The sequence below is a fragment of the Somniosus microcephalus genome, unplaced genomic scaffold (genome assembly GCF_052327205.1).
Source record: "Somniosus microcephalus isolate GS21.2 unplaced genomic scaffold, FLI_Smic_1.0 unresolved_chr6, whole genome shotgun sequence".
Lineage (NCBI taxonomy): Eukaryota > Metazoa > Chordata > Chondrichthyes > Squaliformes > Somniosidae > Somniosus > Somniosus microcephalus.
In genome coordinates this window covers 40900702-40972790 of record NW_028225184.1, presented here as the reverse complement: position 1 = coordinate 40972790, position 72089 = coordinate 40900702, and the positions used below count along the sequence as shown (strand labels likewise).

At 42.7% G+C, this 72089-nt stretch overlaps 1 protein-coding gene across 1 annotated transcript; it reads right to left on the bottom strand.

The window, feature by feature from the left end:
• Positions 1-24679: 24679 nt before the first annotated feature.
• Positions 24680-69954, bottom strand: LOC147087224 (Fc receptor-like protein 5). Its single transcript, XM_085978211.1, has 5 exons — positions 69811-69954; positions 50093-50125; positions 30189-30482; positions 28119-28412; positions 24680-25494 (listed from the first exon to the last, which is right to left on the bottom strand). Exons 1-5 carry the CDS (start codon positions 69839-69841, stop codon positions 25448-25450), a joined length of 699 nt encoding a protein of 232 aa, XP_085834337.1. The 5' UTR covers positions 69842-69954; the 3' UTR covers positions 24680-25447.
• Positions 69955-72089: the final 2135 nt, after the last annotated feature.

The window sequence follows — 72089 nt, the reverse complement described above, 5'->3', positions numbered from 1 at the left end:
AGTGAAAGTCTTCATTATTCCCATAGCAGCGACTGGTACCACTGCAAGTATGATACCCCCGCCAACAGAAGGCAGTGAGCAACCAATCTAAGCGAGGCTTTGAGTGTCACACTTTTGAAATAATTTAGCCGTTTTTGTGAGCACACAATTATTTTTATATATACCATTGTGGTTGTCGCTGGCATGTCCAGCAACTACTGTCAATCCCTAGTTTCCCCTCCAGAAGGTGTGGGTGGCCTTCTAATTGAACCTTAGTGAGGCCAGTGTGGTCAAAGTGCACAACAATGTAATGAATTGTAAGGGTTGGACGTACCAACGATGAAGGAACAGCAATATATGTCCAAGTCAGGATGGTGTGTGACTTGGAGGGGAACTTTGAGGCGGTGATGTTCCCATGTACCTGCTGCCATTGTCCTTCTAGGAGGAATAGAACGCTGGTTTGGGAGGAGCAGCCGCAGAAGCCTTGGTGAATTGCTGCAGTGCATATTGTAGATGGGAAACACTGCAGCGACTTTGCGCCGGTGGTGGACGGAGTGAATGTTTAATGTGCTGCATGGTTTGCCAATCAAGTGAGCTGCGTTGTCTTGGGTTGTGTCACGCTTCCTGATTTGCAGCTGCTCTCACCCAGAGATGTGGAGAGTATTCAATCACACTCTGGAGTTGTGCAAGGAGATGGTGGAAAGGCTTTGTGGAGTCAGGAGGTGAGACACTCGCCGCAGAATTCCCTGCCTCAGAACTGCTCTAGTAGCCACTGTGTTTATTTGAAGGTGAATTTGGAGTGGATGTTGTTCCCATGCACCTGCTGCCCTTGTCCTTCTGGCTGGTGGAGGTCCCGTGTAAGTGAAATGCTGACGAAATGCAATGAAGAGAGAGATATGGAAACCCACAAAGTAATTCGATTAAAATATCACACATAATAGGATCATTTTGAAAGTCCTGGCACGCAGATTCTGTTCTCGGACAGAGAAACCTGTAATCTGTTATGGCCAGCCCATCTGGAAAGCTTCTTGAGCTGACACTACACTCAGTGGAGTTAAATCCCACACGCTGTGCTTTCATTGTGGCAATAAAATTTAAAGTTTAAACATGAAGTGGGACATTTTTTTGGAGGCGGATCCTTGAACATAGCCTTTATGATTCGATTTTATACACATAATTAAATGGAAAGCTTTATCAGGCAGGGCTGAAAACGGGCGGCCGAATCGCTAGCGCCCGTTTTGAGCTACCGCCCGTGACGAATTTCATCGCCTTATCTCCAGTAATGCCCTTTGTCGGTAATGGATTCACATCAATTGAACACAGGTCCAGAATTACATGAATCCTTTCGAGAATTGAACAATAGGTTCAAAACCCATTCGGTTTCTTCCTCTATCCTAATATTAAAACATTCATGTTGTTCCAATGATTAAAGCATCATTTTATAAAAATTCCACGAGCTTGATAAAATCATACAAAATCCATTGATCCCTGTCACTCACCTGCTACAGTGACCGTCACAGACTCGCTACGATGAGATTCTAACCATCTTCCCTTGACAGAGGTTTTATAGTGGCACTGGTACCGCCCTCCCTGGCCTTTACTGGTAACTGGGATTTTTCCAATGTTGTCCTTTCTGATATTTTGATAGGATTGCAGATATTGATTATCTTTGTAAAAGTAGAACAATTTATCTCGATAATCTTCAGTCAAGGTGCAGGAAATGGTGACCGTCTCTCCTACTACATACACCCCACTCGGTTGATCAAGAGTTATCACTGGTGTTGTTAGCGGAGCTGTGGTGAAATAAACAGAAAGTACAATTAGAAATGCATCTGGGGATTTTCATGTAAAGCGCAAGGTTGGGATCTCAATGATGATATATATCCAAGTCAGGCTGATTTGTGACTTGGAGGTGGTGGTGTTCCCATGCGCCTCCTGCACTTATCCTTCTAGGTGGGAGAGGTTGCAGGTTTGGGAGGTGCTGCCGAAGAAGTCTTGGTGACTTGCTGCAGTGCAACTTGTAGATGGTAAACACTGCAGCCACTTTGTGCCGGTGGTGGATAGAGTGAATGTTTAAAGTGCTGCATAAATTGCCAATCAAGTGACCTGCTTTGTCTTGGATTGTGTCACGCTTCCTGAGTTGCAGCTGCTCTCATCCAGAGATGTGGAGAGTATTCAATCCCACTCTTGACTTGTGCAAAGAGATGGTGGAAAGGCTTTGTGGAGTCAGGAGGTGAGACACTCGCCACAGAATTCCCTGCCTCAGACCAGCTCTAGTAGTCACAGTGTTTATGTGGAGGTTAATTTGGAGCGGATGTTGCTCCCATGAGTCTGCTGCCCTTGTCGTTCTGGCTGGTGAAGGTCCCGTGGAATTGAAATACTATCGAAATGCAATGCAGGGAGAGAGATGGAAACCCACGAGATAATTAGATTAAAATATCGTGCATATCAAGATCTTATTGAAAATCTCAGCACGCAGATTCTCCTGTAAGCTTGCAGAGCTTCTTGAGATGACAGTACACTCAGTGGGGTTAAATCCCTGGCGCCGTGCTGTCATTGTGGCACTAATCGTTGATTGTTCGAACCTCTAGTGATAAACATTTTCTTCGGTGGATCCTTGAATCAGGCGGCCGCAATTTGATTTTGTACACATAATTAAATGGAAAACATAATCAGGCGGGTCATAAAATGAGCGGCAAATCGCTATCGCCCATGTAATGCTACCGCAGGCCATATGTTTCATTCTCCTATATTGTCATTATGTGAGAGACAAGCAGTGATATCCGATTGTATTACAGTGAAAAAATTGATTCTTACCCATTACCGTTACCTCCACGGTATCACTTCGGTCTGTGGTTATCTGCCGCTCTGACCTTGTTTCCTTATACACACAGGAGTAATCTTCTGACCCAGTCCCCATGCTGCCGTGATGTCAAAGATGACCGCGGATTCCCATGAATTGGCTTTGACCATTTTGATTGGATTATTTTGCCCTCCTCTGTACAAATAGAACATGCTCCCTGAATATGGAGATCGGGCTCTACAGGTAACTCTGAACATCTCCCCTCTCACAAATATTTTATCCAGAAGGTTAAGTGATATTAATGGTTTGTGAGGATGAGCTGTGAGGATAACAAGAAATCAATATCCCGCCGGCGTGAACGGTTCTGCAATCCGGTTTTCACCCCAGACTATTATACTCTCCTTGAAGTCAAATGAAAGTAATTTCCGAAAGGTTGTGACCCAATCAGCCGACCCGATTTTACGTTGTACTGAAGTAAATTAATGGTAAAATCGGGCGGAGTGTAAATCGTGAAACCGGCCCGAAACAAGCTCTTTCCCGCTTGGTGGATTTGCTCACAATTGCCCACCATGAGCTGTAAGCTGTGAGCTGGATATAGCCAGGACAATGTCAATGACCACCGGCCAGTTTTCTGCTGAGCGAGTAGGTTTAATATCACACACAATGGAATCGGATAGCGTAAAAACGTGCAGCCGATTCACTTTCGTCTTTTTTGCTCCTCCACCCGAGACAAATTTCAGGTGCAATATCTCAGTATTGCTGTTAATAACAGTAGATGCACAGCGGTGTATTCAGGGCCATTGTTACACGGATCCTGTCAAGCTTTGAGCAATGAGATCAAAGGCCATTCGCTTTTATTCCTTTCTCCTAACGTTAAACATTTCATTTTGGTATTGTGAATAACACATGGATTTTTGAAAATACCAAGCATGTTGCATAGACATATTAATAAACTCTGCCCCCTGTTACTCACCTACTATTGTCAGCGTAATAGCCTCACTCAGCAGGGAAAATAATTGCCTTCCATTGAAGGAGATTCCATATTGGCATTGGTACCGCCCTCTTTGGTTACGCTGTGTAATCAGGAATGTTGCAATGCTGCCCTTTGTTACGATTGGGCTAGAGGACAGCATTGGGCCATCTCTGTCAAAGTAGAAGGCTTTATTGCGATAATCTCCGGTCACATTGCAGGTAATGGTGACCCTCTCTCCTACTACATACACCCCACTCGGTTGTTCAAGAGACATCACTGGCTTTGTTAGCGGATCTGAGGTAAAATTAACGGAAAGCACAATTAGAAATAGATCTGCGGTTGTTCATGTCATTTGTTCACTCAAAAGTGATTGTGATACGTTGGAGGGAAGTCCTTTCATTGGGGACTGAGTTTCCACAAAGATGGAGTTCGGGACCTGATTAAAAGCAAGAGAAAACTTGCATTTATAAAGCACCTTTCAGGAACTCAGCAACTCCTAAATCGTTTCACAGACAATGTAATACTTTGGAGCTCAAGTCACAGCTGAAATGTAGGAAATCAAATGGCAGAGTCAAAGAAAATAAATCAGCTTCGATTCTCTTTCCAAAGTCAGATATTAGGCCAGAAAATTTACTCTGGAATACAGGCGGAACAAGGAAAATGCTTAATTGGGCATCGCTATTTCTGCTAATTTAGCGAAGATGAACATGTGGTAAGATTACTGAACCTCCACGTTAACTCTGCGGATTCGCATTTCAAATAATGGAGTTATTTCGGTGGTCCCAAAATATTTTTGAATCATTCCAGATGAGGCCGCTGATGGTAAGGCCGTCATTTGTTCCCTATATCAAGTTGGCCTTGAGAAGATGGGGGTGGGTTTTCTTCTTGATCCGACGCAATCTGTGTGGGGAAGGTGCTCACACAGTGCTCCCGCAGGGAGTTCCACGGTTTAATGCAGTGAAAAATGAAGGAATTACAATATATTTCCAAGTCAGGATGGTCTGAGAGTGGGAGGGGTGCCTTGTGGTGATGGTGTTCCCATACACCTGAAGCTCTTGTCTTCTGGTTGGTGGAGTTCGATGGTTTGGGATTGTGTAATTGTCCTCTGGAGGTCTATTACTGTCCTCCTCATTGCTCACTATATTTCCGAGTTTCCTCTCGTCTGCCAACTTTGAGACTTATGATCTGTATAACCAAGTCCAGGTCATTGCTATGCATCAAAAATGTATTCCCTCTTGAATGTTGCTATTGAATATGTCTCCAGCACCCTTCCAGGCTTGGCATTCCAGATCACAACATCTCGCCGTGTAACACAGTGCTCTTTAGTTCCTCTCTGGATCTTTTGCCAATGATCTTAAATCTGTGCCTTTGGTTCAGTTTCTATTTTATTTACTCTGTCGATAACCCTTATAATTTTGAACATCTCTATTGAGCCGCCCCTTATTCTTTTCAGCTTTAAGGTACAAAACCATCTCATCTAGTCTCTCCAGATAAATAAAAAACTTACCAGTTGTGATATTGCAAAAACGCTGCCCGTCTCACTCACCTGTTACTGTTACTCACACCGAGGCACTAAGTGAGGACCAGGTCCATTGCTCGTTGACAAGGTATCCATACTTGCACTGGTAATCTCCTTGCTGATATCTGCTGGTTGACGCAATGTAAGACACTCTGCTGGTAGTGGGAAATGGAAGTTTGTCCCCATCTTTATAAAAGGTATAATCGCTACCCGGGGAATTTATGTCGCCATTGCAGGTAATTGTGATGTTCTCTCCGGGTAAATACACGCCAGATTCTTCATTCAGGGTAATTTCAGGTTTCAGCTGAAGTTCTACGGTAAAAATCATGCTAAACATTTATAAAGCATTGACTTGCTGGCAGCTGGAGTATAGTGTAGTGCTCTGGGCACCAAACTTTAAGACCGATGTCAAGGACTTGTATAGGGCAAAGTGAAGGTTTACCAGGATGATCCGGGTGTGAGGGACTTCAGTTACGTGGAGAGATTGCAGAATCTGCGATTGTGCAGAGAAGGTTAAGGGAGAACCTTATTGGTGTATTCTAAATTAAGAGGGGTAAGTTTGAGCAAATAGGGAGAATCTGTATCCTCTGGAAACTGGGTCCATAAATAGAGCTCAGTGGCTTAAAATAATTGAGAAAGGAACAAGAAGGGACCGGCGGAGAATTTCTTCACTCAGATGATTTTAAGATTGGTAAAGCAATAAGTGAAAAGGTGCTGGATACAGATTCCACCGGAACACTCATGATTCAATTGGACATGTATTGAAGGGCGCTAATGTCCAGCTTTAATTTAAAACCTGGGGTGTGGGACACAATTGTACAGCTCTTTCACACAGCTTTCACAGACATGATGGGTGCAGTGGACTACTTCTGTTCCTGAGAGACGGTATCATGCTATGAATTTATGCTCTACCGAAATAGAAAGGGATTGATGTTAGTGACCTGCTTTTGTGATGGCGTTGTTCGCCGACAGAAGGCGCTAATGCACGTTTCAGGGCATCTAAAGTTGCAAGCAAATGGTGGGATAACCCATCAAAGCGAGTGGAGAAACATATTAGAATTCTCCGTCTTTGTGATGTGCGAAGTTCAGTGCAGTAAGTGTTTATCACTCTCTCGTCTCTGAGTCAGATGATTGTGGGTTCGAGCCCCATTCCAAACACTGGAGCTCATAATCTGGGCCGACACGCCCACTGCTAGTACTGAGGGAGTGATGCACTGTGGAGATACCAAACCTTGGATGAAACTTTAAACCGAGGTCCTTACCTTCCTCACAGGTGAATGGTAAATATTCCCTGGCACTTTCTGAAGAGCAGGGAGGTACTTGTGCTCTCTTGTGTCAAGGGAGCAGGAGGTGGTGTTCGTGCTCAGAACGAGTTCAGATAGGGCATATGGGGAGATGGGAGATAATAGGAAATAAAATGCAATTCAAGTTCAGGGCAGGGTGAGCGGGATAAGGGGATGGTTTCTTTTGCAGGGCAAGGGAAGGAGTTGAAGGATCAGAGGCAGCTGAGTGGATGACCTTAGGAATAGAGGAGTGTACTGAGATGAAAAGTTCTAGGGGAGGTGATGGTGGGTTTGGGTATTAGAGGAGGGAGAGGTTTAGGAACACAGCCGAGCTCCGAACACACGGGGTGGGGAGAGAAACTGACATGGGAGCTGAAAACACTGAGGACAAGGAGTCGCTCAATGAACAGGTCCTGGGATGAAAGGGAGAAAGCATATCTTAGTAAGAGACTCGGATGGGACTGGAGTTTTTAAGGCAACTATGTCTTGTGGAGAGACCAGGAGCGTGGTTCATGTTGAGGGGGTGAATGTAAGTGTAGGTAACAGATGAGCAAGAGTAGAGTCTGCGCTGAGATTTGGTGATTAGGGCCACAGTGTTACCACAGGTGCTAGAATGCGGAAGCACGTCGGGAGGCTTCAGCGAGGTTCATGATGTTGCCATTGTAAGTCAAGTCTCAGGCAAAGCCAATAGATCAAAGCAATTCAGCAATCACCCACATGGATTGCAACTGCCTTGTTTGTTTGCATTACATTATACGGCAGCACAGAAACAGGTCATTCGACCCTTTAATTCCATGTCTGCTGTTATGCTCTACACGACCCTCCTCCCACCCTCTCCTTCTGACCCCATCAACATATCCTTCTCCTCAACTAGCGAGTTCCATATTCTAACTACTCTCTGGGTAAAGAGGTTTTTCCTGGATTCCCTATTAGATTCATCAATGACGATCTTATGTTGATGGACCTTAGATCTGGTCTCCCACGGAAGTGGAAAAATGTTCTCTACAACTGCCCTATCAAACCCGTTCATAATCCTAAAGAGCTTTTTCACATCACCCCTTCGTCTTTATATACCTAGAGAAAAGTGCCCGAGCCTTTTCAATCTCTTCTGATAGTTACATTATTTCAGGTCTGGTATCATCGTAGTAAATATACATTGCACCTTCTCCAGTGCCTCTATATCCAGTTTATAATATTAAGACCAGTACTGTTGAGAGCGCTCCAATGTGGTCTGCCTTAAGAAATGAATCCCAGGGCGTTCTTTGTTTTGTTATGTGTTAATTTAATTGTGTCTCAAATTTTAGTGATTTGTGCCCTGTTCCCCCAGATTCCTCTGCTCTTCAACCCCATTTCGGAAATTAGTTTCTACGTAGTAAGTGTTATCCTGATTTCACTTACATACGTTGATCCACGTATATCCTTCCACTTCACACTTTGTACATATTATAATAATAGTGAACAATTAATCCGGATGGAAATTGGTAGCGGTGCTGGTTGACACATTGAACAACCCAAGGGGTTAGTGGTGAATTACTTGACTGGGATGGATAAATAGATTGTGTGATTAGGCTTCAGCAAGAGTGATGGGTGTCGTGATCAGCAACAGAGCAGGAGCGGGAGTGGGCGTTGCTGCTCGTATGAAAAGATTGACAGAAATCTCGATGGACCTTTCAGAGAATGCCAGGAGAGGCACAGAATGCCGCTGTGGATTGTTCACCAATAAATCATTCATGCAAATTAAGGAGAGTGGAATGCCAGGGAAGCTGGATAAAAAGGGACTTGAGTTGTTAACAAAATTATACACAGGTTAGATCAAAATAAGTTATCGTAATATTAAGTCGAGCATTTGTCCGGTAAAGCGCATGGAATTGAAGACAAATTAGTGACATTGGTACTGAATTGATTAGCAGTTACGAATCATAGAGCAGCGATAATGTGTCTGCAATCTAACTGGCAAAAAGTGACAAGTGGTGTCCCCAGGATTCTGTAATGCGGCCTCGTGTTTTAACTGCAATGATCTATGAGTTACAGGAACGAATAAAGTTCCAGATATCCAACTCCACTGCCGGCACTAAGCTGTATATTCTGGCGATAGCAGCAGACCGTTGTAATGGGGCATTGCTACCTTAATGAGTGGACAAAACTCTGGGCAATTTAGTTCAGTGTCGGGGGCTGTTTGGTCAACCAATTTCGACCTAAGCAAGATATATATTACACCTGGAATACTGTGAGCACTTCAGCAAACCACACCATAAAAAGCATATAGGAACATAGGAATCGAACTCGGCCATTCAGTCCCTCGAGCCAGTTTCTGCCATTCAATTCGATCATTGCTGATCGGCATCCTTACTCCTTCTAACTTCTAGCAGATTTCAGTGAACAATTCTGTACTTTCAACATAAAGGCAGCACGGTGGCATAGTGGTTAGCACTGTTGCCTCATAGTGCCAGGGACCCAGGTTCAAATCCGGCCTTGGGTGACTGCATGTGTGGAATTTGCACTTTTTCCCTGTGTTTGCGTGGGTTTTACTCCGGGTGCTCTGGTTTCCTCCCACAGTCCAAAGATGTGCGGGTGTGGTTGATTGACCATGATAAAAAAGTGGCCCTTAGTGTTAGGGGGGATTAAATACGTGGGGTTACGGGGATAGAGCTTGTGTGGGATGGCTGTCGCTGTAGGGACCGGGTGCTGGGGTTTGGATGATCAGCCATGATCTCGTTGAATGGCGGAGCAGGGCCGAATGGCCTGCTCCTATCTTCTATGTTTCTATAACAAACAACATAATCCCTCTATAACGTGGAGAGCAGATTTATTTATTAACAGTCTAAATGATGTCTGAAAAATATATTTTGATGCTGGAAATTAACATTGAAAATATGGTTGGGAATGTATTTCTGAAGTTCAACAGCATTACCTGTAGGAGATATAAAACATTGTTAGGCTTTTTCTGGGTGTCAAAACAAGAGGTTGTATAGCGAGGGACCAATAGATTGTGGTTTTGATGAAAACAAATAAAACAAACGGCGGATATATAAAAAAGTACAAGCACAAGTTAGTTAAATATTTTTAGAAGTTCTTAGAAGTTTGGAAAGTTTTTTAAAATGTAATTAAAATGGAAGAGACTGAAAGAGGTTAATATGGGCGTGGCTTAGTTTTCACTGCTTTTGTGGGCGTGTCTTCACTTACTCATTGGCTGTAGGCTGCACGCCTGGCCTTAGTGATGTCATATGCTGCCCACAACGAAGCAGTGCCGAAGAGCAAGTCTCAGTTCTCTGCAGCTCCATCGAGACTGACCGCAATTTTTGGGCCTTCACATCATTCATGTGGTCCACTGCCCAGAACTGAATGCAGTTCCACCAGACGGGGTCTATCATAGAGAATATAAGCAGGAGTAGGCCATTCGTTCCATCGAGCCTGCTTCACCATTCAATATGATCATGGCTGTTCCTCTATCTCAATACCATATTCCCACTCTCTCGTCATATCCCTTGGTGCCTTTTGTGTCTAGAAATCTATCTCTCTCCTTCTTATATATATTCTGTGCTATGGCCTCCACAGCCTTCTCTGGTGGAGATTTCCAGAGGTTCAACACCCTCTGATGAAGAAGTTTTTCCTCATCTCAGTTCTAAATGTCCTACCCCGTATACTCAGACTGCGACCCCTCGTTCAAGTCCCCACAGTCAGGGGAAACATCCTCCCTGCACCCAGTCAAAACCCTGTCAGAATTGTATCTGTTTCAGTGAGATTCCCTCTCATTCTTCTAAACTCTAGCGACTACAGGCCTAGTCGACCCAATCTCTCCTCATACGGCAGTTTTACCATCACAGGAGCCTATATGGTGAACCTTCGCTGCACTCCCGCTAGGGCAAATAAATCCTTTCTTAGGTAAGGAGACAAAAACTGCACACAGTACTCAAGGTGAGGTCGCACCACGGCCCTGTATAACTGTAGTAAGACATCCTTGATCCTGTGCTCAAACCTCTTGCAATGAAGGCCAACATGCCATTTTCCTTCCTAACCGTTGCTGGACCTGCATGTTTACTTTCAGCGACTGGTGTACAAGGACACCCAGGTCCCTTTGTACATCAACATTTTCCAATCTATTACCTTTAAAGTAGTACTCTGCCGTTCTGTTTTTCATACCTAAGTGGATAACTTCACATTTATCCACGTTATACTGCATCTGCCATATATTTGCCCACTCACTCAACTTTTCTAAATCGCCTTGAAGCCTCTTTGCATTCTCCTGACAAATCACAATCCAACCTGGCTATGTGTCATCAGAAAACTTCACAATAATACATTTTGTCCCTCATCCAAATCATTGGCATATTTTGTGAATTGTTGGGGCCGCAGCACTGATCTCTGCGGTACCCCAATAGTCTCTGCCTGCCACCCCGAAAAAGACCCATTTATTCCTACTCTCTGTTTCCTGTGTATAACCAATTAACAATCCATGCCAGTATATTACCCCCAATCACATATACTTACTTTTGCACACAAAACTGTTATATGAGACTTTATCAAAGGCCACCAGAAAAGCCAAATGCGACACATCCACTAGGTTTCCCTTATCTATTCTACCAATTACATCCTTAAAAAACTCCAGTAGGTTTGTCAAACACAATTTCCCTTTCATAAATCCATGTTGACATTTTCTAATCCCGTTCATATTTTCTAAGTGTCCGATTACCACATCCTTTATAATAGACTCCAGTACTTTACCTACTGCTGATGTTAGGCTAACCGGTCTGTAGTTCCCGGTTTTCTCTCTCCCTCTATTTTTAAATAGTGGGGCTACATTTGCCACCCTCCAATCTGCAGAAATTGTTCTATAATCTATAGAATTATGGAAGATGACAACCGATGCATCCACAATTTCCATGGCTACCTATTATGGTACTCTGGGATGCAGATTATCAGATGCTAGGGATTTATCGGCTTTCAGTCCCTTTAATTTCTCCAGCACTATTTTTTTACTAATACTAAATTATTTAATTCCTCGTTCTGCCTAGACCTCAGGTACCCTACAATTTCTGGGATGTTATTAATGCCCTCTTACGTGAAGACAGAAAAAAGTATTGTTTGATTGCCCAGCCATTTCTTTGTTCCCCATTATAAACTCGCCCGTTTCTGGCTGTAAGGGACCTACATTTTTCTACACTAATCGTTTTCTTTTTAGATACTTGTGGAAGCTTTTGCAATCCGCTTTTATGTTCCTTCCAAGTTTACTCTCATACTCTATTTTCCCCTCTTTATCAAACTCTTGGTCCTTTTCTACTGAACACGAAGCTGCTCCCAATCCTCAGGCTTGCTACTTCTGGCAACTCTATATGGATTCTCTTTGGAGCTAATTCTATCCTAAATTTATTTGCTTATCCATTGTTGGGCCGCTTTTCCTTTTCGGTTTTTGCACCAGAAAGGAATTTATAACTTTTGCAATTCTTGCTTTCGTTCCTTAAACGTTAATCATTGCAATCCACTGTCATGCAATTAAATTAAGCTCCCAAATCGATTATATCCAACTCCCTCCTCATATTTCGTTCTTTCCTTTGTTTAGATTAAGGACCCTACTTTCGGATTAGAAACATAGAAACATAGAAGATAGGAGCAGGAGTAGGCCATTCGGCCCCTCGAGCCTGCTCCGCCATCCAATGCGATCATGGCTGATCATCCAAATTCAGAACCCGGCCCCTGCTGTCTCCCCATACCCCTTGATCCCTTTAGCCTTAAGAAATATAGCCAACTCCTTCTTGAATATATTTAATGTATTGGCCTCTACTGCCTTCTGTGATAGAGAATTCCACAGGTTCACCACTCTCTGGGTGAAGAAATTCCTCCTTAATTCTGTCGTAAATAGCCTACCCCTTATCCTTAGACTGTGACCCCTGGTTCTGGACTCCCAGACAATCGGGAACATGCTCCCTGCATCTAGTCTGTCCAGACCTGTCAGAATTTTATAACTTTCAATTAGATACCCTTTCATTCTTCTAAACTCCAGCGAGTACAAACACAATCGACCCAATCTTTCCTCATCCGTCATTCCTGCCATCCCAAGTATCAGCCTGGTGAATCTTCGCTGAACTCCTTCCATGGCAAGAACATCCTTCCTCAGATAAGGCGACCAAAACTGCACACACTACTAAAGATGTGGTCTCACCAAGGCCCTGTATAACTGCAGCAAGACATCACTCTTCCTGAACACAAACCCTCTCACTTAGAAGGCCAACATACCATTTGCCTTCTTAAATGCCTGCTGCATCTGCAGGCTTACCGTCAGCGACTGGTGCACAAGGGCACCCAGGTCTGGTTGCACTTCCCCTTCTCCCAATCTATTGCCATTCAGATAATAATCTGCCTTCCTGTTTTTGCCACCAAAATGGATAACCTCAAATATATCCACATTATATTGCATCTTCTATGCTTTTGCCCAATGAGCCAACCTGTCCAAATCATCCTGGAGTTTCTCAGCATCCTCCTCACAGCACACACGACCACCCAGCTTTGTGTCATCTGCAAATTTGGAGATATGACATCTAGTTGCCTTGTCTAGATCATTATTATATATTGTGAATAGCTGGGGTCCAAGGACCGATCCCTGCGGTACCTCACTAGTCACTGCCTGCCACTCGGAAAAAGACCCGCTTATTCCAACCCTTTGCTTTCTCTCTGCCAATCAGTTCTCTATCCAATTCAATACCTTGCCCACAATCCCATGTTGCTTAAATTAACACGCTAGTCTCTTAAGCGGGACCTTATCGAAAGCCTTCTGAAAGTCCAAATACAACACAACCACTGGTTCTCCCTTATCTATTTTACCAGTTACATCCTCAAAAAATTCCAGTAGGTTAGTCAAGCACGATTTACATTTTGTAAATCCATGTTGATTTTGTCCGATCCTGTCACTGTTTTCCAAGAGCTCTGCTATTACATCATTTATAATGGACTCTAGCATTTTCCCCATTACCGATGTCAGGCTTACCCGTCTGTAATTCCACATTTTCTCTCTACCACCTTTTTTCAATAGTGGGGTAATATTAGCTACACTCGAAACCATGGTTACTGTTCCAGATTCCATCGAATTTTGGAAGATGATCAGCAATGCATCTACTTTTTCTAGGGCCACTTCCTTAAGTACACTAGGATGTAGATTATCAGGCCCTGGGAATTTATCCGCCTTCAATCCCATCAATTTCCCTAACACCATTTCCGTACAAATACTGATTTCTTCCAGTTCCTCCTTTTCATCAGACCCTATGTTCCCCGACATCTCTGGGAGGTAATTTGTGTCCTCCTTTGTGAAGACAGAACCAAAATATGTATTTAATTGGTCGGACATTTCTTTGTTCCCCATTATAAATTCCCCTGATTCTGACTGCAAGGGACCTACGATTGACTTCACCTATGTTTTTCTCTTCGCATATCTATAACAGCTTTCACAGTCGGTTTTTATGTTCCCTGCAAGCTTACTCTTATTTCTATATTCCCTTTCTTAATTAATCCCTTTGTGCTGCTTTGTTGAATTCTAAACTGTTCTCAATCCTCACGTTTACTGCTTTTTCTGGCCAATTTATATGTCCTCTCCTTGGATTTTATGCTATCCCTAATTTCCCTTGGTAGCCACGGTTGAGTCACATTTTTCGTTTTATATTTATGCCAAACTGGGATGAACAAATACTGTAGTTGATCCATGCGGTCTTTGAATGTTTGCCATTGCATATCCACCATCAACCCTTTGAGTGACATTCCCCAAGCAATCCTACCCAACTTGCGCCTCAGACCGTCGTAGTTTCCTTTATTTAAATTTAGGTACCAAGCCTGTGAGTCGACAACGTCATTCTCCATCTGAATGATGAATTCGATCATATTATGATCGTCTGACTCAAGGGGCCTCGTACAACAAGATTGCTAATTAATCCTTTCTCGTTACAAAATACCCATTCTAATATGGCCTGATCTCTCTTTGGTTCCTCGACATATTGGTCCAGGAAACCATCCTGTAAACACTCCAGGAATTCCTACTCCACAGTAATGTTAAAAATTTGATTGATTGGAATTGTTCACTTTCCATCGTAATGAAGAATTGCATCATATTATGGTAACTCTTCCTAAATTATCCATAACAACTAAATTATGAATTAACCCCTTCTCATTGCACAATACCCAATCTAGGATAGCATGTTCCCTGGTTGGCTCCTTAACGTACTGGCCTAAATCACAATCCTGTGCACGCTCCAGTAATTCATCCTCCACTCTAATAATGCTAATTTGGTTTGGCCAGCCTATTTGTAGATTAAAACCACCCATGATTACTGTACAACCCTTGTTGCACTCATCTCTATTTTTCGGTTTGATGCCATCCCCTACAGATCCACTATTGTTTGGAGGCCTACAGACAACTCCCACCAATGTTGTCTGCCCCTTGGTGCTTCTTAGCTCCACCCAAACTGATTCTACATCTTGATTTTCTGAGCAAATATCCTTGCTCACTATTGCTCTGATGTCATCCTTTACTAACAGTGCCACCCCACCTCCTTTTCCTTCTTGACTTTCCTTCCTGAATATCAAATACCCCTGGATATTCAGCACCCAGTCTTGGTCACGCTGCAACCATGTCTCCGTAATCAAGTGCTCTGTACAGCGACAACTTTCTTCCTCCACTTCGAATTCCAGCTATCTTGAGATAAAACTATATCTTGAGATAAAACTATATATTGAGATATAAGCTGTGTCTTTATGCATTCCTCTACTTCACCTGACGAAGGAGCAGCGCTCCGAAAGCTTGTGATTTCAAATAAAACTGTTGGACTATAACCTGTTGAAGTGTGACTTCTTACATTTGTCCCCCCCAGTCCAACTCCGGCATCTCCACATCTTGAGATAAAGGCTAACATTCCACTAGTCTTTGTAATGATGTTCCTATCTTTCCACTAGATTTTACTAATTTCTGTACTTTGATTCCTAAATCTTTCCGATCCTCCATTTTCCCCAGTTTTTCACCAAATAAGAAATACAGGAATCTTGTTTTACGTCCAAATTGGAAGATCTCACACTTTTTCACTTTACATTCCATCTGCTACATTTTTCCCACTCACCCAATCCATCAATGTCCCTTTAAAGCTTTCTGCTCAAGAGTGCATTATTTACTGCGTCAGTTAAATTAATTTCACCAGCACACTTAAATATACGACTCCCTATTCCTTCTTTCAAGTCATTGTTAAATTTACTGAAAACCTGAGATTCAGTTCAGATCCCCGGTGGACACCACTAATCACATCCTGCCAGTGTGATTACAGAGCCATTATTCCTACTATCTGTCTCCAGCAATATAGTAAATTTCCTGTCCTTGAAGTCTATAAGTTTCCTCCAATTCCATGCACAAGCTAGTTGAATGCCTTCTGAGATTCCATTTGAATAACATCCATAGACAGTCCTTTACCTACCACTTTAGGTATCTCCTCAAAACGATGAACTAGTTTCGACAGAGATGACTTAACCTTTACAAATTCATGCTGGATCTCTCTGATCAGCTCATTTATTTCCGAATGCTCTGTCACTCTGTCCTAATAATAGATTGTTGTACATTCCCCACAACTGAGAGCAGTCTAATGAGCCCATAATTTCGTGGTTGATCTCTCGTTCCCTCTTAAATAATGCTCTGCGTCTTGCTATTTTCCAATCCAATCGTTCAATTCTTCAATCGAGAGACTTTTGGAAGATGATGACTCGATAGGATTACATAGGATTTCATCAGATATACGGCACAGAAACAGGCCATTCGGTCCAATCAGTCCATACCGGCGTTTATGCTACACTCGAGCCTCCTCCTGTCTAAATCTAAATCTGTCAGCGTAACACTCTGTTCCCTTCTCCCTCATCCTCATGTCCTGCCTCCCTGAAATGCATCTATACTATTCGGTTCAACCACTCACTTTGGAAGCGAGTTCCAAATTCTCACAACTGTTTGGGAAAATAAGTTTCTTCTCAATTATCTATTGGATTTCTTGGTGTCACTCTTCTAGTGATGGCCTCCAGTTATGCTCCTCCCCACAAGTGGAAACATTCTCTCCTTATCCAATCTATTAAAACCTTTCATAATATTATAAGCTCACTCCTCATCCTTCCTTTTTCAAGAGGAATGAGACCCAGCAATTTTATCTTTTCCTATATGTATACCATCACATTTTTGTATCATTCTTGTAAATCTCATCTGCCCTTTCTCCCTTGAATCTAAATCCTTTTTAACATATGGCGACCAGAACTGCAAGCAGTACTCTAAATGCAGTCCAACAAAGGTTCAATGCAGGCTCAGCATAACTTCGCTACTTTTCTGTTGTGTCCTTCTAGAATAAACCCTAGTGCTTGATTTGTTTCTAAGTGGCCTTGCTAACCTATGTCGCAAATTTAAGTGAATGTATGTATTTGAAATCAGTGGAAATGTTGTTCCTCTACCCCACCTAGATTCGAACCTACCAAGTGATAAGTGACCTCCCTATTCTTCCTGCCTAAAGGTATTACCTCGTATGTATCTATGTTGAACTTAATTTGCCAATTATTTGCTCATTCTTCGAGTTTATTAACATCCCCCTATAATGGATTGCACTCCTCCAGATTATTGACTATTGCCCCAATTTGTTATCATCTGCAAATTCAGAAATTGTGTTTTGATTGAATAGTTTAAATCGTTAATGTAAATTGTGAACAGCAGTGATCTCAGCACTGATCGTTGTGGAACACCAAAACGCACCTTCTGCCACTGTGAATAGAAAAGCTTTACTCCCACTCTCTGCTTTCTGTCTTGAAGCCAGCTAGCAACCTACTCTGCTACTTATCTCGTGACTCCGCATACTCTGACCTTATTCGGTAGTCTATTGATTGGACAAATCAAATTCGCCAAGGTAGCCTTGAGGAGGAGTTCATAGTGTGTATCTGGGATGGTTTCCTAGAACAGTATAGAAACATAGAAACATAGAAGAGGGGGCAGGTGCAGGTCATTCGGACCCTCCAGCCTACTCCGCCATTTAATGAGATCATGGCTGATCATCCAAATGCAGTACCTGTCCTGCTTTCTCCCCATATCACTTGATCCCTTTAGCCTCAAGAAATATATCTAACTACTACTTGAATATATTTAATGATTTTGGCCTCAGCTGCCCTATGTGGCAGAGAATTCCAGTTTCACCACTCTCTGGGTGAAGAAATTCCTCTTCATCTCAGTCCTAAATGGTTTACCCCTTATCCTTAGACTGTGAACCCTGCTTCTGAACTCCCCGCCATGGGGAACATCCTTCCTGCATCTAGTCTGTCTAGTCCTGTTAGAATAGTACAAGTTTCAATGAGATCCCCACTCATTCTTCTAAACTCTAGCGAATGTAAGCCAAATCGACCGAATCTCTCCTCATACGTCATTCCTGCAATCCCAGGTATCAGTCTGATGAATCTTCGCTGCACTATCTACATGGCAAGAACATCCTTCCTCAGATAAGGCGACCAAAACTGCACACAACACTCAAGGTGTGGTCTCATCAAGGAATGTACAACTGCAGCAAGACATCGTTGTTCCTGTACTCGAATCCTCTCGCTAAGAAGTCCAACATACCATTTGCCTTCTTAAAAGCCTGCTGCACCTGCATGCTTACCTTCAGCGACTGGTGCACATGGACACCCAGGTCTCTTTGCACTTCCCCTTTTCCCAATCTATTGCCTTTCAGGTAATAATCTGCCTTCCTGTTTTTGCCAGGGACGTAGATAATCTCGCATGTATTCACATTATGCTGCATTTGCCATGCATCTGCCCAATCACCCATCCTATACAAATCGTACTGATGTTGTTCTACATCCTCCTCACAGCACACACGCCCACCCAGCTTTGTGTCATCTGCAAACTTAGAGATATTATATCTAGTTCCCTCCTCTGGATCATTTATATATATTGTCAATAGCTGGGGTCCTAGCACCGATCCCTGCTGTACCCCACTAGTCACTGCCTGCCACTCGGAAAAAGACACATTTATGCCAACTCTTTGCTTCCTGTCTGCCAACCACTTCACTACCCAAGACAGTACCTTACCCCAATCCAATGTGCATTAACTTTACACACTAATCTCTTACGTGGGACCTTATTGAAAGCCTTCTGAAAGTCCAAATACACCACATCCACTGGTTATACCTTATCTATTTTACGAGTTACATCCTCAAAAAATTACAGTAGGTTACTGAACATGATTTACCTTTTGTAAATCCATGTTGACTTTCTGATCCTGTCATTGTTTTCCAAGTACTCTGCTATTACAACTTTTATAATGGACTCTAGAATTTTCCTCACTACTGTTGTCAGGCTTACCGTTTCTTAATTCCCCGTTTACTCTCTACCGCTCTTTTTAAATTTTGGGGTTACATTAGCTATCCTCCAATCCATGGGAACTGTTCCAGAATATTTAGAATTTTGGAAGATGACCAGCAATGTATCTACTATTTCTAGGGCCACTTCCTTCGGTACTCTTGGATGTAGATTATCAGGCCCTGGGGATTTATCGGCCTTCAATCCCATCAATTTCCCTGACACCATTTCCCAACAAATACTGATTTCATTCAATTCCTCCCTCTCATTAGACCTATGTTACCCGACGCTTGACTTCACCAATCTCTTTCTCTTAACTAATCTATAGAAGCTTTTACAGTCTGTTTTTATGTTCTCTACAAGCTTACACTTATGAACTATTTTCCTATTCTTAATTAATCCCTTTCTCTTCCTTTGCTGAATATTAAGGGCTCCGAATCCTCAGGGTTGCTGCTTTTTCTGGCCAAATTGTATGTCCTCTCCTTGGATCTTATGCAATCCCTAATTTCCCTTGTTAGCTACGGTTGAGTCACATTTTGTTTTATTTTTATGCAAGCAGGGCTGAAAAAATTCTATAGTTCATACATGCGATCTTTAAATATTTGCCATTGCCTATTCACCGTCAACCCTTTAAGTAACATTCCCCAATCCATCCTAGCAAACTCTTGCCTCATACCATCGTAGTTTCCTGTTTTTTAATTCAGTACCCTTGTCTCTGAGTCAACTACTTCACTCTCCATTTTACCGAAGAATTTTATCATATTATGATCGCTCCTCCACAAGGGGCCTCACACAACAAGATTACTAATTAATCCTTTCTCATTAAATAATACCCAGTCTGAGATGATCTGATCTCTAGTTGGTTCCTCGAATATTGTTCCAGGAAACCATCCCGTATAAACTCTAGGAGTTCCTCCTCCACGGTATTGTTACTAATTTGGTTAGCCCAATCTACATTTAGAATAAAGTCACCCATAATAACTGCTGTGCCCTTATTGAACGCATCTCTAATTCCCGGTGTAATTCCATCGCCAACCTCCGCATTACTCTTTGGGGGTTTGTAGTCAACTCCCACTATCGTTTCCTGCCCTTGGCATTTCTCAGCTCTGCACCTACAGATTCAACATCATCAGAGCTAATAAACTTCCTTACTATTGTGTTAGTCTGATCTTTAACCAGCACTGCTACCCCACCTCATTTTCATTTTTTCCTGTCCTTCCTGAATATTGAATACCTCTGGATGTCGAATTCCCAGTCATCGTCACACTGGAGCCATGTCTCCGTAATCCCAATTATATCTTATTCCTTTACTTCTATTTGCACAGCTAATTCATCCACCTTATTATGAAAGCTCCTCACATTAAGAGACAAAGCCTTCAGGCTTGATTTTTCATCACTCTTCGTACTTTTAGAATTCTTATTTACTATGGCCCGGTTTGAATTATAGCCTTGATTTCTCTGCCTTGCACTTTTGCTTTTCTCCTTTCTGTCTTTTGCTTCTATCATTGCTTCCCTTTCCTCTGTCTCCCTGCACAGGCTCCCAACCCCTGCCATTTTAGTTAAACCCTCCCCAACAGCACTAGCAAACACTCCCCCTAGGACTTCAGTAATGGAACCAAGCAGGCTACCTAGTATCTGGTACTGTGTAATATGATAGCATTAATTAATGACCTCATACAAAAGGATCCTCTAGGAAAGAGTGATCATAACATGATTGAGTTTCAAATTCAGTTGGAGGGTGAGAAAGTTGTATCTCAAACCAGTGTCCTGCTCTTAAACAAAGGTGATGTCAATGGCATGAGGGCATAGCTGGCTATAGTGGATTGGAAAAAAACAAATTAAAAGGAAAGGCAGTTGAAATGTTGTGGCAGATATTTAAGGAAATATTTTACAACTCTCAACAAAAATATTCTCCAGTGAGAAAGAAATACTTTAAGAGAAAGCAGCACTATTCGTGGCTATCTAAGGAAGTAAAGGATGGTATCAAATTGAAAACAAATGCAAACAAGATTGGTGGGAGGCAAGAGGATTCCGATTATCTTTAAACCAGCATTGGATTATTCAAAAAATAATAAAGTGAGAGAATATGAATTACCAGAGTAAGCCAGGAAGAAATATTAAGTCAGATTGTAAGAGCCTCTACAGCTACATAATCAGGAAAATAGTAGCTAAAGTAAATATTGCTCCCTTAGAGGATGAGAATAGGGAATTAATAATGGGGAACGGGGAAATGGCAGAGACTCTGAACAAATATTTAGAATGTGTTTTCACGGTAGAAAACATTAACATTAACCCACTAATGTATAATCAAGGGACAACAGGGAGGGGGGAACTAAAGACTATTACTATCACTAAGGAAAATGTATTTGGTACAATAATGGACTAAACGACGAAAAGTCCCCTGGACCAAATTGGCTGCATTCCGGTGTCTTTAAATAAGTGGCTGCAGTGATAGTGGATGTATTGGTTGCAATCTACCAAAATGCACTGTACTCTGGAGAGGTCGCAGCGGATTGGAAAACATCAAATATAACACACCTATTTATGAAAGGGGGGAGTCAGAAAGCAAGAAACTATAAACCAGTTAGCCTTACATCTGTCGCTGGGAAAATGCTGGTGTCCTTTATTAAGGAAGCAGTGGTAGAGCATTTGGAAAATCATAATGCAGTCAAGCAGAGGCAGCATGTTTATATGAAAGGGAAATCATGTTTACCAAATTTGCTGGAGTTCTTTCAGGATGTACCGAGTTGGGTGGATAAGGGTGAGCCAGTGGATGTGGTGTATTTGGATTTCCAGAAGGAATTCGATTAGGTGCTACATAAAAGGTTACAGCATATGATAAGAGCACACAGAGTAGCGGGTAATAAATTAGCATGGAAGATAATTGTCTAACTAACTAAAAGCAGAGAGTCGGGATAAATGGGTCATTTTCCAGTTGGCAAACGGTAACGAGTGGGGTGCCACAAAACTCGATTCTGGGGCCTCAACTACTTACAATCTACATTAATGACTTGAACGAAGGGACCGTGTGTCATTTAGCCAAGTTTGCGGAAGATGCAACAATAGGTGAGAAAGCAAGTTGTGCAGAGGTCTAAACGAAGCTGCAAAGGGATACAGAGAGGCTAAATGAATGCGCAAACATATGACAGTTGGAGTATAATGTGGGAAAGTGCGAGGGAATCCACTTTGGCAGGAAAAATAAAGTGTCTTGATATCACATCCTTTATAATTGACTCTAGCATTTTCCATACTACTGATGTTAGGCTAACCAGCCTGTAGTTTCCGGTTTCCACTCTCCCTCCTTTTTTAAGTAGTGGTATTACATTTGTCACCCTACAATCTACAGGAACTATTGCATAACCTATAGAATTTTGGAAGATGACAACCAATGCATCCACTATTCCATTCTCCCGGTGTCTCCTTCAAACTTGCTCTGACGATGCCACCTTCCCTACTAGTGCTTCTGATTTGTAATTCGTTTACCTCAGCCGAGGATTCCCCTCTACCATGGTTGACATGGCCCACTGCTGTGTTCATTCCAGTTCCCGCACTTCTGCTTTCATTCCATCCCAACCCTCCCAGAACGACAGTAGGTTTCGCCTTGTCCTCAACTTTCATCCCACCAGCCTGCACCTTCGATGGATCATCCTCCAGGATTTACGAAATCACCAGCGTGATCTCATCCACCAAACACATCTTCCTCTCACCTCTGCTTTGTGCATTCCAAAGGCACTGCTCCCTCGTCGACACCCTGGTCCACAGCTCCCCCCCCGACAACACCCCTCCCCCTTCGCCCAGCACCTTCCCGTGCAAGGGCAAGAGATGCAACAACTGCCCTTTTACCTCCTCCCTTCCCACTGTCGAGAGCCCCAAACACTACTTCCAGCTGAAACAACGATTTACTTGTATGCCTTGCAAATTAGTATATTGTATTCGTATTCACGATGTGGTCTTCTCCACATTGGGGATACAAAACGCAGATTGTGTGACTGCTTTGTGGAACTCCCCCATTCAGTCCGTGAGGGTGACCTGAGCTCCCGGTCACCTGTCACTATAATTCTCCACTTCACTCCCACTCTGAAATCTCCATCCTCGGCCTCTTACACTGTTGCAGTGAAGCTTAACGTAAGCTCGAGGAACATTGCCTCCTCTTCGATTAATCACATTACAACCGTCTGGACTCAACATCGACTTCACCAATTTCAGATCATAACCTCTGCCTGTATCAATTGGTTTCTTTCCCTCACATGGCAGCTGTCTTTAATTCAGCAATTGGCTTTTACATTTCATCTAGAACCATCTTTAAAACACAACAGTAAAATATTTTACAGGCACCTCAATAAGTAAGAGAATTGGGATGGGAATAGTGCCATTAACGGGTAGATAGGATAATACCACAGGTAACGATAGAGAGATGCCAGAAACATTAAATAATTATTTTGCTTCAGTATTTACCAGGGAGATAGAACAGCTGGGCATCTCATTTGTGATGAGATTAGTAACGAGATAAGTGCATTTAAAATAAAAAGGATTTATTAACTAAACTAATCAAACTCAAAGAGAATAAAACCCCTGATCTGGATGGATTGCGTCCACACATTTTAGTAGAATCTAGCGAAGCGATAGCAGAGGTATTACAACAAACATTTAATAATTCGTTTAAAAAAGTGTTGTGCCAGAGATTTGGCGGATAGTGAATGTAATACCTATAGTTAAGAAGGGGCATAGAACATGTGCAGGGAATTATAGACCAGTCAGCTTAACATCGATAGTAGAAAAAAATGGAGCACTTACTAAAGGATAAAATAGAAGAACATCCCGAAACAGAAGACATAGAAATGATTAGTCAGCATGGATTTCAAAAGGGAAAGTCTTGCTTGACCATCATCATTGAATTTTTTGAAGAGTTAACAGAAAGTGTCGACAATGATAATGCAGTAGGTTTAATTTTCCTAGATTTTCAAAAGGCCATCCATAAGGTAACCCATAATAGACTGATATACAATATCAGATAATGTGCAGTCAGGGAACAAGTAGCAGAATGGATAGTTAGCTGGCTTCAAGACAGAAAGCATTGAGTGGGAGTAAAGTGTAGCTTATCACAGTGGCAGAAGTGTGTAGTGGTTTTCCACAAGGATCAGAGCTGGGACAACTGTTGTTCTCAATTTATATTTTCGAATTAGATTTGAAATCAAAAACACAATTTTTAAATTTGTGGATGACACCAAATTGGTTGGGGTATAGTCAATCCTGAGGAGGACTACAACAAATTACAGGCTGACATGAATAAACTTGCAGAATGGGCATATAATTGGCAAATGAACATAAACACATATAAATGTGATGTATGACGTTTTGGTAGGAAGAACAGGGAAGTCAAATATTAATTGGATGGTGCGAGTCTAGTTTGGGTAGAAGAGCAAAGTGATCTCGTAGTACAACTACACAATTCACTAAAAGTTGCGACACAGGTTAGCAAAGCCATCAACAAGCAAACCAAGAATTAGGGTTTATTTCTAGAGGTTTAGAGTTGAAAAGTAGGGAAGTTTTGCTAAACCTGAATCGAAACGTGGATAGACCACACTAACTGCGCTCAGTTCTGGTCGCCATATTTTAAAATAATATAGAGGAACTGGAGATGGTGCAGAGGATATTTCCAAGGCTGATGCCAGAAATGCGAGGGTATACATATCAGGAAAGGATGAACAGGCTGGGTCTCTTTTCTCTTGAAAAGAGGAGGTGGTGGGGTGACCTGAAAGAGGTCTTTAAAATTATGAAAGGTTTTGATAGATTCGATAAAGAGAGAATGTTTATAATTGTGGGGAAGTTCATAAATAGAGGCCATTAATATAAGATAGTCACCAAGAAATGCAATAGCGAATTCATAAGAAACGTCTTTACCCAGAGAATGGTGAGGATGTGGAACTCGTTATCACAGGGATTGGTTGAAGGGAAAAGTATCGATGAATTTAAGGGGAGGCGAGTTTAGCATATGAGGGAAAAGGGAAGAGAGGTTTATGGTGATAGATTTTGATGAGGTAAACCGGGAGGAATCTCGAGTGGAGCATTAACGTTGGCATGGACTGGTTGGGCTGAATGGCCTGTTTCTGTGTCGTATATCCGACTTAGTCCTATGTAATCCTATGTAAAGTAAATCTCCTCTCAACCATCACTGCTCTCAGCTGAACAACTCCAACTTCTCTGCTGAATCCACGTAACTGATATCATTCACCCTTTGAATCATTCTCGTAAATCTTTTATGCACCCTCTCTACTGCCTTCACATCGTTTCTATACTGTGGTGCCAAGAATTAGACATAATCGCTTTGAGGCCGAACCAGTGTTTTGTAAAGATTCATCATAACTTCCTTGCTTTTGTACTCTATGCTTCTATTTATGAAGTTCAGGATCCTGTATGATTTTTTAACCGCTTTCTCTACCTACCCTGGCACCTTCAACGATCTGTCGACATATAACCCCAGATGTCTATGTTCATGCACTCATTTTGAATTTTACCATTTATTGCCTCTCCTCATTCTTCTTGCCAAAATGTATCACCTCGCACTCTTCTGCATTAATATATTTGCTGCTGTTAGCGAATCTGTGGTAAAGTAAATGAAAAGAACAACAGAAATGGATTGCTGCATTTTCTTGTGCCGTCAAATGTTGGTAACTCAATTACCATTGTGACGTGAAAAATTGAAAGGTCCGTATCAGAGGTTGAGATTCTATAAAAGTGGAACTGATGGTTTCAAACAGAAGTGGGACATAAAATAAACCAGCTGGGGATCCAGTTCAATAACGTGGGCTCATCGATGCAATGTCCCTCTTTGATACCAAGAGAAGGGTTGGATTGAAATTCACATTTCTACTAACTTTGTGGAGCCATAACCTGATTAACCAGAGTGAACAACTCCCATGAAACGTGGGGATGTGCATTTCATATGAAGGAATTCATTTTTGCTGGAATTTAGGACGTGGGCGTCGTTGGCAAGGCCGACATTTACTGCCCAACCCCAGTTGCCCTTGAGATGATTGTCAGCCCACTTCTTGAATCCACTTGTGTTCCCACAATGCTGTTTGGTACGGACTTTCAGGCCTTTGAGCGAGCGACACAGAAGGAACGCCAGATACAGTTCCCAGTCAGGATGGTGTCTGACTTGGATGTGGAACTGGGAGATGATGCTGTTCCCATGCAGCTGCTGCCATCGTCCTTTCTGATGATGGAGGTCGTGGGTGTGCGGAGTGCCGTCAAAATGCAACCCATTGAGTGATATGGAATGCTACAATGAGCTTAAGTTAAATATTTCACATATCAGGATGATTTCGTAAATCTCATTCTGCAGTTCCGGTTTTCTGACTGAGAATCTGTAATCTGACATGGCCAACCAATCTGGCGGTTTCTCGTGAATTGACCATACATTCAGTGGAATAAAAAAATATCAGGATGATGACATTTGGCATTAAACATTTCGCTGTGGTAGGCCCAGAGATTTAGGGAGTAAAATTCGAAATCAGGGACTTTGATTGTGTAATTATAATAGCCAGCCTGCAGTTCCCCTGTCAGAATGGCTTGTCTTCACATCGCTAATTATCGGGTCTCTCAGCTCCATCACACAGCATTCCCTCAGTACTCAGTCACAGGGGCAATTGTAAACTAGCACGATATTACAATCCATTCAAGTCAATACAGGTTATAATTGGGCGGAGAATAAAACGGGAGGCCGATCACTCTCCGCCTCTTTCCCGCCTGGAGAATGTGGTTACAGTTACTCTCCAAGTTTGGCCACGGGCTGCGCTGTCATGATTCTTTGGCCGGGTTGAATTAACAAAATTCTGACACAATGAGGTAATCATTAGTCCTGTACAGTAGCCTAAAACAAGCGATAGCCCATCATCAGCCCGTTTTACACATCACCGGACTTTCGTTCCCATTGCCTACAATGGAATCTGAATTCATGGGGTGTGAAACGGGAGGCTGATTTGCTTTCGCTCGTTTTGCGCTTCCGCCCGTGACGATTTTCATCCCATTATCTCCTGTAACGCCCCTTGCCGCTAATAGATTCATAGGGTCTGAATGCAGGGTCAGTGTTACAGGGATCCTGTCAAGATTTGAGCAATAAAAACAAAACGTAACCCTACTATTTAAGAAAGGAGGGCGAGAGAAAATGGTGAACTACAGACCAGTTGACCTGACATCAGTATTCGAGAAAAAGTTAGAATCTATTATTAAGGACTTAGTAAAAGGGCACTTCGAAAATAATAATAGGATTGGCAGAGTCAACATGGATTTATGAAATGGTAAACGTGTTTGCCAAATTTGTTGGAGGTTTTTGAGGTTGTAACTAGCAGAATAGATAAGGGGGAACCAGTGGATATGGTGTTTTTGGATTTGCAGAAGGCATTGTATAAGTTGCCACACAATAGGTTATTAAACAAAATTAATGCTCATTCGATTGGTGGTAATATACTAGCATTTATAGAGGATCAGTTAACGGACAAAAAGCAGAGAGTAGGAATAAACGGGTCATTTGCGGATTGGCAGGCTGTAACTGGTGGGATACCGCAAGATCAGTGCTTGGGCCTCAGCTATTCACAATCTATAGCAATGATTTGGATGAGGGGACCGAATTTATTATATCTATGTTTTCTGATGATACATAGCTGGGTTGGAACATAAGTTGCGAGCAGGATGCAATGAGGCTTCAAGGGGATACAGACAGGCTATGTAATTGGGCAAGAACACGGCAATTTGAACATAATGTGGAGAAATGTGAGGCTACCTCCAAGGTGCGCAGTCTCAGATTAAGGGGTCGGCCATTTAGGAATGAGATGAGGAGAAATTTCTCCTCTGTGAGGGTCAAGAATCTTTGTAAATCATTACCCCAGAGGGTTGTGAAGGCTCAGTCGTTTAGTATATTCAAGACAGGTAGATATGTTTTTGAATATTTAATGAATCAAGGGATATGGGGATATTGCAGGAAAGTACAGATGATGTAGAACATTAGCAATGGTCTTACTGAATGGCGGAGCAGACTTGAAGGTCCAAATAGCCTACTCCTGCTCCTATTTCTTAAGTTCTTATATTCGTAAAACCAATTCTGTTATATTCCTCTCTCCTAATATTAAACCATTAATTCTGTTACAGTGATTAAAGCAGAAATTAATAAACATATCACGAGTGATGATAAAACATATCAAAAATCTCTGCTCCCTGTCACTCACCTGCTACAATAACCATCACGTACGCGCTTCGTAGGGAGTCTAACTGCCTTCCATAGACGGAGGTCCTGTATTGGCACTGGTACCACCCTGCTTGGTCTGTACTGGTAACCGGGATTGTTCCAATGTTGTTCTTTGTGACAAATTGTTCGGATTGCAGATATTGATCATCTTTGTAAAAGTAGAAGTTATTATCACGACTATCTCCATTCACGTTGCAGGTAATGGTGATCGTCTCTCCTACTACATATGCCCCAGTCGGTTGATCAAGCGATATCAGTGGTATTGTTAGTGGACCTGTGGTAAAATAAATAGAAAGTACAATGTGAAATGGATCTGCGGATTTTCATGTGCAGTGCAAGGTTGGGAACTCACTGATGAATGTGTGGTGTTGAAGCGCAGTTTCATATCAGATACAGAGATTCCACAAAAGGGGAGTTCGGAATTTGATTACACAGAAGGAAAGACTTGCATTTCTATAGTGCCTTTCATGACCTTGTGACGTCCCAAAGCAAGTTACAGCCAATTTAGTACTTTTGAACTGTAGCCACTGTTGTAACGTAGGATATTGAATGGCGGAGCAAAATAACCTAAATAAGCTCCAGTTCTCTGTACAAAGCCCGGATTTAAGCCAGAGATTTTACTCTGGGATACAAGCGGAACACGTAAAAGGTTGCTTTTAAATGCCCAGTGCATCTAATTTAGCCCAGATGAAGATGCCATCAGAAAGATTTAAAGGCTCCATTATACTCACACTGCGAGTGCTACCAGTTCAAGTATGAAACCTCCGCCAACCTCAGTGAGGCTGAGACCGTCACACATTTCAAATAACTGAATTGTTTTGGTGGGCCCGATATTATTGTTATCGTTACCACTGGAATAGTCGCTGGCATATCCAGCAACTACTGTCCATCCCTAGCTTCCCATTCAGAATGTGACGGGTGGCCTTCTAATTGAATCGCAGCAAGTCCGGTGAGGTCAAAGTGTAAAACAAAATAGTGAGTACTAAGATTCGGATCTAGCGACGATGAAGGAACAGCAGGATCGTGTGTGATGTGGAGTTGATTTTGAGGTGTTGGTGCACCCATGCGCCTGCTACCCCTGTCGTTCTAGGAGGGAGAGGTCGTGGGTGTGGGAGGTGCTGCTCAAGAAGTCTTCATGAGTTGCTGCAGTGCATCTTGTAGATGGTATGCATTGCAGCCACATTGCGCTGGTGGTGGTTGGAGTAAATGTTTAAGGTGGTGGCTGGCGTGCCAATCCAGCAGGCTGCTTTGTCCTGGTTGGTGTCAAGGTTCCTGAGTTCGAGCTACACTCATCCAGGCAAGTGGAGAGTATTCCATCACATTCCTGACTTGTGCATGCAGATGTTGAAATGCCTTTTCGGAGTCAGGAGGTGAGTTATTCGCCGCAGAATTTCTCACCTCAGATCTGCTCTAGCAGCCGTAGTGTTTATATGGAGGGAAATTTGCAATTGATGTTTTTGTTTGTGAATTTGTTGGTGATGGTTTCCCCATGTGCATGCTGCCCTGGTCCTCCTGGGTGGAGAAGATCACCTGTTTGTGAGTTGCTGCCGAAATGCAATGCAGAGACTGATCTGGAACCTCACAATGTAATTAGATTAAAATACAGGACCATTTTGCAAGTCTCGGCACGCAGATTCTGTTCCCTGACAGCGTAACCTGTAATGTTTCAATGCCAGTCAGTCTGGAGAGGTTTCTGAGGTGACGTTACATTCAGTGGACGTAAATCCCTGGCGCCGTGCTGTCATTGTTCCATTAAACTTTGATAGTTCGAACATGTAGAGGATAATTTTTCTTAGGTGGTTCCTTGAAACAAGTGGTCACGATTCGATTTTACACAAATAAATAAATGGAAATCATTATCAGGCGAGGCATAAAACGGGTGGACAAATCCTGTCTACAGTTGAGCAATAAGATCAAATCCCATTAGGTTATCTTCTTCTCTCCTAATATTAAACCATTCATATTGTTCCAATGATTAAAGCATGATTGTATAAAGAATTTCAGGAGCTTGAAAAAAACCTACTAAAAACCTCTGCTCCCTGTCACTCACCTGTTACAGTGACCGTCACAGACTCGCTGAGGTGAGATTCTAACCACCTTCCATGAACGAAGATATCATATCGGCACTGGTACCGCCCTCCTTGGTCTTTATTGGTAACCGGGAATGTTCCAATATTGTCCTTTGTGACAATTTGATCGGAGTACAGCCGTTGATTATATTTGTAAAAGTAAATGGTTTTATAGCGATAATCTCCAGTCACAGTGCAGGTAATGGTGACTGTCGCTCGTACTACATAAAGCCCAGTCGGTTGGTCAACAGATATCACTGGCGCTGTTAGCGGATCTGTGGTAAAATACATAGAAATAGCCTTTAGAATTGGGTCTGCGGACTTTCATGTGCAGTGCCAGGTTGGGAACTCAATGTTGATTGTGCAGTGTTAAAGTGCAGTTTCACATTGCTTACAGAGATTCCACAAAAGGTGAGTTCGGGATTTGATTACAAGGAAACAAAGAAAGACTTGCATTTCTGTAGCACCTTTCATGAACGCGGGACGTCCAAAATCACTTTGCAGACAATTTATTACTTTTGCAGTGTAGTCACTGTTGCAATGTAGGAAATCAAACGGCGGTGCCAAAGAACCTAAATCAGCTCGAGTTTGCTGTCAAAAGTCTGGTTTAAGGCTGAACATTTTACTCTGGGATACGAGCAGAACAAAGAAGTTTGCTTTGAAAAGCCCAGTGCTGCTAATTTAGCCCAGGTGATGCTGCGATCTGAGAGAGTGAAAGTCACCATTGTACCCGCACCGTGACTGGAAACAATGCAATTATGAATCCTCCACCAAGGGAAGGGCATTAGAAACCAATCTCAGCGAGGCTGTGACGGTCACACATTTCAAATAATTGACAAGTTTTGGTGGGCCCGCAATATTGTTATCATTACCGCTGTGACAGTCACTGGCATGGCCAGCAACTGCTGACCATCATTAGTTTTCCCTTCAGAAGGTCGGTGGCCTTCTAATTGAACACATTCAGGATGGTGTGGAACTTGGAGGGAACTTTGAGGTGATGGTGTTCCCATGTGCCTGCTGCCCATAATTCGAAAAAAAGGAGTGAACAACCTGCTAAACTCCTTGGATTCACATTTGAAACTGTGGGCCCACCAAAAGCTTTCAAAGAGATTTCCAATTAGTCTCAACCGCTGCCCTTTTCCCAGAGCCATACAGCTATTCCGTTTTTAGGTATTCATTCAATTCTATTTGGAGGGTAATATTCAATCTGTTTCCACCACCAATTCAGGCAGTTCATTCCAGATCATAAAAACTCGCTTTGGAAAACAATTCCCTTTTTATCCATCCTGGTTCTTTTGTCAATTAATTTAAATCTTTGTCCTTTGGTTGCAGTTTATTTTTATTCATTCTATCGATACGCGTCATAATTTGGAACAACTCTATTGATACTCCACTTATTATTTTCTGCTCCAAGCGTATAACCCCACCTTATCTAGTCTGTCCACATCAAACTACCCGGGGTTATAAGGCACAGAGCTACGTGATGGCTAGCAGAGAGAGAAATACAAAGAGAGGGAGAGAGATTGAGACAGAGATAGACAGGAACAGCGTGGGAGAGGAAGAGAGAGAGATCACGACAAATCAAAGATAGCATCCAGAGAGAGGAAAGAACAATTAACAGGTTAAATGGATTCGCAAAAGAAGTGGAAAAGAGCACACGATAGAAAGAGAGGACGACAGAAAGATGAATAACAGGATTGGGAGAGAAACAGAGAGAGAAGGACTGCGAGAATCATTGAGCAATGGAACGATGGGGAATCAGCGAGACTGGATAAGGGAGATAAAGGGAGAGCGAGGGCTGAAGGCCGTACAAGTCTAAGCTCCGGACCGTACTATCTGACAGGGTCGTGGTAACAGGTTCCAGAGGAACTCTCGAAAGGCAATTGGACATGTACTTGAAGATGACTAATTTGCAGGATTAAGCGAAAAGCTGAGGAATGGGACTAAAATGGGCCACTCTTTCCAAAAGCCGGGACAGGCAGGCCGGGCCAAATTGCCTCCGTCTGTGCTGTAAATCTTCATGATTCCATGATTGTATGATCAACCGAAATATAAAAGGGATTTATATTACTGATCTACATTTGCATTGGTGTCTCTCTGGGTAAAGAGTTTCTCTTTAATTCCCTATTAGCATCATTAGTGACGAGCTTCTATTTATGGAACTTATTTCTGGTCTCCCCCACATGTGGACTGATCATTTCTGCGTCTGCCCTGGCAAAACTTTTCATAAACTTAAAGACCTACATCAGATCCCCGTCTCCAGTCCTCCCTTTTCTAGAGAAAGGAGCGCAAACCTGTTCCATCTTTCCTGATAGATATAGCCTTCATTTCTGGTATCCTCCTTGTCAATATGCATTGCACCTTCTTCAGTGCTTCGATATCCATTTTATAAAATGGAGGCCAGGACTCTGCACAGTGCTCCAAGTGCAGTAAAACCCTCGACTATAAATTGCACCTTCTCCAGTGCTTCGATATCCACTTGATAATATGGAGACCAGAACTCGGCAAAGTGCTCCAAGTGTAGTAAAACCCTGGACTATACATTGCACCTTTTCCAGTGCTTCGATATCTATTTTATACAATGGGGACCAGGACTCTGCACCGTGCTCCAAGTTTAGTGTAACTCAGGTCTATACATTGCACCTTCTCCAGTGCTTCGATATCCATGTGATAATATGGAGACCAGGACTCTGCACAATGTTCCAAGTGTAGTTAAACCCTGGTCTATACATTGCACCTTCTCCAGTGCTTCGATATCCATTTTATAAAATGGAGACCAGGACTCTGCAGAATGCTCCAAGTGTAGTAATACCCTGGTCTATACAAGGTTAACTTATAGACATAGAACATAGAAAAATAGGAGCAGGAGTAGGCCGTTCGGTAGTTCGAGCCTGCACCGCCATTCAATATGATCATGGCTGATCCTCTAACTCAATACCATATTCCCGCGCTCTCCCCATACCCCTTGATGCCTTTTGCGTCTAGAAATCTATCTATCTCCTTCTTCAAAACAATCAGTTACTTGGCCGCCACAGCCTTCTGAGGTAGAGAATTACACAGGTTCACTACCCTGTGAGTGACGAAATTTCTCCTCATCACAGTCCTACATGTACTACCCCGTATCCTGAGACTGTGAACCCTCGTTATATACCCCCAGCCAAGGGAAGTATCCTCTTTGTATCGAGTCGGCCTAGTCCTGTCACAATTTTATACGTTTCAATGAGATCCCCTCTCATTCTTCTAAACTCTAGAGAATAGAGGCCTAGTCGACCCAATCGCTCCTCATACGACAGCCCTGCCATCCCATGAATCAGTCTGGTGAACCTTCGCTGCACTCCCTCTATGGCAAGTATATCCTTTCTTAGGTAACGATACCTGAACTGCATACAGTACTCCTGGTGTGGTCTCACCAAGGCCCTGTACAGTTGTAGTAAGACAGCTTTTTTCCTGTATTCAAATAAGAACATAAGAACATAAGTAGGACAAGGAGTAGGCCATATGGCCCCTCGGGCCTGCTCCGCCATTCATTAGTATCATGGCTGATCCGAACCTAGACTCAGGTCCACTTCCCTACCCGCTCCCATAACCCTTACTTCCCTTATAAGCTAGGAAACTGTCTATGTCCGTTTTAAATGTATTTAATGTTGCAGCTTCCACAGAATTGCTACCCTTTGAGTGAAGAAGTTTCTCCTCATCTCAGTTTTGAAACGGCAGCCCCTTATTCTAAGATTATGACCCCTAGTTCTAGTCTCACCCATCAGTGGAAACATCCTCCCGGCATTCACCCGATCAAGCCCCCTCACAATCTTATATGTTTAGATAAGATCGACACTCATTCTTCTGAGTCCCAATGAGTAGAGGCCCAACCTACTCAACCTGTGCTCATAAGTGAACCCCCTCATCTCCGGAATCAACCGAGTGAACCTTCTCTGAACTGACTCGGAGCAAATATATATTTTCTTAATTATGGAAACCAAAACTGTACGCAGTATTCCAGGTGTGGCCTCAGCAAGACTTCCCTGCTTTTATACTCCATTCCCCTTGCAATAAAACCCAAGATTCCATTGGCCTTCCTGATCACCTGCTTTACCTGCATAACAACCTTCTGTGTTTCATGCACCAGGACCCCAGATCCCTTTGTACTGCAGCACTTTGCAGTTTCTTTCCACTTAGATAATAATTTGCTCTTTGATTTTTCTGCCAAAGTGCATAACCTCACACTTTCCAACATTATATTCCATCTGCCAAATTTCTGCCCACTCACTTAGCCTGTCTATGTCCATTTGCAAGGTTTTTTATGTCCCCCTCACTCACTGCTTTCCCTCCCAAATCATCTTGCAATGAAGGCCAACATACCATTTGCCTTCCTAACTGATTGCAGCACCTGCATGTTTGCTTTCAGTGACTGGTGTACAAGGACAGCCAGTTCCTTTTGTACATCAGTATTTCCCAAATTTTCAACATTTATGTAATACTCTACATTTCTGTTTTTCGAACCGAAGTGGATAATTTCACATTTATGCACGTTATACTACCATGTATTTGCCCACTCACTGAACTTGTCTAAATCGCCTTGAATCCTCTCTGCCTTCTCCTCATAACTCACAAATCCCACCAAATTCGTGTCGTCAGCAAACAAGGAAATATTACATATTTCCCTCATCCAAATCATTGATATATATTGTGAATAGCTGGCGCCCAGGCACTGCTCCCTATGGCACCCTGAAAAGATCAATTTCTTCCTACCCTCAGTCTCCTGTCTGTTAAACAATTTTCTCTCCCTGCCGGTATATTACTCCCAATCCCATGTGTTTTATTTTTGCACACTGAACTCTTGTGTGGAACTTTATCAAAGGCATTCTGAAAATCCAAATACTCCATGTTAACAGTTTCTCCCTTATATATCTGCCAGTTACATCCTCAAACATTCCAGTAGGTTTGTCAAACACGGTTTTCTTTTCAAAGTAAGGCTTTTGACAAAGACTCGCATGGGAGACTGGTCAAGAAGGTTAGAGCTCATGGGATCCAGGCCAATTTGGCACATTGGATCAAAATTGTCTTAGTGGCAGAAGGCAGAGGGTGATGATCGCAGGTTCTTTTTATGACTGGAAGCCTGTGTACAGTGGTGTACTGCAGGGGTCAGTGCTTGTTCCGTTGCTCCTTGTAGTATACATCAATAATTTATGTGAGAAGTCACACAACACCAGGTTATAGTCCAATAGCTTTATTTGAAATCACAAGCTTTCAGAGCGCTGCTCCTTCGTCAGCTGAAGTGGAGAGATGCATATAGGCACAGCATATATAGTCAGAGAGCACTGCCAGATGATTACAGGTAATCCTTCTAAGTGCCCTTTATCTCACCTCGGCAGAGAGATAATCACAGCAATCAAAGGTGTGAATCGAGTCCCAACAGGTCAGTGAGGAAAACATTACATCAAAGAACAATGAGGTGGGGTCATAAGGGGTCAAATGTTGCAGATGCTGGGGTCTGTATGAAAAACAATAAACAAGCAAAAAACAATTTTTTGCCTGAAATCACAGCAGGTCTGGCCGCAGCTGTGTAGAGAGAACAAGCCAACGACGACTCGAGTCTGGATGACTATACGTCAGGTGGGGTTAGATGTAGCGTGACATGAACCCAAGATCCCGGTTGAGGCCATCCAAATGAGTGCGGAACTTGGCTATCAGTTTCTTTCGACGATTTTGCGTTGTCGTGTGTCTCGAAGGCCGCCTTGGAGAATGCTTACCCGAAGATCAGAGGCTGAATGTCCTTGACTGCTGAAGTGTTCCCCGACTGGGAGGGAACACTCCTGCTTGGCGATTGTTGTGTGTTGTCCGTTCATCCGTTGTCGCAGTGTCTGCATGTTCTCACTGATATACCATGCTCCGGGGAATCCTTTCCTGCAACGTATGAGGCAGACAACTTTGGCCGAGTCACATGAGCATGTACCATGTACCTGGTGGGTGGTGTCCTCATGAGTGATGATGGTAGCTGTGTTGATGATCTGGCATGTCTTGCAGAGTTTGCCGTGGCAGGGTTGTGTGATGTCGTGGTCGCTGTTCTCCTGTAAACTGGGTAATTTGCTGCGAACGATGGTCTGTTTGAGGTTAGGCGGCTGTTTCAAGGTGAGTACTGGAGGCGTGGGGATGCCCTTAGCGAGGTGTTCGTCGTCATCGATGACATGCTGAAGGCTGCGAAGAACATGGCATAGTTTCTCTGCTCCGGGGAAGTACTGGACGACGAAGGGTACACTGTTCGTTGTGTCCCTTGTTTGTATTCTGAGGAGGTCTATGCGATTTCTGCTGTGGCCCGTCGGAACTGTCGATCGAAGAGTCGAGCGTCATATCCCGTTCTTACGAGGGCGTCTTTCAGCGTCTGTAGGTGTCCATCGCGTTCCTCCTCCTTTGAGCAGATCCTGTGTATTCACAAGGCTTGTCTATAGGGGATGGCATCTCTAACGTGGTTAGGGTGGAAGCTGGAGAAGTGGAGCATCATGAGATTGTCCGTTTCAGGAAAGGATGCCCCAGATCATGGTACATCAGCGAGGCCATGCAGAAACTGCGACAACGGATGAGCGGATACCGCACAACAATCGCCAGGCAGGAGTGTTCCCTCCCAGTCGGGGAACACTCAGCTCCGAACTTCGGGTAAGCATTCTCCAAAGCGGCCTTCAAGACACACGACAACGCTCTACACATTTGCGGCCGGGCCTGCTGTGATTTCCAGCAAAAAATTGTTTTTTGCTTGTTTTTTGTTTTTCATACAGACCCCAGCATCTGCAACATTTGACCCCTTATGACCCCACCTCTTTGTTCTTTGATGTAATGTTTTCCTGACTGATCTGTTTGGACACCATTCACACCTTCGATTGCTGTGATTATCTCTCTGCCGAGGTGTGATAAAGGGCAGTTAGAAGGTTTACCTGTAACCATCTGGCAGTGCACTCTGACTCTATATTCTGTGCTTATATGCATCTCTCCACTTCACCCGATGAAGGAGAAGTGCTCCGAAAGCTTGTGATTTCAAAAAAAGCTGTTGGACTATAACATGATGTTTTCTGATTTCTCACATTTGTCCACAAAAGTCCAACACTGGCATCTCCACAATATCAATAATTTAGATATGAATGTAGGATGTATGATCAGGAAGTTTGCAGATGACACGGAAATTAGTGGAGTGGAAGACAGCAAGAGGGAAGCCTCATGCTACTGGACGATAGAGACGGGTGGAAAATTGAATGTAACCCTGAAAATTCTGAGGTGATGCATTTTGTGAGGACTAACAATGCAAGGGATTATACAATGAATGGTAGGATCGTAGTTAGGACAGAAGATCTGAAGGACCTTGGTGTGCATGTACATAGATCCCTGAAGGCAGCAGGGCAGGTAGATAACGTGGTTCAAACGCATATGGGACACTTGCCTTCCTTAGCCGAGGCATAGAATATAAAAGCAGGGAGGTTATGATGGAGCTGTACAAAACGCTAGTTAAGCCACACTATAGGAAGGATTTGATTGCATTGGAGAGGGCGCAGAGGAGATTCACCAGGATGTTACCTGGGCTGGAGCGTTTCAGCTATGAAGAGAGACTGGATAGGCTAGGGTTGTTTTCTTTATAGCAGAGAAGAATGAGTGGGGACCTGATTAAGGTGTACAAAATTATATGGGGCACAGATATGGTAGATAGAAAGGAACTTTTCCCCTTAGTAGAGGGGTCAATATCCAGGGTGATAGTTTCAATGTAAGAGGCTGGGGGTTTAGAGGGGATTTGAGGAAAAACTTTTTTACCCAGAGGGTGGTTGGAATCTGGACCTCACGCCTGAAAGTGTGGAAGAGGCAGGAACCCTCACAACATTCAAGAAGCATTTAGATGAGCACTTGAAACGCCATAGCATACAAGGCTACGGATCAAGTGCTGGGAAGTGGGATTAGAACAGATAGGGCTTGATGGCCGGCGTGGACACGATGGGTCGATGGGCCTCCTTCTGTGCTGTATAACTGTATGAATCCCTGATTATTTTGCTCATTTATATCACAATCCCCCTGCCTGATGTTTATGTCTACATTGTCCTTCTCCATAGTAAACACAGACGCAAAATATTCATTTTAATCCTCACCTACATCTTCTGGCTCTACACACAGATTGCCACTCTGGTCCCTAATGGGCCCTATTCTTTCCCTGGTTATCCTCTTGCATTTAATATACTTATATATAGCACTTGAAAATAGTGACAGGATCGGACAAAGTCAGCATGGATTTACAAAAGTTAAATCATGATTGACTAAACTACTGGAATTTTGAAGGATTTAACTGGTAGAATAGATAAGGGAGAATGAGTGTATGTGGTGTATTTGGACTTTCAGAAGGCTTTCGATAAGATCCCGCACAAGAGTTTAGCGTGTAACTTTAAAGAACATGGGATTGGGGGCAAGTTACTGAATTGGATAGAGAACTGGTTGGCAGATAGGATGCAAAGAGTTGGAATAAACAGTTATTTTTCCGAGTGGTAGGCAGTGACTAGTGGGGATCGGTGCTAGGACCCCAGCTAATCACAATATATATGAATGATCTAGACGATGGAACTAGTTGTAATGGGGTAGAAATTCGAGTCAGGGGCTTGCCGCGCGTGCAAGCCCCCGATCTACACTTACACGACGCGCTGGCCGTTGAGCATCAGCGACGCCTGGAATTCCTGTTTTAAAATGTTGACTCCCGGGCAGCGTCTGACGTCACGCCGCCCAGGAGTGCAGCCAGCGCGAAGCCTGGAGCACGCAGTGCGAGTGAGACACGCCCCTTGAGGTCTCATTTTAAAAGGACACGCCCCCAATGTTTCTCACAAGCTGCAAAGCATTTTTACATGTAGAGCAGCATTTTAAATAGGTTTTTGGTATTTTTAAGAAGCTTTTGATAACTTTTATAAACGTTGACTTTTTTTGAAGAATCTGAAGTAGTTTTAAACAGAATTAAAGCCTTTTAAAAGCCGTGAAAGCATTTTTTTCATTCCATTTATTTAATTAGCAACGTCGTCGTCGTACGTGTCTTCACACTGTTCCCTTTGGGGAAATGTATGAAGTGGTGGAAGGATTTCTGGCCGTGATTAACGCTCCTTCTGTGATCATAACCATCTTTGCGCCAGCCATTAGGGTGGTTAGACATATGGCGGGAGGGTTTTACGGGCTCCCACAACCTATATGAAGGGGGGGGGCCTCCCACACCTACGGACGCAAATATCCCAATTGATGTCTACCCAGAATTTAGTGCCGGAGCTCCGACTCCACTTGCCGGGACTGTCTGGAGCGGGGTTAGAAACCCTATGCCGTGTGGCCCAGTGGCGGGGATGCTACCACTAAGCCAAAGGCCCACTCACATTAGCAACGTGAAATGGCTGGAATGAGCACAATTCACGGCATTAAAATAACTCACAATTGAACTGATGATGACCTCAGCAATCTCCTCAACGCGGTGGAGGCGCAGCGCCTGCTCATCATTGGTAATGAGAAGTCCAAGGCGCCGCAAAAAGGACAGATGATAGCTTGGTCTTTCAAGTGGCAGCATAGGGCTCCAGTCACGGGGAGGGATAAGGCGCAGGAAACGTATGGGTGTCACCTTTTGCACGGAGTGGGCCTTTTGCGTAGCGGTAAGCATCCCCGCTGCTGGGCCAGAAGGAATAGGGTTGCGAGCCCCGCTCCAGACAGTCCCGGCAAGTGGAGTCGGAGCTCCAACTATAAATTCTGGGTGGACATCCAGTGGGATACTTGCGTATGCGGGTGTGGGTGCCCCCCCCCTCAGATGGGTTGTGGGAGCGCGTAAAACCCTCACGCCATAGGACTAACCACCCTAATGGCTGGTATGAAGATGGTTATGGTCACGGAAAGAGTGTTAACATGGCCAGAAATCCTTCCACCACTTCATACAGATCCCGAAAGGGAACAGTGTGAGGATACGTACGATGATAACCTCTTGCGCAATGCACCTCCTTGGACCCACAGTCGCAGATGCGAGGGGGCAAATCGTGCAATTGTTAAATTTTTCATTTTATTGACTTGTAAAATGTTGGCCCAGTAATTCCGTTCCAAATGCGTGAGTACGATTGTGGTGCTCACGCATCTGGCAGGAGGAAATGCCGGTTTTCAGCATGCACAGCGCATGCGGGGAAAACCGGCATTTCCTGTCCTCTGAATGAAGGGGTTCAGAGGCAGAACGCATGCAACTGCACAGGCAGCGCGTGCGCAGTAAAATTCGCGGGTTTCATTCATGCTTTCATTGAGGTTAAGTCCTTACAACCTACACATGAAAAAAGCATGAGTACAGTTGATCCAGAGGCTACGGAGGAAGATATATTTTATCGTGGAGCTTCTGAAAGGCAATATTTTTGTTTGGGAAAGGGAGGAAAGTTATTTTAAGAAATGCTGAGCTAAGTTTTAAAGTTTATTTTTTTTTTAAACGGGTTTTCAGTACTTTAGGTAGAAGGAGCAATTGTGGCTATGTGAATTGAATTTGCTGTGTTTATTAAATGTGAAAATGACGCCAACATTTTTAAGAAAGAAACTTTTCATCAGTAATATATTCTTTTAAGTAATTATGTATGTATGTCTGTATATATTCCTTTGTGTATATGTATGTATATATTCCTTTACTTGTGTATGAATGTATGTTTTTAATTATGACTTTCAGAGAAAGTAACTTATTGGAATATCATAATTAAATACATACCTTCATACACATTAGTAAAGGAATATATACATATATGTAAAGGAATATATACAGACATACATACATAATTGCTTAAAAGAATATATTACTGATGAACCGTTTCTTTCTTAAAAATGTTGGAAATGTTACATTACTCATTTTAGAACAGTCATTTTCACATTTAATAAACACAGCGAATTCAATTCACACAGCCACAATTGCTCCTTCTACCTACAGTACTGAAAACGCGATTAAAAAAAGGAATTAAACATTAAAACTTATCTCATAATTTCTTAAAATAACTTTCCTCCCTTTCCCAAACAAAAATATTGCCTTTCAGAAGCTCCACGATAAAATATATCTTCCTCCGGAGCCTCTGGAGCAACTTTACACATGCTTTTTTCATGTGTAAGTTGTAAGGACTGAACCTCACTGAATCCATGAATGAAATCGACGAATTTCACTGCGCACGCGCTGCCTGTGCAGTTGCATGCGCTGTGCCTCTGAACCCCTTCGTTCAGAGGACAGGAAACGCCAGTTTTCTCTGCATGCGCTGTGCATGCTGAAAACCGGCATTTCCGCCGGCCAGACGCGTGAGTACCCCGACCGTAGGCACGCGTTTGGAACGGAATTACTGGGCCAATACCTCCAAGTTTGCAGACATCATAAAGCTGGTTGGGCGTGTGTGCTGTGTGGTGGATGCCGAGACAGTCCAGTATGATTTGGAGAGGTCGGATTATTCGGAAGATGCATGGCAGATGCAGTATAATGTGGATAAATGCGAGATTATTCACTCTCATGGCAAAAACAGGAAGGAAGGCAGATTATTATCTGAACGGCAATAGATTGGGAGCAAGGGAAGTGCAACGCAACATGGGTGTCCTTGTTCACCGGTCGCTGAAGATAAGCATGCAGGTGCAACAGGTGGATAAGAAGGCAAATGGTATTTTGGCCTTCATAGCGAGAGGATTCGAGTACAGGAACAAGGATGTCTTTCCACAGTTGTACAGGGCCTTGGTGAGACCACACCTTGAGTATTGTGTGCAGTTTTGGTCGCCTTATCTGAGGAAGGAGGTTCTTGCCATGGAGGGCGTGCAGCGAAGCCTCACCAGACTGATACCTGGGATGGCAGGGATGACGTATGAGGAGAGATTGGGTCGATTGGGCTTATACTCGCTGGAGTTTAGAAGAATGAAAGGGGATCTCATTGAAACTTATAACATTCTAACAGGACTGGATAGACTAGATGCAGGATGGATGTTCCTGATGGCGGAGGAGTCCAGAACCAGGGGCCACAGTCTAAAGATAAGGGGTAAGCCATTTAGGACAGAGATGAGGAGGATTTTCTTCACCCAGAGAGTGGTGAACCTCTGGAGTTCTCTATTATAGAAGGCTGTTGAGGCCAATTCATTAAATATATTCAAGAAGGAGTTAGATATATTTCTTAAGGCTAAAGGGATCAAGGGATATGGGGAGAAAGCAGTGACAGGATACTGAATTTGGATGATCAGCCATGATCTCATTAAATGGCGGAGCAGGCTCGAGAGGCCGAATTGCCTACTCCTGCTACTATCTTCTATGTTTCTATTTTTCTATTATACAACTTGAGATTTTGCTTTATTTTGCCCGCCAGTGTTTTTTCATGCCCCTCATCGCTCTCCTAATCGCATATATAAGTGCCCACCTGCACTTTCTCTATTCATCTTGGACTCCCAATGTTTTCATTCCTATGTATCTGCCAGAAGCCTGCCTTTTTTTCCTAATCCATTCTTGTATGTCCCTTGACATCCAGTGTGCGATGGGTTTGTTGGTCCCACCGTTGACCTGTACGAGAACATGATGCCGTTGTACTTTCTCTATTTCCTTTCTGAAAGACTCACACTACTCTGATGTGCATTTCCCTACAATTAGCTGGTCCCAGTCCACTTTGGTCAGATCCTGTCTTATCATATTATAATTGGCCTTCCCCCAAACTGGACACTTTATTTCCGGTCCATCTTTGTCATTTTCCATGTCTTCCTTAAATATCACCGAATTATGGTCGCTGTCACCGCAGTGAATGCTCTCCTACTGACACTACTAACACTTGCCCGGATACATTCCCTAGAATTAGCTCAAGTACCGACCCCCCTCTTTCAGAACTTTCTACATGATGGCTCAAAAAGTTATCCTGGATGCACTGTAAGTATTCTGCCCCCTCTATGCCTTTCACACTCTGACTATCTCAGGTGATATTGGTGAAGTTGAATTCCTCTACTATTATTACGCTATTGTTTCTACACTTCTCTGAGATTTGCCAACATATCAGTTCCTCTATCTCCCCCTGACTGTTTGGCGGCCTGTTGTACACTCCCAGTAAAGTGCTTGGCCCCTTTTTGTTTTTAAGTTCTACCCATATGACCTCGTTAGAGGAACCTGCTAAGATAACCTCCCTCCTTACAGCAGTAATTGACTCCTTGATTAATAATGCGACAACCCCTCCTCTTTTACACTTCCCCCTTCTCGCCTAAAAATTCTATACCTCGGAATATTGAGCTGCCAGTCCGCAAACATATCTCTGTTATTGCAACAATATCTGACTCCCATGTTTTTATCACCAACATCAATTCATCTGCCTTACTCGCAAGACCCCTTGCATTAAAAAAATGCCATCCAGCGTTGCCATACTCCCATGTGCTGTTACATATTTGCTCTGTCTTCCAGGCTGATTGTTTTTTCTGATATATGTAGGTGTGCATCACCCGCTACTATAGCTCCACTCCTTATCCCAGCCCCCTGCCAAGTTAGTTTGAACCCCCGCCCCCCAACAGTAGTAGCAAACTTCACCACAAATATTTTGGTCCCGTTCCGGTTCAGGTGCAACTCGTCTGATTCGTACAGGCCCCATCTTCCCCAGGAGCAGACCTAATGATCCAGGAAACTGAAGTCCTCCCTCCTGCACCAACTCTTCAACCACGCATTCATCTGCTCTATCGTGCTATTTGTATATTCACTAGCATGTGGCACCGGGAGTTATACAGAGATTACAACCTTTGAGGTCCTGCTTTTTAATCTGCTACCTAGCTCACTACATTGCTGTTGCAGGACCACATCCCTCTTTCTACCCATGTCGTTGGTACCAATTTGAACCACGACCTCTGAAGGTTCGCTCTCCCCCTTCAGAATGCCCTGCAGCCGTTCAGTGACATCCTTGATCCTAGCGCCAGTGAGGCAACATAGCAACCTGGAGTCACTTCTGCGGCCACAGAAACGTCTATCTGTTCCCCTTACGATAGAATCCCCTATCACTATTGCTCTCTCACTCTTTTTCCTTCCCTCCTGTGCAGCTGTGCAACTCGTAGTGCCACGGACTTGGATCTTGCTGCATTCCCCTGAGAAACCATCTCCCCGATCAGTATCCTAAACTGAAAATCTGTTGGAGAGGGAGATGGACCCAGGGGACTTCTGCACTACCATCCTAGCTCTTTCACTCTGTCTGGCGGTCACCCATTTCCTGTTTGCCTGTGCACTGTTTAACTGCGGTGTGACGACCTCGTTAAACGTGCTATGCACGAAGATCTCAGCTTCACAGATGCTCCACAGTGACTCCAGCCGCAGCTCCAGCTCCGAAGTGTGGAATTCGAGTAGCTGTAGTAATAGATACTTCCTGCACATGTGTTCACACTACACACCGAAAATGTCCCTGACTTCCCATATAGCACAGGAGGAGCACTCCACATTGCCGAGCTGCCATGCCATGTCCTACCCTTAATATACTCCCTTTTCTTCCTTTAAATTAAAGAATATTAAATACACAGGGACCTTACTTCCCTTTAAACATTACTTACTCTGAACTAGAGACTTTACTTTTACTTTAACGACTGGACTGTAGAAATAGTCACCAGGTCCTATTAACAATCAGCTCCTTCCCTGATTGTCCCGTTGCTTTTTCGCTTTCGCAGGTTGTTGTTTGATTGCTCCCGCTCTCGGACACTTTCCTTGGTGCAAAGTAAGAACCAATTCCCAACTCGCAGCATCTGTTTAAACCTCACTTAACTTTCAGTCCCATTAAATTCTCCACCACTATTTTTTTAATAATACTAATTTACTTTAATTCCTCCTTCTCACTAGATCCTTGGGTCCCTTGAATTTTCGGGAAGTTATTGCTGTCCTCTTCTGTGAAGACAGAACCAAAGGATTTGTTTAATTGCCATGCCATTTCCTTGTTCCCCATTATAAATTCTCCCGCTTCTGACTGTAAGGGACATACATTTGTTTTCATTAATCGTTTTCTTTTTATATACTTGTAGATGCTTTTACAATACGCTTTTATGGTTCTTGCAAGTTTACTCTTATACTGTATTTTTCCCCTCTTAATCAATCTCTTGATCATTTTTTGCTGAACTCTCAGCTGCTCCCAATCCTCTGGCTTGCTACTTTTACTGGCAAATTTTTGTGACTCCTCCTTGGATCTAATACTATCCGTAATATATCTTGTTAGCCGTGTTTTGGCTGCTTTTCCTTTTCTGTTTTTGCGCCAGAAAGGAATGTATAACTGTTGAAATTCATGCATTCGTTCCTTAAATTTTTGTCTTTTCCTATCCACCTTCATGTCTTTTAATGAAGCTCCCTATTTTATCTTCCCTGCTTTCCAATTCTCGGCCTCTAGAAGTGAATGCCAGGGTATTCTTTGCTTTCCTAGAATCATAGCATCACCGAAATTTCTGGCACAAAATGAGGCCATTCGAGCCATCGTGTCTGAGTCTACCGATAAAGTGCCATCCAGCCTTATCCCATTTCCCAGCTCTTGGTCCATAGCCTTGTAGATTATGGAACTTAAATGCATAGCCAAGCACATTTTAAATGTGATGAGGGATTCTCCCTCTAGCACCCTTTCAGCCAGTGAGTTCCAGAGCCCAACTACCCTCTGGGTGTAAAAAAGCTCTCCTCAACTCCATTCTAATCCTTTTACAATTTACTTTAAATCTATGCCTCCTCCTTATTGTCCTCTATGCTAGGCGATGCAGGTGCTTCCTGTCCACTCAATCTAGGCCCCTCATCATTTTAAACATCTTATTCAAGTCTCTCCTCAGACTTCTCTGTTCCATAGAAAACAACGCGAGCAAACCCACCTTAGTTATGGCCTTATTAACCTGCGTCTCAACTAGAAGTGATTTGTGTGCCTGTACCCCCAGTTTCCTCTTCTCCTCTACACCATTTAGATACTTTTTTTCCAAGGAGTAATTGCCATCCATATCACAAGTATATTGGTTATTCCACGTATACCCTTCCACATCAGACTTTTTATATAAATACATATATAATAGTAAACCATAATTCTGGATGGAAATTGGCAGGGGCGATCGTTGATCCATTGAAGAGTCCAAGGGGATAGTGGAGGATTCATTGACTGGGACGGATCAGTAGTTGGTGAGATTATGCCTCAGTAAAGGCGATGTGTGTGAGGATCAGTGGAGGATTCATTGACTGGGACGGATTAGTAGTTGGTGAGATTTGGCCTCAGTAAAGGTGATGTGTGTGAGGAGCAGCAACAGCGAAGGAGCGGGGACTGGTTTTGCTGCTCGCATGAAACGATTGATAAAACTCTCGATGGGCCTTTCAAAGAATGCCAGGAGAGGCACAGAGGGTCACTGTGGACGTGTTCACGAATAATTCAATTCTAGAAATGCAGGGGATTGGAAACCTAGTGGAGTAGTGAAGTGTTGGGATATTGGCCGTTAAGTAACGGCAGAATAGAGAAATACAGAAAAGAGCGAATTAATAAAAGGGATATGGGACTCATGGCAGAGTGACACTTGAACTCCTGCAGCTCATCTCTGGCTCAAGCCAAATGTCAGTATATGGGGTGCTAACAAAATGATCCACTTGTGTGATCAAAATCAGTAATCGTGACATTAAGTAGAGCATTTGTCCGGTAAATCACATGGAACTGAATGCAACCTATTGATATTGGTAGCGAATTGATAAGGAGTTAGGAGACAGAGAGCAGGGATGACGGGTATGTAATCTCATTGGCAGGATGTGATAAGTGTTGTCCCCAGGATTCTGTAATGTGGCCTCATGTTTTCACTGCATTGCTCTATGAGTTACAGGAATGAATATAGTTCATTACATCCAAATTAATGTCGAAACTACGTTAGGTGGCATTGCAAATTCAGGAGCTAGCAGCAGAATGTTGCAAGGGGACTTTGCTAGATTAAGTGAGTGTGCAAAACTCAAGTTGATTCATTTCAGTGTGGTTGGAGTGTGAGTTCACCCACTTTAGACCTAAGCAAGATATACATTCCACTTGGAATGCTGAGTGCACTTTATAAACCAACACCAGATTAAGGATCTAAGAACATATGAACAGAACTAGGTTATTGAGACCCTCTAGCCTGTTTCACAAATCAATACTATCATTGCTGATCTGTATCCTAACTCCATCTACCTGGCTTGGTTTTATAAAACGTATTACACTTTCTTAATACAAATCTACTAATCTCAGTTTTGACATTTCCTATTGATGTAGTCACAACCGTAATTTTGAGTGAGTGTTCAATGTTTTCAGCTTACTTTGTGTATAGAAGTGCTTCATCACATCACCCCTGAAGGACCTAGCTATAACTGTAAGGTTATGCACGCTTGTTCTGTACTCTCCCACCAGCTGAAATCGTTTCTCTCTTTCTAACAGATCAATTCCGTTAATGAACTTAAACAGCTGAATTCGATCACCCGTTAAGCTTCTGTACTCGAGCGAATGCAAGCCTAGACTATGGAACCTCTCCCCATAATTAACCCTTATTGACCTGTTATCATTCTGGTCAATCTCCGCTGCACCCCCTCCAAAGCCAATGGGGCAGATTTTGCGGTGTGTATGGCGGCGTACTCTGAGAGTGCTCCGTCACATTTACTGCAAGTTCGGGATTTCCACAAGTGCTTGCACAGGCACTAACTCCCGAAATTGTGATTGTTCCAGGTTCGCCTTAACACATGATCCGCACCGATGGGGAAGTACTAATGAAAGGTGCAGATTTGGGCGAATTACAAACTGCCTAGCAATTACATCCGCAAATCTTACGGTTACTGAAAATGGGCACAAGAGGCTGTGTCACATTTTAAAAGATCTGTGACTGTAAATTGTGGACGTTTTGGTGGAGGAGACTTTTTTGTTGTTTGAGTTTAATTTTACTTATTTGGGAAGTTGAAAAAGAAAGTAAAATAAAATGAAATTCTAACAAATTTCAGTGAAAAAATTATTCCAAATAATAAATGAACAAGATAACTTATATAATAATCTCTCTTTATCATGGAGAATAGATTTGTTTATTACCAGCCTAAATGAGGTCTGAGTAATATACTTAATACTGAAAATTAACTTTGAATATATGGTTGGAAATCTCTTTCTGAAGTTCAACAACATTACCTGTAAGAGGTAAAGGACAATTTTAGCCCTTTACTGAGGATCAAAAAAGGAAGTTGTATCCAAAGGGACTAATAGATTGTGGGTCTGGATGAAAGCATAAAACAAAGGATTGATATATGAAGTAAGACCAGATAAACTATCTTTTTTTAGAAGTTTTGATAAGTTTTGAAAAAATAGTATCAATGGAAGAGACTGAAAGAGCCTTTTCTGGGCGTGGTTTATTTTTAACAGAATTTATGGGTGTTCCTTCCCTTACGCAGAGGATGTACGCTGCACTCCTGGCCTTAGTGATCTCATACGTGGCACACAACTCTGCATCGCCGAGGAGCAACTATCCATTCTCTGCAGCTCTATACTCTGTATCTATGCGCCCGATGCAATTGTTGGGCCATTATATCCTTCCTGAGGCCCGCTTCCCTGATCATAATGCAGTTACTCCAGACGGGGTCTAGCCATAGCTCTGTACAGCTCCAGTTACTCCAGATGGGGTCTAGCCAGACTCTGTACAGCTCCAACTTAACTTCCACCGCCACGTATTCCAGCTCTCTTGAGATGAAACACATTATTCCATTAAACTTTGTAATTATCTGTACCTGTCCACTAAATTTTAGCTATCCCTGTACTTCGACCTTTAATTCACTCCATGTTTCCAATTTCCCGAGCTTTATAGCAATTAGAAAATCGAAGAATCTTGTTTGTACGTCCAAAGGGAAAGAACTCACACTTTCTCTCTTTAAATTCCATCTGCTACTGTCTTCCCGCTCACCCAATCAAACAATGTCCCTTTACAACTTTTTCCTCACGTGTGCATTATGTACTGTGCAACCTAACTATTTTCGCCAGCGAAATTTGATATGTGGCTCTCTATTCCTTCATCCAAGTCAGTTATAAATATGGTGAAAAGCTGAGTTCCCAGTACAGATCCCCGGGGACACCATTATTCACATCCTGCCAATGTGAGTTTAGAGCCATTATCCCTACTAACCCTCTCCAACAAAATAACCATTTCATTTCCAATTCAATACGTTGCCTTCAATTGCACGCATGGCTACTCGAATGCCTTCTGGATGTCCCTATAAATAGCATTCATAGACAGTTGTTTAACTCCAATTAGGTACCTTCTCAAAATAACAATTGGTTCGATAGACGTGATTTGCACTTTACAAATCCATGCTGGATCTCTCTGGTCAGTTCATATCTCTCCAAATGCTCAGTCACGCTGTTCCTAATAATAGATTGTAGTGCTTTCCCAAAACTGATGTAGACTGATGGGCCAAAAATTTTCAAGTTGATCTCTACTCCCGTCGTAAATAAACAGTGCCTGTTAGTTTCCAATCGAATTGGCCAATTCATCAATCGAGAGACTTTTGGAAGTTCATGACTAACGCATCAGCAATTTCCTCACCTAGTTATATTAACCGCCCCCACCCCTCCCGCCACACGGCCATCGGGTAGAAACACTTGGGTCCTGGAATTTTTTTCTATCTTTGATGTCATTATCTTCTCCATCACCATTTTTTTACGTATATTGAACCTAGATATGTCTTCCTATATTTATTGTACTTTTCCTTGAATCGCTGACCAAAATGTTAGAAAACAAAGACATCTCTCATAGTACCTGAGCAATGAAAGCTACTGAGATGCAGACATGCATTACTGCTACAAACTTCACAACATGATGCATTACAGCAATGAATTTCAATTGCATAATAACAAATTCATTTATTGAGCAGTTTGAAATTTAACTGCTCAATTTCATTATATTAGAGAAAAGCGTCGACACTAACCTTGAGAAACGATTCTCCGAGCCCCAAAAACCACTAAAAAGAGAGAACATGAATCAGTTACTCAAACACCAAAACCTTTAGCGGCTGAATATACTGACTGACTGCCGTGTATTGTTTTATGGACATTTCACAATGTGACTGACTTGGTGACATTCTGGCTCCTTTTACTTCAACTCCCGCTCCAGTACATGAACACATAATGTAGGCAGACACTAATTACAGAGAGTTCCAGATTTACACTACACTTTGTGTGAGAAAGTATTTCCAGTTTTCACTCCAAATTATTTGGCATCTGTTTAGATATCCTGCTCCTTGTTTTAGATTCACCCACCGTGACTGAAGAAATTCTACCGAGATGTTCATTTGCACCTAATTCCAATAATGCACGGCAATTAACAAAATGTGCCCTTGGGCCTAATGACACAAAACACGTGAAATGATAACAGATCCATTTTGTGGCTTTGTGACAACGGCACTGAAAGACAAATGAATGCAACTGCATGGAATGTGGGTGCAAACACTGAGCATCTTTACAGATCTCCACATGCGGCTACACCACGATACAGAATGGCAATGGCAGGGCCGGAGCTCCATTATTGAATGGATTCAGGCATTACCAGTGGCAATTTTGTTTGGAGACGTTGTTGATTAAGAGGTTAATGCAGCTCTGTGTCTTAGTAGTGTATTAGTCTCCGCGCACTGGGCAGACCTATATCTCAGTGATATGTCAGCTCTTGTATACTGAATGAGGAAGTGGAGTTTAAATAAGTAGAACCGAATGGTGTTAGAATTCACTGGAAACCGAAACTTTTAAAGCCAGTTTGCGCACTGTCACAAATATCACAATGTGTGTGCAATCAGCATGGAAGAAGGAAGAAACATTTAATAACAATAATTAAATAATATGAAAATATTTCAGGCTGATGTTAACAATGGGAACAAATGCTTAGAATGGAAACCTGCGGTTTCAGCTCAGAAACTCTTCACTCGGACAAACAGGAAGTTTACCCCGACAGTAGAAACAGTGCCTGAGAGCCAAGAATGTGTTTAAATGTACTGAATATAAATACATTGTGACAAACCTTCTGATACACATTCAATGAATAAATAATGAATACGATGTAAACCACCTTGTTTTAACATCCCTTAAAGACCTCGCCCCTCCCATTCTCTGTAACGCCTCCAGCCCCACAACCCCCTGAGATATCAGCGCTCCTCTAATTCAGTCCTCTTGAGCATCCCGGATTATAATCGCTCAGCCAGTGGTGGCTGTGCATTCTGTTGCCTAGGCCCTAAGCTCTGGGATGCCCTGCCAAAACCTTTCCTTTTCGCACCATTTCTTGCCTCCTTTGAGTCTCTCCTTAAAACCTACATCTTTGACCAACCTTTTGGTCACGTGCCCTTATCTCTCCTTATGAGACTTGCTGTCAATGTTCTTGTCTTATAATACTGCTGTGATGCACCTTGGGACGTTTTGCAACGTTAAAGGCGCTATATAAATAAACGTTGTTTTAGAGACATAAAGTCATAGAGTCATAACGGCACAGAAGGAGGCCATTCGGCCCAACGAGTCCATGCTGGCTCTCTGCACAGCAATCCAGTCAGTTTAATTCCCCCGCTCTATCCCCGTATCCCTGCAGCTTTATTTCCTCAAGTGACTATCCAGTCCCCTCTTGAAAACATTGAGGGTCTCCCCATCCTCCAATTCCATTGGCAGTGAATTTCAGGTCATCACCACTCGCTGCGTAATACTTTCCCTCTCATCACCACTCTCTCAATAAGTCCTGCCACATTCAGGGACCTTCAACATTAAATCAGTGTCGCTAGCCCATGTAATCCATCAACTAGTGGCAACAACCTTTTCCCATCTAGCCCATCAAAACCCGACATAAAAGTGCACACCTCTATCAAATCACTCATCAACCTCCTTTGATCTAATGAAAATAAAACCTCTATTTATGAAGCCCAAGATCCCATATGCTTTGTTAACCACTCTCTCAATAAGTCCTGCCACCTTCAGGGACCTCAAACACTAAATCTGTGTTCCCTAGTCAAAGTAATCCATCAACTAATGGGAACAATTTTTTCCCGTCTAGCATATCCAAACCCATCATAATAGTGTACAACTCTATCAAATCACTCCTCAACCTTCTTTGCTCTAATGAAAACAATCAAGCTTCTGCAACCTGTCCTTGTAGTTGAGACCCCCATCCCCGGAACCAATGCAGCAAATCTCCTCTTCACCCTCTCAAGGGCCTTCACATCTTTCCCAGATTACGGTGAATTGAACTGGGTGCAATACTCCAGTTATTGTCTAAACAGCACTTTATAAAACTTCTGCAAAGCTTCTTTACTTTTGCACTCTATTTATGAAGCCCAATATCCCATATGCTTTGTTAACCAGTCTCTCAAGAAGTCCTGCGAACTTCAGGGACCTTTGCACATTAACCCCCAGGTCCCTCTCTTTAAAACTGCACCATTAAGTGTATTTTGCCTCTCCCTGTTCCTGCTGCCAAAATGCATCAACGCACACTTCCCTGTACTGATTCCATTTGACACTTGTCTGCCCATTCTGCCAGCCATTTGATGTCCTTTTGCAGTCGACTGATTTTATCATCACTGTTTGCCACATAACATCTCCTATAAATAAGCGGACGCAATTCGGGACACGGTGCAAAGCGAATGGGTGAAATCGGAGCACTCAAACTGCATGAGGTAGTTTTGCTGGAGGATGAAACAAGATGAGGAAACGGAGTGATTGGAACTTCAATGGTCTTGTCCACTGGAAAGGAAGTTGTCTGATCAGTTGTTAACTGGGAATAATAACAAGGGAGCAGGAGCTGGATTGTTGGGCAAACTCAACACAAACATTGCATATGTAGATCTAGGAGAGAAATTGGAACAGACTCAGGATCAGGGCAAGGAGGTGGGAGAGCCTCAGGGGATGGTTGGGCTACTGGCCAAAGGAATTGTCAGATAAAGCAGGGGCATCCAATTTAGGAAGAATGTGAAGGCACTTGAGAGGGTGCAGAGGAGATTTACCGTAATGGTTCTGGGGATGGGGGTCTTCACTAAAAGGACAGGTTGGAGAAGCTTGATTTGTTTTCATTGGAGCAAAGAACGTTGAGGAGTGATTGATCGAGGTTTGCACAATTATGGCGGGTTTGGATAGGCTAGACGGGAAAATGTTGTTCCCACTAGTTGATGGATTATATGGACCAGGTGAAATGATTTGATGCACAGGGTCGTTAAGATCTGGAACACACCACCTGAAAGGCTAGTGGAGTCAGATTCCATAGGAAATTTCATAAGACCATTGGAAATCTATTTGAAGAGCACTAATTTGCAAGTTTATTGGTTAAAAGCTCGAGCCTGGGACTAAATGGCCTTCTTCGGCACTTTAAGTTTCAGTGACTCTAACTAAATAAGATCTATCGAAACGGCCATGTGCAAACAATTCCAATAATCCATAGCTAGGAACAAAATGTGCCTTTGCCTTAAAGAAACAAAACACCATTAAATGATGCACAGATTGACCAATGGTCCATTGTGTGACAGAGTGAAACCATCACTGAAAGACAAAGGAAAGCAGCTGGGTGAAGTCTGTGTGCAAAGAATGATCTCCTGTACAGATCTCCACAGGCGACCATAGCACGAAACAGAATGGCAAGGCCATTGTGGAAACTCAATTACGGAATGTTTGTTGGCAATAACGGTAGAAATTGAGATTGAAAGCTTTGGAGTTTAAGAGATAAACTCTCAGCACCAAAGGCAGCTGCAGCACTGTATTACTCGAAGGACTTTCAACACCGCCCACTGTGCAGATCTCTGTCTCAGTGATATGCTCAGCTCCAGCAGACTGAATGAGGAAATGGAATTAAAATACATTCCTGGATCTGAAAGCTGCCTGAATTATTCACCAGAAAGCATTAGTTGTACAGACAGTACACAGACGCTCAACTATATCAAAGAGCACCTAAAATTGAGATGCAAGACGGAAAAGAGAAAGAAGTATAATCAAATAAAGGAAAATGGTCAGTACTGCAGACAACAGTAGCAGCAGTTAGGTGTGAAAACGGAAGCCTGCGGTTTCAAGCCGAAGGAGCTTTAATTCATAAAAAGCGGCACTTAGCTGCTCACAGAAAGAACAAAGTCTCAGAACCAAAGAAAATACTAAAAAATATTTACTACAATATACTGTGACTGTGTTAAAATCATTCTCATCCAGTCTCTCTCTCGAAATCTTTAATACCCCCGGCATTATCTGTTCATGTTTGAGTGCAGACACTGAGTGGGTTGCTTGACGCGAGTTCAGCAGTGGTGAGCCCGGCAGAACTTTAACCTCCTACCGCACATGCTCGCTCTGCAGCAGGCAACAGATATCAAAGAGCTACATCACGACATTTGGCCGAGGCTTCCTTCACTGGCCTCGGAGCATTAAGCTGAATGGTAGCGCATGTACCTCCGCTTGTTGGAGATCAGGGAACACAGCAAGGAGTGGATGTTACTCATTCGATCTTACTATGATTTATTTCTTAGCTCTGCACTGCAGGCACTTACTGAGCTATCAGGAGACCAATATGCTCCACTATTCTCCTGACAATATACACAATTCTCCAAATCCATTCCAGTAACAAATTAAAAAGTGCCGTATAAAACCGAGAGATGGTCATTTAGTTCAACTTTTCCAAAAAGGAGATTAGGAGACCCATCAACACCCAGAGAGTGGACACAATGTGGAAGATGGGACCACATGGTGTAGTTCCGGTGAATAGCATAGATGCATTTAAGATGAAACTCGTTGCTAAAATGAGGGGAAAAGAAATTGGAGGATATGTTGATAATGTCATCGGAATTCGATTGCGAGGTGGCTGGTGTTGTGTATAATCAACGGCATAGAACTGTTGGGGCCGAATGGCCTTGTCTCTGTGCTGTTATTTCCATGTAAATCTATTTAATTTCAGGCTGAAATTAACAATGACAGCAAATGTTGTAAACGGAAGCCTGTGGTTTCTGCTCTGAAGCATTTCTCCATTGGCAGTTGGTATGTTAACCCCTGACAGTAAGTACAATACATCAGAATCAAAAAGTATTTTGTGGCAATCTTTCTTATACACTTTCAACCGTATAATTCATTAATTGGTGTCCATAATTGAGAAAGGACATACTTGCTCTCGAGTCAGTACAAAGAAGGTTCACTCGGTTAATCCCGGGGATGAGGGGATGGACATATGAGGAGAGGTTCAGTAGATTGGGACTCTACTCATTGGAGTTCAGAAGAATGAGAGGCGATCTTATTGAAGCATATAAGATTGTGAAGGGTTTGGATCGGGTGGATGCAGGGAAGATGTTCCCGATGATGGGTGAAACTAGAACTAGGGGGCATAGTCTTAGAATAAGGGGCTGCTCTTTCAAAACTGAGATGAGGAGGAACTACTTCACTCAGAGGGTGGTAGGTCCATGGAATATGCTGCCCCAAAAAGCTGTAGAAGCTACATCATTACATAAATTTAAAACAGAAATAGACAGTTTCCTAGAAGTAAAGGGAAAAGGGAATTAAGGGTTACGGGGAGCGGGCAGGAATTTGGACATGAGTCTAGGTTCGGATCGGTCATGGCCCTGTGGGTAGCGGAGCGGGCCCAGGGGCCGTGTAGCCTGATCCTGCTCCTATTTCCTGTGTCTAATTTTGTTAGATTCAGGAGATGGTTCTGTGATAGTGGATTGGCGGTTAGGATCATATCAGCCATGATCTTATTGATTGGCGAAGCAGGTTCGAGGGGCCGATTGGCCTACTCCTGCTCCTATTTCTTATGTACTTATGTTCTTATGTTCTTAATTATTGGATAACCACCACCATGTGTGATGCAGTAGCAGACTGAAACGCCATACTGTCATTTATTAATGCAATTCAATTCAAGTCAATTTAATAAAATAAAAAAGCTGTTTCATATTCCACTAGCATCTTGTAACCGATATAAAAGCGGATGTGTTGAGGGACATCACAGAAACAGAATGGGATCAATCGGAGGATACTATCAGGCACAATACAGTTTTGCAAGAGAACTACAGTAACTGACGAGAAAATAATTCGATACTTCAGCTTGTTTAAGGCCTGAAAGGAAGTTAGATGGTCAGCTGTTCACTAACATAAGTTCAAGGCCAAGGTGGTGGGTTTCACAGGCACATTAAACAGGAGAAGTGCATGTGTGGGGATAGGAGAGACATTAAGGAAAGATGCAGAATCAGAGCTCAGAGAGGGCGGAGCCTCAGGTGTTTGAACGTCGTGACCAGGGGAACTGTGTGATGTCGCATCTGAACTGGTGGACTTGATCTTAGAGACTTCAGCTTTGTAGAGAGATTAGAGAAGCTGGGATTGTTCTCCTTAGAGCACAGAGGTTTTAGCGGAAATTCACCAGAATGACTTGGATTTGTGTCATTAGAGCAGTGAATGTTAAGTGGAAATTTAACATAAAAATACCGGGAATGAAGGACTTCAGTTATGAGGAGAGACTTGAGATTTACGTTGATCTCCTTAGAGCAGAGAAGGCTAGGTGGAGATTTAGTTGTATGATTCCTGGGGAAAGGGACTTCAGTTATGAGGAGAGATGAGAGAAGCTGAAGTTGTTCTGGTGCAGCCTGCGAGGAACTAAGAAGTGGATTTAAATACAGTTAAAAATAGTTTTTGAAAATATTTCAGGCTAAAGCTAACACTGAAAGAAAATGTTGAAAACAGAAACCTATTGTGTGAGCTCAGAAGCACTTTACCTCGGACAATGAGGAATTTAATTTAAGGAGGAAAATACATTTTGACAATATTTCTTTTATGTTTCTGGCCATATAATTAATTAATTCTGTGTTTACCACCACAGATAGAATCAGCAAATCACAGAACTTTCCAGCAGCGCTGGAACCACAGCACCATCGTGTCTGTGCTGGCTCTTTGACAGACCAATCACATTAGTCCCACTCATATGTTTTTTCTTCAAAGTCCTGCAAGTTTTTCACTTTGGATCATTTAGCCCATTCCATTTTGACAGTTACAATTAGAGTTCCATAGAGGGAGTGCAACGATGGTTCAACAGACTGATTCCTGGGATGGGGGGATTGTCCTATGAGGAGAGACTGAGTAGTCTAGGCCTATTTTCTCTAGAATTTAGAAGAATGAGAGGTGATCTCATGGAAATATATAAAATTCTTAAAGGGCTTGACAGGGTAGATGCAGGAAGGATGTTTCCCCTGGCTGGGCCGTCTAGACCCAGGGGCCACAGTCTCAGAATAATGGGTCGGCCATTTAAGACAGAGATGAGGAGACATTTCTTCACTCAAAGGGTGGTGAATCTTTGGATTTCTGTACGCCAGTGGGCTGTGGCGGCTCAGTCGTTAATTATATCCAAGCCGAATATCGATTAATCTTTGGATATTAATTGAATCATGGTGTTTAGGGATAGTTCTGGAATGTTAGATGTCCTACTCCTGCTCCTTTTTCGTATGTTTTTATGTTCTTAATATACATTTAGAGATAATATTCCACTTTACATCTCGTAAACTGTAAATTTAGTGGTATTATATACAAACACAATGGATGAAATAGAATGATACAATCCGCCTAATAACCCTGTATTGTGCGGCAAATGTAACTGTGCATTGAAATCAATGTAGTTTGTTTCTGAGTCCAATTAATTTAAAGAAATTAGCCGACTTTGAAACAACAAGAATAAAACTCAATTTTGACGTGAATGAAATCCATGTGTTTTATATTCACCATTTCATTCAACTGAAAATCAAGTCAGCTTGGAGCTTGGTTGGAAATGCAGTAAACTTTAAATTGTAGTAAACAGTGAGGGGGATAGCAGCAGACTTCGGAATAGAGACAGTCTTGTGAAGTGGGCAGGTACATTTAATGTAGTGAAATCTGAAGTGATGGAATTTAGGTAGACGAATGAGGAGAGACAATATATAGGAAATTAAAATATATTACAGGGCGTTCCGAATCAGAGCGCACATTCACAAATCTTTAAAGGTGGCAGGACCTATTGATCAATATGTTAAAACAACCTTTAAGATCTATTGCTTTAATAGTAGAGACATAAATACAAAAGGAAGGAGGTTTGCTAAACCTTTGTAAATCACAGGTTAGGCCTCAGCTGGAGCATTGTGTCCAATTCTGGCCACCACACATTAGGAAGGATCTCATGACCTTATAAATGATGCAGAGGAAATTTAGCAGAATGGTAGAAAGATTGACAGAAGTTAGTTATGTGGAGAGACTGGTGAAGCTGGGATTGTTCCCCTGACGGTAGAGAAGATTAAAGGAAGATTTACCAGAATGGTACCAGGGATGATGGACTTGAGTTCTGTGGAGAGAGCGGAGAAGCTGTGATTGTTCTCCTCGGTACAAAGCAAGCGTGTACCCATAAGGAGGAAATATGGGGCTTCCAAAGCTACAGCGCTTGGATGAGAAAGACAATGGAGGTTAAATTAAATTATGACAAATGTCAATTGCAGAATACAGCAGAACACCAGGTAGAATAGGGAGAGTTCAGGCGGAAATTGAAAAATTACATAAGAAGGGAAAGGGGAGCAAATGGAAACAAATTAGCGGGTAAAATGTATCATTTATAAGCATTAAAGTAATGTTGGGGCCGATTAATGTCAAAAGAGGAAAGATTCTTGTGGAGACAGAGAGCATGACTGGGGTACTGAATGAATAGTTTGCAGCTGTCTTCACTTAGGAAGATGATGAAGTTAATGTTGCAGTAGATGTACTGGATGGGATAAAATAGATAGCAAGGATGTAGAAACTAAGTTGCCGATATTTACATTAACAATTCGCACGATCCATATGGAATGTATGCTACATTGCTGAGGGAAGTAGTGGAGGAGATAGCTGAAGTTCTGACCACGATTTTGCAAAGCTCCTTGGAAATCAGAGTGGTGCCCAAGGACTGAATCATTGCAAATATCATGTGACTGTTCAAAAAAGTGGCGAGAGATATACCGGTTAATGCCAGGCTAATCAGTCTACTTTCAGTGGTGGGAAAACTACTGGAGACCATTGTTAAGGACAATATTAAGTCTGACTTACAGAAGCATGGTGTAAAAAGGAACAGTCAACTTGGAGCTGGTCAAGAAATATCATGTTTGACTAACTTGACTGAGTTTTTTGAAGCAATAACAAACAGGTCATGCAGCCGATTTTGTATATCTGGAATTTCAATTAATATGACATAACAGATGCGAAATGTAGAAGCAGATGACAGTATAGGCAGGATGGTAAATTGAGTAGGTAATTGTCTAAGGGATAAGAGGCAGAGAGTAGTGATGGACGGATGTTTCACTGATTGTGTGGAATTACACAGTGGTATCCCCCAGGGGTTGGCAATAGCACCATTGGTTATATTATTATATAGAAATTACCTCGACTTGGGTGTAAGGGGTAACATTTCCAATATTCCGTCTGATGAAAAAATGTAGCAACGTTGTCGGTAGTGATCTGGATAGCAGCAGACTTCAGGAGGATATAGTCAGAGTGGTGAAATGGGCAGACTATGCCAGATGCAATTTACTGCGGCTAACTGTGCAGTGAAGCACTTTGGGAGAAACAACATGGCGAGGCAGTATAATATAAATGACAATATCTTCAAGGGGTAAAAGAACAAAAGTGTATTGGGGGAACATACTCACAAATCATCGAAGGTGGCAGGACAAGTAGATAAGGCCACTATGACCGTGTATGTGATAATTGGCTTTGATACAAAGACGCACTAAATAGAGGAACACAAAAGTCATGCTAAATATTTACAAACAGGTCTCAACTGGAGTATTGTGTACAATTCTAAGCACCGCACTTTTGGAATGATGTCAAGTGCTTCGGGAGGATAAGATAAATTTTCCAGGATAATTGTATGCATGAGGGCCACCCATTGCAGGAACTGGATTTGCTCTCCTCACAGAACATTTTAATGGGAGGCGCAATAGAGGTATTGGCAATAATATAGGGCATTGATAGAGCAAGGAGCGATAAACAGTCGACAAACAAATCTCAAAGATTTCTGATAATTTACTGAAGGTGCAGAGGGGAGATGAGGTGAAATGATTTGGCACAGAGGGTGAAGATCTGGAACACACCAACTGAAAGCCTGGTGAAATCAGATTCCATAGAAACTTTCATAAGACCATTGGACATGTATTTGAAGAGCACTAATTTGCCTGTTTATGGTCTAAATGTTCGAACCTGGGACTAAATGTCCCCCTTCTGCACTTTAAGAGAAAATGACTCTAACTAAATAAGTTCTATCGAAACGACATAGTGTAAACTATTCCAATAATCCATGGCTAGGATCAAGATGTGTATTTGCCTTAAAGGAGCAAAACACCATTAAGGGATGCACAGATACAAAAATGGTCAATTTTTAATGGTGTGAAACCATCATTTAAAGACAAAGCAAGCACCTGGGTGGAGTCTGTGTACAAATAATGAGCATCTTTACAGATTTCCACATGCGACCATACCACAAAACACAAGGCTATCGTGGAATCTCCATTATGGATTAGATGGAGGCAGTAACGGTAGGAATTCAGATTGGGATAAAATTGAGTTTAAGAGATAAAGTCTAAATTCTGAGCACCAAAGGCAGCTGCAGCATTGTATTGCTTGAAGGACATTCGTCTCAGCCCACTGTTCAGATCTGTTTCTCAGTGATATGCTCAGTTCCAGCAGTCTGAATGAGGAAATGGAATTGAAATAAACTCTTATATCTGAAAGCTGCCTGAATTATTCACCAGAAAGATTTAGATATGCAGGCAGTATACACACGCTCAATGATAGCAAAACGTGCCTGAAGTTGAGAGGCAAGATGCTAAAGAGAATGAAAAATAAGCAAACAAAGGGAAATGCTAAATACTGCAGAGGACAGCAGCAGCAGTTAGGTGTGAAAACGGAAGTCAGCGGTTTCAACTCGAAGGAGCTTCAGTTCAAAGAAAGAGGAACAAAGCTGCTCGCAGAAAGAACAGTGTCTCAAAACAAGCGAGACAACTACAATATATTTAGTATAATATACAGTGACTGTATTATAAATTCAGTTTCTCTCGCGAAGTGTCCAATACCCCCGGCATTATCTGTTCATGTTTGAGTGCAGACACTGAGTGGGTTGCTTGACCTGAGGTCAGCAGTGGTGAGCCCGGCAGAACTTTACCCTCCTACCACGCATGCTCGCTCTGCAGCAGGCAACAGATATCAAAGTGCTGCATCACGACTTTTGGCAGAGGCTTCCTTCACTGTCCTCGGAGCACTGAGCTGAATGGTAGCGCCAGTATCCGCTTGTTGGAGATCAGGGAACTCAGCAAGGAGCCGATGTTGACCATTCGGTCTTACTTTTATGTACTTCTTAGGTCTGCACTGCAGGCACTAACTGAGCTATCGGGCGATCAGTATCCTCCACTATTCTCCTGACAATAAACACTATTCTCCAAATTAAGTCCAGTAACAATTTAAACCGTGCTTTTTCAAACCGAGAGATGATGACTTAGTTCAATTTATCCAATAAGGCGTTTAGGAGACAATTGTTCATGCAGTGATTGGACACAATAAGGAAAATGGGATCACATGGTGCAGTTGCGGTGAATAACATAGATGCATTTAATTTGAAACTATTTGGTAACATGAGGGAGTTAAGAATAGGAGAATATGCTGATAGTGTCATCTGAATAGATTGGGAGGTGTCTGATGTGGAGTATAATCAATGGCATAGACCTTTTGGTGCCGAATGGCCTTGTCTCTGTGCTGTTATTGCAATGTAATTCTATTTAATTCTCAGGCTGAATTTCACAGTAACAGTAAATGCTGTAAACAGAAGCCTATGGTTTCAGCTCTGAATCGCTTCACCTCGGACAGAGAGTAATTTAACCCCTGACAGTAAGAACAGTGGTTCAGAACCGAGAATGTGTTTAAACACATTTAAAGAAATACATTGTGGCAATCTTTCTTATACTATTTCAACTGAAAAATTAATTAATTCTTGTATAATCCACCACCGTGTGCGTTGCTTCAGCCGACTGGAAATCCATACTGTCGTTTATTAGTACAAATTGATTCAATTATTAAAATAAAAATAGTTATTTCATATTCCACCAGCAACTTCCAAACTTGAAAAGGGGATGTGCTTAGGGACATCACACAAACAGAATGGGATAAATCGGAGGATGCTATCAGACAGAATGCTGTTTTGCAAGAGCATTACAGTCACTGAAGTGAAAATAATTCAATACATCAGCTTGTTTAAGGTCTGAAAATAAGTCAGATGGTCAGCTGTTCACTAAAAATAAGTTCAAGGCCAAGGTGATGGGATTCACAGGCAAACTAAACAGGGGAAGAGCATGCGTGGGGATAGGAGAGACATTCGGGAAAGACTCAGAATCAGTGCTCAGAGAGGGCGAAGCCTCAGAACTGTTTGAGCGTTGTGATCAGGGGAACTGTGTGATGTAGCAGCTGAACTGATGGTCTTGATCTTACAGACTTCAGTTATGTAGTGAGATGAGAGCAGCTGGGATTGTCCTCGTTGGAGCGCAGAGGTGTAATTGGAGATTCACCAGAATGGCACCAGGCCTGAGCAACTTCAGTTATGCGGAGAGATTAGAGACACTTGGATTTGTCTCCTTAGAGCAGAGAATGTTAAGGGGAGATTTATCATAAACATACCGGGAAAGAAGTACTTCAGTTATTAAGAGAGACTAGAGAAGATTAACTTTTTCTCCTTTGAGCAGAGAAGGCTAGGTGCAGATTCGTCAGTATGATACCAGGGAAATGCACTTAATTTATGAGGAGGGATGAGAGAAGCTGGGGTTGTTCAGGTGCAATCTGTGTGGAAATAAAAAGTGGATTTAATTACCGATAAAAATAGATGATGAAATTATTTCAGCCTGAGGTTAACAGTGAAAGAAAATGCTGACAACAGAACCGCTGGTTACAGGTCAGAAGCGCGTCACCTCGTACAATGAGGAATTCAACCCTGACAGTAAGGGAACGGCATCAGACCCAAGAATGAGGATAAACATATTGAATGAAAATGCACTGTGACAATCTCTCTGATGTGGTTTAACCGTATAATTAGTTAATTCCTTGCTTACCACCACAGATAGAATCAGCGAATCACAGAGCCTGACAGCGGAGCAAGAGGACATTCGGCCCCTCGTGCCTGTCCTGGCTCTTTTTCAGGCCCAAAACATTAGACCCCCTCATATGTTTTTCCTCATAGGCCTGCAAGATTTTCCATTTGACACATTTACACTATTCTGCTTTGACATTTACAATTAGAAGTGCACTAACAGAATGATTCTCAGACATTCAATTGTTAATGAAATTGAATTCAAGACACTTATTGCAATTATATAGGGCCCCAGTGAGACCAAACCTTCAAATTGTGTACAGTTTTGATCTCCTTACCTAAGGCAGGATATACTTTCCATAGAGGGACTGCAACGTTGTATCAACAGACTGATTCCTGGGATGGGTGGATTGACCTATGAGGAGAGATTGAGCAGACTAGGCCTATATTCTCTAGAGTTTAGAAGAATGAGAGCTAATCTCATTGAAATATATACCATTCTTACAGGGCTAGACAGGGTAAATGCAAGAAGGATGTTTCCCCTGGCTGAGGCGTCTAGAACCAGGGTTCACAGTCTATAAATACATACTCAGCCATTTAGGACTGAGATGAGGAGTAATTTCTTCAATCAGAAGGTGGTGAATTTTTGGAAATCTTTACCCCAGAGGGCTTTGGAGGCTCAGTCGTTAATATATTCAAGTCCATGATCGATCATTTTTTGGTTATTAAGCGAATCAATGGGTATGGGGATAATGCGTGAAGGTGCAGTGGGGTTCAAAGATCAGCCAAGATCTTGTTCAATGACGGATCAGGCGAGAACGGCAGGATGCCCTATTTCTGCTCCTATTCTTATGTTCTTATGTTCGTAAAATATATGAAGAGAAAATATTCCACTTTACCTCTCGTAAACTATAAATTAGGGGAATTATATAGAAACACAATGGAAGAAATAGAAATATACAAACGACTACTACACAACTATTGTGCTGCAAATACAACTGAACATTGCAATCAATGTAGTTTGTTTCTGAGTCCAAATAATTTAAAGTAATTAAACGACTTTGAAATAAAAAACTTTAAATTGCATTTGGAAGTGCATGGAAGCCAAGTGCTTTATATTCTCCATTTCTTTCATCTGAAAAGCAAGTCAGCTTGCAGCTTGGTTGGAAAAGTAGTAAACCTGAAATATGTAGTAAGCAATGCGCTGAATAGTAGCAGACTTCCGGAGGACAGAGAGAAACTGGTGAAATGGGCAGGTACATTGCAGCTGACATTTAATACAGAGAAATATAAAGTTTTGGAAATTGGGCAGACGAAAGAGGAGAGGCAGTGTATAGGAAATTATAAAATGTTACAGGGCGTTCAGAAACAGAGCGCACATAGAAAAGTATTTAAAGGTGGCAGGACTCGTTGATCAATGTGTCAAAAAAATCTTTAATATCTTTTGTTTAATATTAGCGACATAATATATAAAAGGAAAAAGGGTTATGCTAAACCTTTGTAAATCACATGTTAGTCCTCAGCTGGAGTACTGTGTCCAATTCTGGCCACCACACATTAGGAAGGACCTGATAACCTTGTAGACGGTGCAGAGGAAATTTGCCAGAATTGCAGGAGGATAATCAGAATTCAGTTATGTGGAGAGTCTAGTGCATTTTGGATTTTCCACCTTATGGCATAGAAGGTAAACGGAAAATTTACCAGAATGGTAGCAGGGATAATGGACGTCAGTTATGTGGCGAGATTAGTGAAGCTGGGCTTGTTGACCTCATGGCAGAGAAGGTTAAGCGAAGATTAACCAGAATGGTAGCAGGGATGATGAGCTTCAGTTATGTGGAGAGACGAGTGAAGCTGGAATGATTCACATTATGGCATGGAAGGTTAATGGAAGATTAACTAGAATGGTAGCAGGGATGATGAACTTCAGTTATGTGGAAAGACTTGAGATGCTGGAATTATTCACCTTATGACAGAGAAGGTTAAGTGAATATTTACCAGAATGGTACCAGGGATGATGAACTTCAGTTATGTGGAGAGACTAGTGAAGCTGGGATTGTTCACCTTAAGGCAGAGAAGGTTAATGGAAGAATAACCAGAATGGTAGCAGGGATGATGAACTTCAGTTATGTGGAGAGACTAATGAAGCTGGGATTTTTCACCTTATGACAGAGAAGGTGAATGGAAGATTAACCAGAATGGTAGAAGGGATGATGAACTTCAGTTATGTGGAGAGACTAATGAAGCTGGGATTTTTCACCTTAAGGCAGAGAAGGTGAATGGAAGATTAACCAGAATGGTAGCAGGGATGATGAACTTCGTTTATGTGGAGAGACTTGTGAAGCTGGGATTGTTCACCTTAAGGCAGAGAAGGTTAATGGAAGAATAACCAGAGTGGTAGCAGGGATGATGAACTTTGGTTATGTGGAGAGACGAGTGAAGCTGGGATTGTTCACCTTAAGGCAGAGAAGGTTAATGGAAGATTAACCAGAGTGGTAGCAGGGATGATGAACAACAGTTATGTGGAGAGACCAGTGAAGCTGTGATTGTTCACCTTATGGCAGAGAAGGTTAAGGGAATATTAAAAAGAATGGTACCAGGGATGATGGGCTTCAGTTCTTTGGAGAGACTAGTGAATCTGGGATTGTTCACCTTCTGACAGAGAATGTTAAGTGAAGATTAACTACAAAGGTAGCAGGGCTGATGGACTTCAGTTATGTGGAGAGACTAGTGAAGCTGGGATTGTTCACCTTATGGCAGAGAAGATTAAGGGAATATTAAACAGAATGGTACAAGGGATGATGGACCTCAGTTATGTGCAGAGACCAGTGAAGCTGGGATTGTTCACCTTAAGGCAGAGAAGGTTAATGGAAGATTAACCAGAGTGGTAGCAGGGATGATGAACAACAGTTATGTGGAGAGACCAGTGAAGCTGTGATTGTTCACCTTATGGCAGAGAAGGTTAAGGGAATATTAAAAAGAATGGTACCAGGGATGATGGGCTTCAGTTCTTTGGAGAGACTAGTGAATCTGGGATTGTTCACCTTCTGACAGAGAATGTTAAGGGAAGATTAACTACAAAGGTAGCAGGGCTGATGGACTTCAGTTATGTGGAGAGACTAGTGAAGCTGGGATTGTTCACCTTATGGCAGAGAAGATTAAGGGAATATTAAACAGAATGGTACAAGGGTGATGGACCTCAGTTATGTGCAGAGACCAGTGAAGCTGGGAATGTTCATCTTATGGCAGAGAAAGTTAAGAGAACATTTACCAGAATGGTACCAGGGATGAGGGACTTCAGTTATGTGGAGAAGCTGGAGAAGCTGGATTTGTTCTCCTCGGTACAAAGCAAGCATGTGCCCATAAGGAGGAAAGATGGGGCTTCCAAAGTTAGAGTGCCTGGATGAGAAACAGAATAGAGATTACACTAAGCGGAGTTCAGGAGGCTTATGACAAATGTGAATTGCAGAACGCAGCATAACACCAGGTTGAATAGGGCGAGTGCAGGCAGAAATGTAAAAACGATATAAGAAGTGCAAAGGAAGCCCATGAAAACAGATTAGTGGGTAATATACACCTTTAATAAATTTTAAAGGAATGGTGGGGCCGATTAATGTCAAAAGAGGAAATATTCTTGTGCACGCAGAGAGCATGACTGAGGTACTGAATGAGTAGTTTGCATCCGTCTTCACATAGGAAGAGGAGGGAGTCCATTTTTGCAGTAGATCTACTGGATTGGTTAAAATACATAAAAAGAATATGAAAAATAAGATTGCGTTAAATACATTAACATGTCAGCAAATCCATATGGGATGTATCCTACATTCCTGAGGGAAGTGGTTGAGGAGATAGCAGAAGTTCTGACCGCAATCTTACAAAACCCCTTGGAAATGGGAGTAGTGCCAGAGGAATGAAGGATTGCAAATATCACGTGACTCTTCAAAACGGGGAGAGCGATACATCTGTTAATGCCAGGCTAATCAGTCCACCTTCAGTGCTGGGAAAACTACTGGAGACCATTGTCAAGGACAACATTAAGTTCTCACTTACAGAAGCAAGCTTTAATAAGGGACAGTCTGCTTGGATTTTTTCAAGAATAATTGTGTTTGACTAACCTGATTGAGTTTTTTGATGAAATATCCCTGAGGGCTGATGAAAGTTGTGCAGTAGATTTTGTATATCTGGAATTGCAATTAAGTATCACATAACAGAATCACCCGAACTGCAGAGGCTCATGGTATTATAGGGGCGATAATATATTGATACGAGGGAGTGAGCAGTGGTGAACGGAAGTTTTACTGAATGTGTGGAAATATGCAGTGGTATTCCTCCAAGGGGCGGTATTAAGACCATTGATAATCGTGTTCTACCTACATGAATTGGACTTGTGTATAAGGGGTAACATTTCGAATTTTGCACTGATGGAAAATTTGGCAAGGTTATATATAGAGAGCTGGATAGCAGCAGATTCAGGAGGAAATAGACAGAGTGGTGAAATGGGCAGACTATGACAGCTGGAATTTACTGTGGCTAACAGTGCAGTGAAGCACATTGGTAGAAACTTCATGGCGAGGCATTATAATACAAATGACAATATCTTCAAGTTGTCAAAGAGCAAAGGTAACTGGGAGCACATGCTGGCCGATCATTGAATGTGGCAGGGCAAATTGAAGAGGCAGTTAAGAGCGTGTACGAGATATTTGGCTTTGAAGAAAGATGCACTGAATAGATGAACAAGGAAGTCCAGCTAAACATTCACAAATTACTGGTTAGGCCTCAACTGGAGTATTGTGTAAAATTCTAAACACCGCATTTTAGAAATGATTTCAAGTGCTTCGCGAGGGATCAGAGAAAGTTTCCAGGATAATACTAGGTATGAGTGCCATCCATTGGAGGAGCTGAAATTGCTCTCCTTACAACAGAGTTATTAGCAATATATGGGGCTTTGATAGAGCAAGGAGTGATAAACTGTCGGCAAGCAAAGTTCAAAGATTTCAGATAAACAGCTAAAGTTCCAGAGCGGAGATGAGGTGAAATGATTTGACACAGAGGTTTTTTAAGATCTGGAACACACTACCTGAAAGTGTGATTGAATCAGATTCCATATAATCTTTCATATTTTGCATGGTTATGTGTTAAAACCTCGATCCTGGGACTAAATGTCTTTCTTCTGCACTGTAAGATTGAATGGCTAAATAAATAAGGCCTATCGAGACGACCATGTGTAAACAATTTCAAAAATCCATGGCTGGTATCAGGATGTGCCTTTGCCTTGAAGAAACAAAGCCATGGTAAATGATGCACAGATACACACATGGTCCATTTTGTGACTGAGTGAAACCATTACTGAAAGACAAAGGAAAGCAGCTGGGCGGTGTGTGTGTGAAAAAACTGAGCATTTTTACTGATCTCCACAATCGACCATAGCACGGAAAAGAATAGCAAGGCCACCGTGGAATCTCCCTTATGGAATGAATGGAGGTACTGACGGTGGAAATTGAGATTGAAAAAATGGAGTCTAAGAGATAAATTATCAGCACAGCAGGGCAGATGCAGCCCAGCATTTGTTAGCGGACATTAGTGTCCGCACTCTGGGCAGATCACTATCACAGTCAGATGCTCAGCTCTTGCAGACTGAATGAGGAAAAGGGGTTAAAATAAATTTCTAGGTCTGCAAGCTGCCCGAAATATTCACCAGAAACATTTAATTGCACAGACAGTACACGCAGGCTCACAAATATCACAAAACGCCTTACATTGAGATGAAAGTGTGAAAAGAGAATGAAAAATAAGCAAACAAATGGACAATGTTCAGTCATGCAGAGAAAAGTAGCAACAGTTAGGTGTGAAAACGGAAGGCTGCGGTTTCAACTCGAATGTTCACGGAAAGAAAAGTGTCCCAGAAACAAAGGCAGTGCTAAAAATATATTTACTGTAATATCCACTGTCAGATAATATTGTTCTTCTCCTCTTTCCAAACCTCCTAAATTGTAGAAACATGGAAACGTACGGCACAGGAAGCCATTCGATCCATTGTGACTGTGCCGGCCAGAAAGCATCTTCCTTTGCCCACCGGGTACATTCCTGTTCTTTTCCACAGATTAGCCGGCATTACTGAACCGACAGAAGAACCTTTAAGTCAACCGAACAACATTGTGAAACCGCACACCTCATCAGGTGATATTGTGATTTATCAGACATACTCTTAACCGTTTTATTTCAATTACTCTTATCTTTCCCCTCTCCTTTGTGAAGAAGGAGACTCACCCTGGAACATGGCTGTAAGGGCGGCGGTTTTCTGTTTTGCCCTTGGGGAGAGTGGATACATTGCATATCTGATCTCCGACGCTGCAAATCTCTCACCTCTCCCGAAAACTAATACCACTTGCACTGTCTCAATGTTACTCATGGAGAATTCAGCACAAACAAATATCCACTCTGACAGATTGCCGATCTAAAGTGGTCCACTTAGTTTGCCAGGAGTTGCTTTAATCCACTGAACTACCGGAGATCGGTCACCACCGGATTCAGTCCCACTCTCCTGCTTACATTTGCCCACTCAGTTACCTCGCAGACCCAGAATCCAGCAAAGCAGGTATTAAATTGATCACGACTCACCAAACAGCATTAACATGGCGGCTCTCTCCATGTTCTAGTGTGAGCTAAATTGAGAGATGAGAGCTGTAAGTAACGGCGACTGATTGTTATGCTCCGCCTCGCAGAAGTTCATACCAGGAAGCGTTGAGGCACTGAGAGCAGAAAGAGAGGCCGGCAGGAAGTGAGGTCATCCCCACAATTAAAGCAACAGCACTGAGTTTGTTTACAAGCTGGAATGCAGTACGGATTGGAACGTTGCAAGCTCCAGCTTTACAAAATTTGAATATTAGACAATAATAACCGGCAACAACAATCATTAGGGTTGAAAACGGGCTGCAAAATCGCTACCACCTCTTTCCACCCTGCGGTGTGACAATTCACCCCAAACAGTTTACTATCATTCTCTTCCCTGAAGGACCTTAATTATCTAGTTGACTATGTACGACCTCCCGTTGTTTCCTGTTTATTTTCCTGCCGTCAACTAATCAATTACCCCAATTTAAGATTTAAGTTTCCTAAAGTGGGATTATGAACTCATCACCTGTGAGCACCTCAACAGACTCCGGTCCATTAATCTCGGGGTGAGGTTTGTTATTGCTGTTGGGGAGGATTTACACTAACTTGGCAGGGAAAAGAGCACCAGCATATTCAAGTAGAAAAGAGGAATAAGGTGCATAAAAGAGTGCTTGTGTTAGCTAGTACTAGAGAAGACAGTACTTGAGGCGGTAATAATACAATTTTATGTAGGAGCAGACTAAAAAAGACAATGACAAATTCAGAGATGGGTTTAGAATGCATGTACGTAAACTCTCAACGTGTGGTGAGTAGCGTTTTTGAGCTAAAATCACAAATAGCTGTGTGGCAATATGATGTTGTGGCAAGAACGGAAACGTGCCATTAAAACTGTGAGGACGGGACACTTATTATTCAAGGGTACAAGGAATTCAGAAAAGAGAGCAAATGAAAAAAGGGAGGTGGGATGGCAGTGCCGATTAAGGAAAACATTGTACTGTTGGAAAGTGTGGATGTTCTTGAGGGGACAATGACATAATCCATTTGGTTAGAGTTCAGCAGCAAAAAGCGTATGATGACGGTATTCGCGTATTCTATAGGCCTCCAAAGAGTTAGAGTGATATACAGGAGCTTGTGGCGTTGCCACATTGGGGAAACACTGTGTGTATGTAGATAAACCTGTAAAATCCCCTTTTAACTGCTGTATTCCCCTCCCCCCGCAAGACAGTTGCAAGCTGAGAGGAATAAGGCACGTTCAGACTTGTCTGCTGCTGATAGAAGGAAAACCAATCAGGTTCCAGCAGGTGACCAATCCGTGAGTCATCACAGGTTTGCGGGCTTCACGAATTCAGTACTGTGTTGTGAGAGTTGGAGTAAAAACTTATTTATTGTAGCTCGCTGTGTTGCCTATTTCTTTACGCGGGAGACTGTAGTCCCCCACATTGGTGACCCTGGATGCCGACGGTCGAAGCCCCCGACTCACGCAGCCCAACAGAGGCCAGTAACGACCCGATGGCAACCAGCAGCAGCTTGATGTCGGCCGGCGCCGCGTCCTTGAAGCACCTCACCTTCTGGGAACACCAAGCACCAGCTTGGTTCGCGCACTCGGAGGCCCAATTCACCCTTCGCAGGATTCAAGATGATGAAGAAAGGTACCTCCACGTAGTCTCAGCACTAGCAAGCTCTACCACCACCGAAGTTCTCGACCTGCTGGGGAACCAACCACAGACCGGCAAGTACTCAATCATTAAGGGCCGCTTGCTGCAGGCTTATGGCCTGTCCAAGGAGGAGAGGGCCCGCAGGCTTCTCTGACTACCAGGCCTCGGCGAATCTACCCCAACCCACTTGATGAGCCGGATGCTTGCGCTCCTGGGCTCTGTACCGCAGTGCCTTTTGTTTCGGGCCCTTTTCTTCAGCCATCTTCCTCAGCAGGTACAGACTGCCCTCGCGGGGTCCCCGATCACGGACTGCGTACAACTGGCAGCCGCCACGGACAAAGTTTTCACCATCGCCCAACTCGGCTGTGCAGCCGCGAGGCTCCCCGACACCACCGAGCGCGCGCCGCCACGCCAGGCCGCAGAACTATGCTACTACCACGCGCGTTTTGGCCACAAAGCCCAACGCTGCAGAGCACCCTGCTCTTTTGATCAAACCAAGGTGGCCGCCCAGCCCAATGCACCAGCCCCGGGCCACCGCCTAGGCCTGCTTGACCGCACCCCCGCCGCCACGATGGCCATTGGCACCACAGTTAAACTGCTGTACATAACCGACTCTCTTTCTGGGCGCAG

Bases quoted from the DNA above. Each gene is read 5' to 3' on its own strand.
- LOC147087224 (XM_085978211.1), bottom strand. From the start codon at position 69,841: ATGGAGAGAGCCGCCATGTTAATGCTGTTTG. The intron at 50,126-69,810 runs GTGAGTCGTGAT...CTCTCTTTTTAG, and splicing joins CGCCATGTTAATGCTGTTTG to TGGTTTTTGGGGCTCGGAGA. The intron at 25,495-28,118 runs GTGAGTGACAGG...ACTTTACCACAG, and splicing joins CGTGATGGTTATTGTAGCAG to ATTCGCTAACAGCAGCAAAT.